We start from the raw sequence: 72,089 nt of genomic DNA, 5'->3' as shown, positions 1-72,089 counted from the left end.
ACTGGCAGCACAAATGAAGGTGAGCCAGAAATATCTCCTATTTTCCTATACAGAAGCCCCATGCCACATGACCCATGCTGCCACCAGGAACAGTCGATCTTATCTGCCTCTCTGCTTGCTGCATTTGCTCTGCCTCACCCCTGACCATGACATAACAATACCTTCTTTTGGACTTTCCTCTTCACCGCGTGTTGCCATTGGGGACCAGGGCACCATATTCTGACTACACAGAGCAATGCTTCTCCCTTTCTAAACTGCTCATTAGGCCCCTCCTCACCTGGTTGAAGCAATCACGGCTACCCCTAACTTCAACAAGAAAGACAACTCCATCAAGGATCTACTCACCAAGCCTACAAATGAAAAAGTGGAACTCACCAGAGAAGCATCTCCACAAACATCTCCCCAGCCAGACGATACACCTCCAGACCATTTGGACGAGGACGCACCCGTGACCTGGGCCTTCTTAGAAACCCTTTTTGGGACTTTAAGGACTGAATTTGCAACCCTTAAGCAAGAAATGGTGATCGATATCTAGGACATTAAGAGAGAAATGAGTGAGGATGGTCAGAGAGTGGTTTCTGTGAGGAAGAACTTGTCACACACAGGCATGACCGGCTGGTGCTACAAGACAAAAATGCTGAACAGTGACTCCAAATAGAAGACCTTGAAAATAGATCCCAATGGGCAAACATAAGACTTATAGGTGTCCCATTTCAAGCAGCAACAAGGAGGTTGTTAGACTATTTCGATAGACTGTTTTATCAAGTGGTGCCAGATCTCACTCCTCAAGATATTATATTAAACTGCGCTCACAGGGTGGGCTGATCCGCTAAATCCCCAGCCATGTCCCAAGACATCCTAACCTGCCTGCACTATTACAAACAGAAGGAGGCAAGTGCCAGACATGGATAAGCTGCAGGATGCATTTTCCCCTTGCCTCCCGCCGCACTACCCTTTCCTCTGCAGGCTTGAGATGCTTCATGAGACCAAAGGGCTTGGCCAAACCTACAGCAGTAAAGCGCTGCAAGGAAAGGGTGGCCCTCCTCCATCAACTGCAGACCCTGGAGGGCACCTTGGAACTTGAAAATAACTGAATAATGACACCTCTGCTGATCTGTGCAATGGTCATAAGATTGAATGTTCCTCAGTTACTGTGGGTGTAACTTACAGAATCCTACACCACCATACAGGGTTGTACTACTCCAGATGGCAGAGCTCCATACCATGTAGACTGATGTAGAGCTGACCCTGGCAGCTGCGACATGGACCCTACCCACTCTATGCATCGCAATCCCAGGGTGGGACCACCACACTTATGTTACTTGTTGTTATTCCACCTTTTGCCTTTTCCACTCCCTTCCTTTTTTTTACCTATCTACCACTGCACATACCAATGCGCCTCCTCAAAACAACTCCATGCACCCTACCTCATCAGCTTTCCAGCAGATGCACGTCATATGGGTCCCCCACATGCCTACACTTCCCAAATATCACAGAAGGTCAAAGTACTTAGTTATAATGTTAAAGGCCTCACTGCATCACCCAAACTGCTGGCGTTCCTGTTGATGAGATGAGAAGCTAAATGTGAAACATGTTTAATTCAGGAAACACCTTCTCAAGGTGGACTGGAGACATTTGCAATTCTGCTGGCTCGACCACCAGTATTTCTCCTCTGGTACTGGGAAGAAGGCAGAGGTAGCAATTTTACCAGTCTCCCGTTTTGCTGATAGACTGATTCAGACTGGAGCTGAAATTCCTGGCAGACCTCTCTCTTCGCATTGCCATGAAAAAATACACTTTGACAATTGTTAAGTTTTATGCCCGACTGAGCACCAGGAAGCCTTTATCCTCTGTACACTAGGACAGGTGATGGCCACTGTCTTTATTGGGGGCAACTACAATCTGTCCCCGATGCTAGCTTTGATAGGTCAGGGCAGAGAGTGGGACAGAAAGGTGCACTCACCACAGGGTCACCAACAACTAGACAACGATGGGCTAGATGTATGGTATAGATGCCATTCCACAAAGAGGGATTGTATATTTTTTCAGTGACCCATCAGACTTATGCAAGGAATTACTACTTTCTTATGACCCCACTCCTCTTAATATCCACCACAGAAATTGACTTTGAAGTAGCTGCTCTAAGATCACTCATCAATTAACCTTACTGTCCACTTACCTGGCCTCATCTCCCAACACCGTACCAGGTGGCTCAATCACAACCTCCTAGTGCATGACAGAGATAAAGGAAGCAATTAGCGACTTTTTAGAGCACAATGATACCCCTGATGTTGCCATAGTGCTCCAATGAGATACTTTTAAGGCTGTGCTTTTGGGCCGGCTCATAGTCATAGCGGCAAACCTTAATTGGGATAGACAAGATAAATTAATTAGCTTAGAGGGGCAGGTAAAGCCGCTAGAAGAGGGCACAAACAGTGGGGCTTCCACAAGGTGCATTGTCAGCTCAATACTGTGCGTAAGCAGCTTAAAGCCCTAGGTATGGACAGGGCAAAAAATGCCCTCCTCCATATAAAACAAAAATACTATACGGGGCAACAAAGCAGGGCATATTTTAGCACACTGCTTACAGACCTAGGCTATGAAACAATGGGTGTCTGAACTTGAGGGACTGCAGAGCATTGGACTATCTCAAGATGAACATATTGTGCAGGCCTTTGAATGCTTCTTTGCCATGCTTTACATGGCTGACACAGTAGAGGAGGAAGATGCTTCTTCTTACCTAGCACAGGCTCCACTAGATAAACTAACACTCCAAGATGCCTTACACCTGGATCACAACATCTAAATAGATGAGGTGATAGCTGCTATATTTCGCTTACAATCAGGCAAGGACCAGGATGGCTATACATCTGATTTCTACAAACTGTTTACAAATTCACTGGCCCCCACCCTTACCTGACTGTACAATTTGCTTAGCACCACCGGTTCTCTTACTGACACCATGAAAATGACGACTATCAGAGTCCTGTCCAAGCCCAGCAAGGACCCTAAACAATGCTCCTCATTTCAACCATGTAATTAGTGAACGTTGATGAAAAAATGTTTACCTCCATACTGGCTGCACCTCTTTCCCCTTACTTGCAGAGCCTAGTAGACCCAGTTGCTGTGATAACACTAAATGCCTTTGCTATGTTCTAGACAAAACTCAACAATCTTGAATAACTGCAATTCTATTGTGATTCGATGCCGAGAAGGCATTTGACCAGACACACTGGCCCTATTTTCAGCTATTTCTCCACATGATAGGCCTTGGTCAGTGGTTCAGACACTGGATTTGGTTTAGCTACACAGGTCCCGAGCAGCTGATGGGGATAATGGCCTGAGTTCCTCACCATTTGAAGTAGCATGGGGCACCCGGCAATATTGCCTCCTGTCACAACTGCTTTTTGCTCTCTATATGGAGCCCTTCTAAGAGCAAATTTGTTGAAACCCTGTAATAACCGGTATCGCTATGGGGGAAGGGACCACAAACTTTCACTCTAAGCAGATGATGCCATGATGTCCCTGAAGCACCCAATCAAATCCTTGCCTCCCTTCGTGAGTGAGTTCGAGGCCTTCGGGAAAGCCTCTGGGTTCAATTATAACCTCCAGAATTCACAAATCCTTAATCTCATAGTCCAGAAGGCTGATCAGCTCACACTCATGCACCAGTTCCCATTCACATGGACTAAGCAGGGGGTGGTATATTTGGGCCTCCAGGTCCACTGTACTCCAGTGGGAACTGTTGAGAGTAATTACATTATCCTTCTCATGTAAACAAACTTACAAACTTTGAAAAACTACACCTTTTCACGGCCAGGGTGCCTCACAGCAGTCAAAATGACATTGTTACTCAAAATACTGAACATTATGCAAATGCTACCTCAGCAGCCCTCACCACAGGTATTGGACAAGTTGCAACATCTCATAGATTAATATGTCTGGTCAGGCAAAGAAGCCCCATATAGCTTAAAAAACAGGTGTATTTGTCCTTGGCAGAAGGTGGCTTGAGGATCGATCCCTCACCTCACGCACTATTATGAAGCTGCCCAAACCCTTGAGATCGGGTGCAATTGCCAAAGCATCTATCCACTCCATCTCCCCCAAAACACAATTATTGGAAATTACGATTTTCCTCCAGCTTACCAGTGTAACCCACACATACAGTGGTAGCTTACCAACTGTAAACGAATAGGCGACTTCTTCAACCATACAGGGATCATTTCATTTCCCCAGATACAAAATGAGCGTGGCAAACCCTCATCCGTGCACTGGTAGTATGTTGCTCTCTGCCACTGGGTCACACAACCTTTCACGCATCCGACACGAGTTGTCCCTTAAGACCTCTTAAAAAATGGCGTGTTACCAGACACATAGACAAAGGCATACTCTCTGATATCTACACCTTAATCAATACATCGCAAACTAAGGCCCTCATTATGACATTGGCAGTAAGTCCCGCTTACCGCTATGCCGACTGTGACCAACATACCGCTACTGCAGCCGTATACCGATACCACTACCCATATTATGACCCACACCTATAAATCGGTCACTATACAGACACACACACAAGTCCGCCAGCCCAAAGGTTTTTAATAAAATGGTGGTACCAAAACACACACCGTTACGACAACAGAACTATGCCCACAGCATTATGACCCACAAATCACCGTAGCAGACATTCAACCGCGGTAAACCATTGGTGGTACATACCGTTGTGCTCAAAATACACACACATATAAAACAACACCACATTGGACAACTCAAATTACACACATCTGACACACATACACACACACACCACACCTACACACCCACACCAATATAAAACACACACACACACACACTGCCCACAACCCTTTATGTCTACAAACGTTTTACAACTGAGAGAGAGAGAGACACCGACCGAACCCACAGAACCAGAGCCACAGAACACCATCACCCATACACCATCCATACACCTCACAGCACACACCCCAAAACATCACCTCACACACACCACTCACACTACACCCATGGCACCACAATGATAACCCAGGTTCTCCAAGGAGGAGCTAAGGGTCATGGTGGAGGAAATCATCCAGGTAGAGACACAGCTATTCGGATCACAGGTGCAGCAGACATCCATTGCTAGGAAGATGGAGCTATGGCAGAGAATCGTGGACAGGGTCAACGCCGTGGACAGCACCTAAGAACAGGGAATGACATCAGGAAGAGGTGGAACGACCTACGGGGGAAAGTGCATTCTGTGGTCGCAAGACATCAGATAGCTGTACAGAGGGCTGTCGGTGAACCCCCACCTCCTCCCCCACAACTAACAACATGGGAGGAACAAGTCTTGACAATACTGCATCCTGAGGGCCTGGCAGGAGTAGCAGGAGGACTGGACTCTGGTAAGTCAAATCTTTACTACTTTCACCCCCCTGCCTGCACGCCATCACAAACCCCCACCCCTACACTCACCACCATAACTCCACCACCTCACATACACCTTACCATCACAACCCATTCATCCCAATGCCAATCCCTGCATGCCCCACCAATGCATGGACACCCATCACAGACCTGCATGGACAACCATCACCACTACATGCACACTAGAGACAATCACCTAGCCCACCAAATAACAACTCTCATTAAGGCCAATCTGCCATGGCAATAACAACCATAGAGTTCAACATACCCATGCACAAGATGACACACGCAGAAACCATAACACTGTATTTACATCCCCACAACGTCACCGGAGAGGATGAGCCAGCAACATCAAGTCCCCCCTCAGAAGAGGGCCACAGGGATGACAGCAGCTCTGCACGCCTGGATCAGGATGACCAACCTGGCCCATGAGGAACCTCCAGACAGTTGGTTACCCAACCACAGTCCCATACAACCACAGAGTCTCCCACCTTAGGAAACACCAGCACAGCACCCACCCACCTCTGCCCCCAGAACACGTCAATCAACAGTGTGTCCACCACTACAGGGACCCCAGGACACCCCACAAACACAGGACGATCAGGGACCTGGGTCAGTGGCAGTGGGCTCAGGGTTCGGGGGACAGAGGCACAGGACAACGGGGAAGCTGGGAGGACTGCTCTGCAACAGGGGGAGGACAGGCCCAGGGAAACGACTCTCCAGGAGGCACTCACCAACATCCTGGGAGCATACCACCATTCCCAGGAAACCATGGGCCAGATACTGGCCAAGTTGCAGGAGACCCAGCTGCTGCAGGAGGGACAATACCTGGGGATCAGGGAGGACCTGAGGGACATCCATATCACCGTGGTCACCATTGCAGGGGTGCCGGCAGACATGGCCAACACCATGAGGGAGGCAGTGGCACACCAACGGACCACTGACACTGGCCACACCGATGAACAGCCCTCCACCTCCACCAAAGCTAGTGGACAGGGGGCTCCGCCATAGTAACAACAGGCCACCAGCACCCCACCCCCTGCAGAAGGAGAACCTCCACACAAACGGTCCCTGCGATCCAGGCAGAAGCCAGAGCCTATTGCCAAGACCCCGCCAGGAAATAAGACTCTCCTGATTGTCACCTTTGTTGTCCCACCCTGTAGCCCTGTCCACCTTCCTATGCCCCATTGGACAATGCACCTGTGATACAAAAAGACTGAACTCCATCCTGGACTTTCCTCCATCATCACCCCAGCCCATTGCACATCCCCATTTTCTTCTTAAAAAAGTATGGAGTTTGTTAAATGATATAGGATGTATTAGTTTAACAATCTGTAGACATTGCAATTAGAGTGTGCATTGTATTATGTATACATAGGTATGACCTGTAATGTGCAACAGTCAATACACCAGGATCCAGAGTAGGGCACAAATATCTGTGAATAGACATGTTAGAGGGTACAGTAAGTGGCCATAGTAGTGGGAACAGCAGCCTGCCAGTGAAAAATTACAACACAAAACTGCAATGGAAGGTGAAGTTACAGTGTCTTACCTGTGTGTCACTGGACGTACTGTTGTATGATAGTTGGTCTGTTGTCTACATCCCCATCCTCTGCCTCCTCTTTGTCACTGTCCACAGGCTCCACCTCTGCCACACGCCCATTACCAGCCCCATCCTCCTGCAGAAAAGGCACCTGGCATCTCAAGGCAAGGTTGTGCAACATGCCACGATGATCTGGCACACCTTCGTTGGTGAGTAACACAGGGATCCACCTGTCAGATGGAGACACCTGAACCTGGCCTTCAGGAGGCCAATGGTGCACTCAATAATTCTTCTTGTTCGCCCATGTGCCTCATTTTAACGTTCCTCTGCCCTTTTCCTGGCATTCCTCACTGGGGTCAGTAGCCATGAGAGGTTGGGGTAACCAGAGTCACCTGCAAACATCGAGGGATACCTGTTAGCCACACACTCACCCTTGGGGCCAAGCCCACACCCATATACCAACATCTACTGGGTGGGGACCAGGGCTCACCTATTAGCCACACTCTGTACCTCTGGAGTTGAGCCATCACATATGGGATGCTGCTATTCCTCAGGATAAAAGCATCATGCACAGACCCAGGATACTTTGCATTCACATGGGCGATGTACTGGTCCGCAAGGCACACTATCTGCACATTCATGGAGTGAAAGTTCTTTCAATTTCTGAACACCTGTTCATTTCTCTGTAGGAGTTCAAAGGCAATATGTGTGCCATCAATTGCTCCAATGACGTTGGGGATATGTCCCATTGCATAGAAGTCAGCCTTTACTGTGGCCAAATCCTCCACCTGGGGGAAAACAATGTGGCTGCGCATGTGTTTCATTAGGGAAGACAATACTCTGTTCAGCACTATTGAGAACATTGGCTGTGACATCCCTGCTGACATGGCCACTGTCACTTGGAAGGATCCACTTACCAAAAAATGTAGCACTGATAGAATTTGCACAAGAGGGTGTGTCCTAGTGGGCTGACGGATAGCTGAGATCAGGTCTGGCTCCAATTGGGTACACAGCTCTTGGATTGTGGCCCTATCAAGTCTGTAGGTGAGGATAATGTGCCTGTCCTCCATTGTTGCCACGTCCACCAGGGGCCTGAACACGGGGGATGTCTCCATCTCCTAATCATCCTCATCAGTTGTAATCTGGAGGGCAAAATGGTGAGAAGCTGGTCATTTGTAAACATATCCTCAGAGTAAAATGCATTGCATATTGTGACAGAAACAGTATGTTTACGTGTAGTCTCTATATGTGCTTATGTCTGCTCCCACACAGTTATGTGCCATGGTCTGTCCCCCCTGAAATGGCGGGCGCCTGTCCTGTGTGGAGGGACAGGTGGAAATGAGGTAATTCCGCTGACATTGTGCGCCGTTGCGGGAGGGGGTCGAAAACTGCCATGCACCTCCTCATTGATTATCATTGGGCCCTATGGGGTACATTAGCCAATGGTGATGTACGCCGGCGGTGACGGTACGCACCGCCGCAGACGTGACCGCCATTTTCTATCTGTTCACTCACTTGCTACCTGACTTTCTACAGGAGAGGACCTACACTGCAAGTGCTGCTGTGACCTTTGTCTGGAAGCGACCATGGCCCGAGTCTCTGGGGAAAGGGCCCCAGCCGTCACTTCGGAGGAGCTGGGGAGACTGGTGGATGGGGTCCTACCCCAGTACCGATTGCTTTATGGGCCTCCAGACCAACAGGTGAGTACACTGTGTGCATGATGCATGAGACATGAATGCATGGAGTGCTGTGTGTGAAGGCCTCGTGTAAGGGGGGGGCTGGTTGAGGGGCCCTGGGCAGAGTGCTGCATGTATGGTGGGCAATGTATGTGCGTAAGGGGATAGGAGGGATATGGTGGGCCATGGGTGTAACAGGCCGGACGGTATGACTGATACCTTTTTTCTATGTTTATTTGTATGCAGGTCAGCGCCCATCAAAAAAAGGGTATATGGAGTGCCATCGCCAAGGATGTGCGGACCCTGCGGGTCTACAACAGGTGGAGCACCCACCGTGGCAAACGGTGGGAGGACCTGAGACGCTGGGTAAGGAAGACGGTAGAGGCCCAGCTGGCGATGGCCTCCCAGTGAGGAAGGGGTGCTCGTCGAACCCTGACCCCCCTGATGTTCTGCATACTGGTGGTGGCCTATCCGGAGTTGGATGGGCGCTTAAAGGTATCAGGGCAGCCACAAGGGGGTGAGTATAGTTTGCAAATCTGCAAATTGCGCGTGGTGGGGTGTTATCTGGGTGGGGGATGTGGGCCTGTAGGTGTCCCTCGGCCAGGTCGAACATTGCAGGGTAGGTTCCATGTTGGGCAGGGTCTGTTGCACTCCACCCCCAAGCATGCTAGTGGGCAATTACTACTGGGTAGGGTTCTTGTGGGTCTCAGGTTTGCTGCTATTGGCGTTAGGCATTGTTCTCTATGGCCTGGTGACTAGCATTGTGACTGGTAGTGCATCGCCTAGTGCATAGGGCTGTTCCCTGTGTGTTGTGTATGCCAACGGTGGTGTTGTTGCTGGCATTGACCAAGTGTATCCTCTGTATCTATCCTTATGTGCATTAGCATCACCTGGCGGAGAAGCAGAGGCACTGGCGAAAGAGGGAGCTGCATCCCACAGTGCCCATGAGGCCGAATCCAACGACCGTGAGGGCACCAGTGGCACGGAGAGTGAGGGGAGCACCACGGCGGAGTCTGGCGGGGACAGTTCTGACAGTGATACCTCCGGAGGAGGAAGCTCCCTGCTGGTGGCAGACACCTCTATGCCCACCCCAACTACAGGTACAGCTGCCACCCCCATACCAGCACCGCCCTCCCAGCAGCCCCTAAGCATGTTTCCCATGCCCGCTCACCCAGGAGGGTGGACATCTCCTTCGCCCCAGGCACCTCAGGCCCGGCCCCAGTCTGGCCCTGCTGCCCTGAGTGAGGAGTCTATTGACCTCCTGCAATCCATCTCTGTTGGGCAGTCAACCATAGTGAATGCCATCCAGGGGCTGTCAGGGCATTTCCAGCAAACAAATGCATTCCTGGAGGGCATTCACTTTGGCGTGGTGGCACAACAGAGATAATTCCAGGCTCTAGCCTCCCCCCTCGAACTTCCTCTACCTATTCCCATTCCCCTCAACCCCAGCCTATCCCAAGCACATCATCAGACCAGCATGCACCAAAGACAACACACAGGAGTGGCTCATGCAAACACAAGCACCACACATCATCATACAGGCACTCACACAAACACCATCCAGAATTAGACATGCCAACATCCACTGCCTCCACTGTGTCCCCCTCCTCCTCGTCGTCCACCTCCCTCCCAGTTGCATCTACACTCACACCTGCATGCACTACATCCTCATCCACTACCTCCATCACCATCACACCTCTCACTACACACCCATCACTGGCAGTCACCACCCCCACATCCATGCACACGTCCCATGTATCCTCTCCCACAGTGTCTGTGCCCCCTCCTCCCAAGGTACACAAACGCAAGCACTCGAACACCCAACAGCAATCCACTTCACAGCAGCATCCAGTCCATGTACCTGCACCCAAAAACAGCAGACAGACACCTCCAAGCACCACTCCCTCTTCCTCCACTCCCAAACCTTCACCCTCTTCCCACCCCAGTGTCCCTAAAAAGTGTTTCCTCTTCACCCTTGACCTCTTCCCTGCCCCTCCCCCATCCTTCACTTCAGGCCAGGGTGGGCAGAACCCAGGCCAGCACCTCAGCCACCCAGTCCAGGGCCACTGTAGTTTCAGCAGCTACTGCAGGTGTGAGCAGCTCCAAGAACACACCCATCAGCACTGGCAGTATGCCTGCACCAGCTGCCAATGGCAAGGCCAAGGAACAACCACCAGCTGCCAAGGGCAAGAAGGGACCACCAGCTCCCAAGACCAAGGAGGCACCACCAGCTGTCAAGGCCAAGGAAGCACCACCAGCTGCCAAAGGCAAGAAGGCACCACCAGCTGCCAAGGGCAAGGATGCACCACCAGCTGCCAAGGGCAAGAAGGCACCACCATCTGCCAAGGGCAAGGGCATAGGGCCTGCAGGCAGGAGGGACAGGAGGCCTGGTGCAGTGACAGGATCTGAGCCCCAACCACCAACCATGCTGCTTCAGCCATCCAAGGCTGAGGGGGAAGGACTTGAGCCTCCCCCACCACTGGCAGCAGCAACACCAGCAACAGCACTGCCACCACTTTACAGCCATCGCAACCGGCGGATGGACTGTAGTCCTGCCTCCATGGAGTGTCATGCATCCTGCCCACAGCAAATCTCGTGGATCTGAAACACAGGTGAGAGACTGTGACCTTGCACTCCCCATGTGCTGCATCACAGGGCACAAGGCCCCCTCCAAAACCAGTGGAAGAAGGCATCCACTCACCGCATTCTTGCCAGTATGAAGCACACTGGGCACAAAGCCCCCGCAGAGCCAGTGGAAGAAGGCATCCACTCACCGCATCCTTGCCAGGATGAAGCACACTGAGCACAAAGCCCCATCCAGAACCAGTGGAAGAAGGCATCCACTCACCGTATCCTTGCCAGGATGAAGCACACTGGGCACAAAGCCCCCTCCATAACCAGTGGAAGAAGGCATCCACTCACTGTATCCTTGCCAGGATGAAGCACACTGGGCACAAAGCCCCCTCCATAACCAGTGGAAGAAGGCATCCACTCACTGCATCCTTGCCAGGATGAAGCACACTGGACACAAAGCCCTCTCCAGAACCAGTGGAGAAGCCATCCACTTGAGATACTGTGGCTTTGCACTCCCCAGGACCAAGCAGTGGGCAAACCACTGACTTGAGAGACTGAGGCCTTGCACTCCCCAGGACCAAGCAGTGGGCAAAACACCCACTTGAGAGACTGTGGCCTTGCACTCCCCAGGACCAAGCAGTGGGAAAACCACCCACTTGAGAGACTGTGGCCTTGCACTCCTCAGGACCAAGCAGTGGGTAAAACACCCACTTGAGAGACTGTGGCCTTGCACTCCCCAGGACCAAGCAGTGGGCAAACCACCCACTTGAGAGACTGTGGCCTTGCACTCCCCAGGACCAAGCAGTGGGCAAACCACCCACTAGAGAGACTGTAGCCTTGCACTACCCAGGACCAAGCAGTGGGCAAACCACCCACTAGAGAGACTGTGGCTTTGCACTCCCCAGGACCAAGCAGTGGGCAAACCACCCACTTGAGAGACTGTGGCCTTGCGCTCCTCAGGACATCGCAGTTGGTAAACCACCCACTTGAGAGACCGTAGCTTTGCACTCTCTAGGCCATCGCAGAGGGCATGTAGCCCCCTCCAGGAGAAGTGGCGTTGCACCATCTTCTATCTGAGGAGCCCCCCTTCCCCCTGAGGTGCCTGTGTATTTTTGACCTGATGCCGCAGCGGTGTTCTCTCCGTATTGAGGCAGGAGCCAAGTGAGGTCTTGGCCTATGTGATATGGCCCTGTGGCCCACGGACATTATGGACTGGGCAGTGTCCCTTCATTTGTATATCTGTAAATACTGTTTTGATTTTTGAGGACTTATTTCTAGTATTTTATATTACTATACTCACTTTCTTAAAATCATTTTGTCCTTGCATTATTCCTGAGGGGTGGGAGGTGAGTATGTAATGTTGTTGCATCTGATTGTGTGTATGTTGTTGGGGGTGGGGGTGTTGTGCGTTGCGTGTGTGTGTGCCACTCTCTTTTTCCTCTCCCCTCCCCTGTGTGCTAGGCAGCAGTACTCACTGTGGTCGTCATCACCAGCGTTGGTATTCCTGGTGTAGGAGGAGGTAGACCAGCATAGGGAACAGCTGCAGTTCGGCTCCATCCATGCTGTTGTGGTTCTTCTTTGAGTTTCCAGAGGTGAGGCGTTTCCCTTCTGTGCAGTGTTTCCGCCATGCTTTTGATGGCGTTGGTACAGCAGCGGAAAAGGTGGAAGATTGGTGTCTCATAATACAGTGGGCAGAACCTTGTGGCGGTTTCCGCCACAGTCATAATTCTATTTTTTTTACCGCCGGCCTGTTGGCGGTATTACCATCGCTTTATCACCAACCACCAGGGAACCGGAATGCAAGTGCTTTTGTATTACCAGAAAGTGGACCTACATTCAGAGGAGGACTAAGACCACAGCCCACAACACCTCCAGCAAAGAAACACTTATTAGCACATTACTGGTACTACACACCAGCATGGACAGCTCAGTGGAAGTAGGATGGGGAAGTGCACTGCTGGAGGGACAGGTGAGAACACTGACCCATCTTCTTTGGTGGTGTTCCAAGCTCCATCAATATTGGGATGTTTTTGTACCTGGCAGTGATCAAATGTATGCCACAAATATTCCCAGATTCCCGAGCTATATCTTGCTGGGTCTCCCAAACACCTTTACCAAGCCATCACTTTAGCACTGTTAGGACCTGATCATCCTATGTACCTGCTCATCCTGTGTAATTTTTTTGACCCAGACCTAACGCACAGGTTTATGTCCAGGTTTATGTCATAACCTTCAGAAAGCACCTAAAAACATGGCTTTTTGAGCAGTAAAGCAGCACCTTGAGACCCTACCGGGTGAGTAGTGCGCTTAAGAAATTATTTGATTGATTGATTGATTGATTCACTGTTTTGAATCACCTCTACCTAGTATGGCTGGTGTATTGGTTGTCTTAGAACAAAACACCAACAAGCGTGACTAAACTGTGCAATTAACTTCAAGAGTTAAATAACCAGTATGGTATAAGAATATGTATCCCGTATTCAGATTCATTCTGTTGCAAAGGCATTTAATAACATTGATAAAGACTTCCACGTGTTTCCGACGACTCACCACTTGCATGGTTTTGACAAACACCTGTTCATGCTGAGGAACGTTTAAACAAGTCTATGAATTCTACTATTACTCCATTCACTTGTTGTTGATTGGTTTGTCCTGCAATGTCCGCACCATACGGCTTGTCAGGTAACAATATTGTTGCAGCTTTCACTCCAGTCAGTATTGTCTCCTCCTCCTGAGAAAGTCAGTCTCACATGCATTACACACAAAATGTTACATTAAGAAGAACAGCATATTCTAGTAATCGATTCTCATGGGAAAGGTTTTTCAGCTACGAGCACATAAGGCAAAATGTTTAACTCTCTAGGAGAGCCATTTATTAAACGTTAAGAAATACAGCTTTAACATGAGGCCTGGGAAACTAGGCCAAGACATTCGCTAATTTAAGGCCTACAATTAATAAAGCTAAAGCAAAATGCATAACCCCTAATATGACATATTACTACATTAGTAAAACTTACATACAACATTTTCACAATATTAATTCTCTAGCAAGTACACTTTGTGAACATTGGCGGCCACTCATTGTAATCACATTTTCAAATGCATGCATTCTTTTTCTACCTTATTTTATTTTCTACACAAATCATTTATTCAGAGTACATAACGCTCAATAATAATTTTTATTAAAACACCTGCGCTAGCAATCCCTCCTCTGACTAAATGTGTCATCACACTAAGGGGGTCATTCCGACCCCGGCGCCCGGCGGGCGGAGACCACCAGAAGACCGCACCGCGGTCAAATGACCGCGGCGGTCATTCTGACTTTCCCGCTGGGCGGGCGACCTGTTAGGGGGCCCCTGCACTGCCCATGCCTGTGGAATGGGCAGTGCAGGGGCCCCCAGGGGCCCCACGACACCCGTTCCCACCATCCTGTTCCTGTCGGTTTTTACCGCCAGGACCAGGATGGCGGGAAGGGGGTCGGAATCCCCATGGCGGTGCTGCGAGCAGCGCCGCCATGGAGGATTGTTTGGGGCAGGGGTAAACCGGCGGAAAACCGCCGGTTGCCCTTTTCTGACCGCGGCTTTACCGCCGCGGTCAGAATTGCCCATGAAGCACCGCCAGCCTGTTGGCGGTGCTTCCGCGGCACTCTGCCCTGGCGGTTTTCAACCGCCAGGGTCAGAATGACCGCCTAAGTATTACCCACACATTTGTTTGCATCAGCCAACATTCTCTCAATTCAGTCCCTTCATACTTTGGTTTCCCTTTAGAATTTTCCATGTACAATGTTTCCCTTTTCTTTTCTTCCCTCCTCTGATTATTCTTTGCCATCTTCAATTTAATCCTTTTGCATAATTTACACAATCCCCATATTCCAATTAGACAAACCACAAAAATGAATATTCCTTGCAAGACTTTCAATAGTATCCCATTTCAAATGTTGCTGAGCCAATTTCCCACACAAAACCTTTGCCATTTATTTTACCAAACACCTGGTTCTTTCAATTCTTTCAAATCAGCACTTTCATTAGTAAAATTAGTAATTAAACCTCTAATTTCTTTACTATTATCAGGAATATGCAAACAACAATGCCTAGAATTAATCAATCTATAGACTCCACCATTCTTCATTAAAAGAATGTCTAAATCAAGACGATTTTGAAAAGTCGCAGCTCTATCAGCCGCTAACTCAATATCTATCAGAAGTATGGCTCCTGAAAAATTTGTCAAAATTTTATCCACAATAGTAGACAACTTTTGAATCTTTATCGAATTCAAAATGACTCCCACTGAAGGAATCACTGCTCCAAATATATCTCCCACTATACCAGAAGAGAACTCCCTCCTCTGTCTTATATAATGTAATTCAGTCACTTTTGGAAATTTCTTCAAATCATTCATTTGATAAATCTTTGAGAAAGCTATCCCCAAATAACATGTCCTATACCATCCTCTTGGAGATAGTAATAAGCATTAAGACCACAAATGTAATAAATCCCAGGAATAGCTGTGTCCAGTCCATTCAACATAAAATTTCATTTACTCTGAAACAAAAACACATTCCTACATTCACTCGTTCCCACAAATAAAGTGTCAGTGCGTGATTTAGGCCTGTATATGCACAAAGTTTCTGTACATGTTGCACATCTAAAGCTAATTTCCCTAGCCTTTAATTGCACTATAAGCATAATCATTCCTGTGTGTCCTTTTCTCTAAGCCTTTTTCTAATTTCTCATTTAATGCCTTTCTCCTATCATCTGTGTGATCTAAGAAGCTTTCTCTAAAGGTGTAAGCAAGCATGTCAGATTATTGTGTTGTGCATAAGCTGTGTTAATTGTCAATGTAAGCTCCAAGAAACCTCTAATTATTACTATGTCATTATCCTTAGCTACTGTACTCCAATACCTAAGCATAGGAACAAACAAAGACACAACATCATAATTTGAGTAAAAGTACTGTATGTACTCCTGGTTATAAAATCTTGTTAGTAGCAGACTACAACTTATTCCATAAGTTAGTGGCAAGCCATATTAGGTAGCTCCTTCCTCGACTGATGAAGGAATCTGCGTATCCACATAACAATTCTTCGCATCCATTGTCTCAACATACTCACTCAACAAGTGATAGAAAACATTCAAAGAAAGTTCTCATTGCACATTAGTCCCTCCATGCAAATATTTCTCATCTAACCTAAACTTCTCTATTGCCGTTAGTGCAGTAGTAATCTAAAAAGCAGAAGTATGGTTGGCTTCACTCTTATCAAGAACAGCAATACCCAAAACCAACACCACAAACAATATCCCACACATAATTGCCAAACCAATACTCATATATTTACAGCACCTAGCATTGCTACCCTGTTGACTAAGGTTACTACTGATCTGTAAAGAATCAGAAATCTGAAGAAAATTTTGAAAAAACTTGCAACAAAAATCAAAAATAGACAGCTCTTCTTTCAGCAGTTATTTACAGCTCTCAGTCTCACATCCAGGATCCCTTGTCAAAACCGGTTTGCAGCTTTGTCAAAATCATGTTTCAAAAAGTCAAACCAGGTTATCAATGTCTCTTCTGGTTACTTTCAACAGTCTCTTTCTCAAAATATTTCTCAGATTGTTTCAACAGTTCAGTTCATCAGCTCTCTTCAAGTGCCAAAATACTGACCCGGAATCTCGCTATAAAACTAAAAAGACAAAAACTCCTGCTGCCATTCATTCGTAGTTACATGTGCCCATTCAGGACCTGCGAATCTTCGACTTGCTGTTCTTTTTCTTTTCAATTTTCGATCACCACTCAGTTCTTCTTCACTTAGATCTTCTCTCCTTGTTGTATATACTTCTTCCTCTATTGTTGTCTCAGCAACCACTTCTTTTCTTCTTTCTACATGCGACTCCAGCACTTATCTTCTTTCAGTGGACCCATTGTCAATGTTCCCTTCAGAGTCTAACTTGAACCTTCTCCTTGTTCTGCAGTGTTTTCTCTTGACGGACCTGCAATCGGTTCAGGAGGAGTCAGATCACAGTGACTTTAATCTACCTCAACTCCATTCCCCTCTGGGTCTGGCAATTGCTCTGTTTGTCTCTCAAGATCATCTGCTTCTGGGAAAGCCCTCCTCTGACTGAGCTCTCCTGCTGCCTCAATTGAGATAGGCTCTCCATCACCCTCTTGGTGGTCTTCTCCTTTGTTTCTTACAGTAGTGAATAAACCGTCCTCAACAGGCTCAGATCCGGTCTTCACAGCTGTGGTAGTTGTCAGAACTACTGGATGACAATCCTTCCAACGAGGCTCAAAACATGTTCCCCTCATGTGTTTCCGGACCACAAACCCGTCTCCAGCTCTCAGATTGTGCCCTGGGTCATTGATCAGTAGCAGTGTGGTGGCTTCCACCTGCTGAGAGAAAGAACAAACCACATCAGCCAGACCTTTGTAGTAATCCAACACCATATCATCTGTCATGTTGACAAGTGCATTTGCAGGCACCGCTGGCAACCTCATTGCTCTGCCCATGAGGATCTCATGCGGCGACAATCCTGTCTTCCTGTCAGGTGTGTTTCTCATTGACATCAACACTAAATGTGCCAGGCCATTTCAAGATTGTGGACGCACACATCTTTGCAACTCTTGACTTTAAGGTACCATTCATCTGTTCCACTAGTCCTGATGCTTCAACTTCTGCTCAATGTTCAATGCTGCACACAGTAATTTAATAACTTCATTGTTGAAGTGACTTCCCCTATCTGATTCTAAAGAGATCCGAAAACCGAAACGCGGTATCAGTTCCCTATGCAATAGTTTGGCTACTGTGAGACTATCATTTCTTTGTGTAGAGTAAGCTTCAATCCAGTGACTAAAAATGCAAACAATCACCAACACATATCTCAAACCTCCACACACAAGCATTTCAATAAAATCCATCTGCGTTCTGCTGAAAGGACCCTCTTCTCTTCCAACATGGCTCTAATTAATCACTGTCCCTTTTCCTGTGTTAAGTTGTTGGCAAATGACACAATGATGGCAAACTGCTTCAGCAACTTGTCTAAACTTTGGGTTAAACCAATAATGTTTGAACAATCGAATCATTGCATACCTCCCAATATGTGCTTGACCATGATAGTCCCTCGCCATTTGAGACAACAGGCTATTTGGCAAAACCATTGACCCTCTTCTGAAACCCACAATTCATCTTGTCTTTACAGATATCTCATTTTGCTCCATGAAAGCTTTTCCTCCCTGTCAACATTATTCTGCAACATTTTCAATTCTTCCAAAGTGTCAATTTTTTTTCAATGCATAGCTTGTACAAGTTTCATCTTGTTCAGCTAACAGTTCCCACTTGTCTTTGAATGATATACAGTTCAATGTGCAAACCCTTGCATCTTGATCCGCATATCCATTTTCCAATGACACAAAGGCCCATATTTATACTTTTTGACGCAAAACTGCACCAACGCAGTTTTGCGTCAAAAAAATTAGCGCCGGCTAACGCCATTCTGAAGCGCCATGCGGGCGCCGTATTTATTGAATGACGTTAGCCGGCGTTAGCCGCCGGCGCTATCTGGTGTGCGTTAAAAAAAACGACGTACACCAGGCAGCGCCGGCGTAGGGGGAAAATGGCGTATAGGCGTCCAGAAATGGTGCAAGTCAGGCTGAGGCAAAAAATTCGCCACAACCCGATTTGCGCCATTTTATTACGACGCCCATCCCCCATTGAAATGACTCCTGTCTTAGCAAAGACAGGAGTCATGCCCCCTTGCCCAATGGCCATGCCCAGGGGACCTCTGTCCCCTGGGCATGGTCATTGGGCATAGTGGCATGTAGGGGGGCACAAATCAGGCCCCCCTATGCCACAAATTTTTTTTTAAAAAAATACTTACCTGAACTTACCTTAATGTCCCTGGGGTGGGTCCCTCCATCCTTGGGTGTCCTCCTGGGGTGGGCAAGGGTGGCAGGGGGTGTCCCTGGGGGCTTAACGCCTGCACTGACCCAGGCGCTAAAATCCGGCGCAAATGCGGGTTTTTTAGACCCGCCCACTCCCGGGCGTCATTTTTGCCCGGGAGTATAAATACGACGCATATGCATCGCAGTCATTTTTTAAGACGGGAACGCCTACCTTGCATATCATTAACGCAAGGAAGGTGTTCACGCAAAAAAATGACGCTAACTCCATGAACTTTGGCACTAGACACGTCTAACGCCAAAGTGTAAATATGGAGTTAGTTTTGCGTCGAAATTGCGTCAAAAAAAACGACGCAATTTTGGCGCAAACGGAGTATAAATATGCCCCAAAGTCCTGCAAATTCAGATGTGCACTGCATTTCACCACGGCAATCTTTTCAGGCATTTGAATAGCATGTAACAATTCTTTAATTCTCTCACGATTTCTCACTGGTGAACCAGAAGCGGTCATTAAACCTCTCTGTGACCACAACTGGCCAAAATCATGGACTATTCTGAATCCATACTGACTATCCATATAGATTGTAACTTTCATCTGAGCAGAAAGATGGCACGCTCTAGTAAGGGCTACCAGTTCCGCTACTTGGGCAGAACACACTCCTCGAAGCCAAGAAGCTTCCAGAATACCAGTAATTCTGCACACAGCATATCCTGCCCTCAGTGTCCCTGCATTGTTTCTCAGACAAGAACTATCAACAAAGATAATTTGGTCATTTTCTTCCAATCGGGTATCTCTAATTTCAGGTGTCGGTTTTGTGCACAAGTCAGTTATTTCCAGACAATCATGCTCAATGTCTTCCGTCTTTTTGATCTCAACATTTTCATTTGGAAGCAATGTTGCCGGGTTCAGCACTGTACATCTTTTCAATGACACATTTGGTGACCCTAGAATACTCGTTTCATATCTGGACAACCTTGCACCAGTCAAATGTGAGGTTTTCGTCCTTTTAAGTAGAATCTAAATAGAGTGAGGGACCATTACAGTAAGGGGATGTCCCATCACAATGCCTGCACACTGTGTTAGGCTCTGACCAACTGCTGCAACTGCGCGCAAACAACCCGGTAAGGCTGCTGCAACTGGGTCCAAAGTAGCTGAAAAATATGCTACTGGGCGGTTTACACCTCTATAGACGTGTTTCAGGACAGACAAAGAACATGCATCACACTCATGACAAAACAGTTTGAAAGGTTTCGTGTAATCAGGCATGCCCAACGCTGGAGCCCTGCACAGACTCTCTTTCAATTCAGTGAACGCCTTCATTTCAGCCTGGTCTAACACTATGGAATCAGTAACTTTCCTTTATATCATCTTCTGCAAGGGTCTTGAAATGACTGAAAAATTTGGAATCCATTGGCGACTGTTGTACTTTTTTTTACTTATGCAGGGCCATCCCTAATCTTTTTGCCTCCTGCCTCCTATTTTTTCTGACCTGTTGCTGTTGGCTTTTGAACTCTGAGCACTTTACCACTGCTAACCAGTGCTGAAGTGCATATGCTCTCTGTGTGAATTGTATTGTTGATTGGTGTATCCGTGATTGGCATATTTGATTTACTAGTAAGTCCCTAGTAAAGTGCACTAGAGGTGCCCAGGGCCTGTAAATCAAATGCTACTAGTGGGCCTGCAGCACTGGTTTAGCCACCCACATGAGTAGCTCTGTAATCATGTCTCAGACCTGCCACTGCAGTGTATGTGTGTGCAGTTGTAACTGTAAATTCGACTTGGCAAGTGTACCCACTTACCAGGCCGAAACCTTCCCTTTTCTTACATGTAGGGCACCCCTAAGGTAGGCCCTAGGTAGCCCCAAGGGCAGGGTGCAGTGTATGGTTAAGGTAGGACATATAGTAATGTGTTTTATATGTCCTGACAGTGAAATATTGCTAAATTCATTTTTCACTGTTGCATGGCCTGTCTCTCTCGTAGGTTAACATGGGGGCTACCTTTAAATATGATTAAAGTGTAGATTCCCTTTGGAAGCGGATGGACATGTGGAGTTTGGGGTCTCTGAGCTCACAATTTAAAAATACATCTTTTAGTAAAGTTGATTTTAAGATTGTGTGTTTGAAAATGCCCCTTTTAGAAAGTGAGCATTTTCTTGCTTATAGCATTTCTGTGACTCTGCCTGTTTGTGGATTCCCTGTCTCGGTAAGTTTGACATTTGGGCTGGTTGCACCTCACACTTAACAGTGACACAAAGCGAGCTGGGGTGTAACCTGCCTATCCTGATGAGCCTTCTGTGCTAGGAGGGAGGGTAGGAGTGGTCACTCACACCTGAAAAGGCTGTGCCTGTCCTCACACAGTGCAGTCTCCGACCACCTGGTGAGTGGGCCTGGCCTGGGCAAGGCAGGATTTCACATTCAAAAGAGACTTTACTTTGAAGTAGGTCTACTTCAAAGGAGAAATTGGGTATAAGAAGTGCACCCAAAACCACAGACTTTAGAACACTTCTGGAAACAAGAGGAACCTCTGCCGGGAGAAGAGCTAACGAGCTGAGGAGAAGTGCTGCCCTGCCTGTGACTGTGGAGCTATCCTGCAGTTGCTGCTTCTGCCAGAGTAAGAGGGCAAAGACTGGACTTTGTGTGCCTTCCATCTTGTGAAGAAATCTCCAAGGGCTTGATTTAGACCTTGCCTCCTGTTGTTTGAAGTCTCAGGGACAGCAAAGACTTGTCTCTGCCAGCAGCTGGAGTCTCTGGAGAGACTCCTGCTCTGGCAAGTGGTGTCCTATCCAGTCCCTGGGCCCTTGAAAGGAAAGCTGGTGGAAATCCAAGGAAATCGACTTCGGACGACTTCGGGCTGACGCCGCTGCTGAATCCGGTGATGCCGCCTGCAACCGACTCTTCGCTGGAATCCAATGGCCTTCGCAGGCCCGATGCCACTGCAGTCTTGCTGAAGTCTGCGACTCCGTGGAAGTCGCTGCACCATGTCGTGACCGACACCGCTCAAAGTGCGCCGATTCAGTGTTTCGCACGGACGCCATGATCCCCGACTTCGCCCATCGACTTGTTTTCACTTTTCACCAAAGGTACTGTACTTGGGGGTTTACGCGACTCCGTGTCCGGCGCCGGTGGTGTCGGCTTTTTGGGAACTACTCCATCACGACGCTGTGTTAACACCTCATCAAAGCATTTTGTGCTTCTAAGGGCTATTTTTGAGTTTATTCTTCAAAAATTCATAACTTGACTCGGATTTTTGTCGTTTTGGTCTTTTTTTTGTTGAGATAAATATTTCCTATTTTTCTAAACTGGTGTTGTGTCATTTTGTAGTGTTTTCATTGAGTTACTGTGTGTGTTGGTACAAATACCTTAGACCTAGCACTCTGAAGTTAAGCCTACTGCTCTGCCAAGCTACCAAGGGGGTAAGCAGGGGTTATGTGAGGGTGATTTTCTTTTAGCCTGACTAGAGTGAGGGTCCTTACTTGAACAGGGGGTAACCTGACTGTCAACCAAAGACCCCATTTATAACTGCGACAATAGCCTATCATCCCTAAAACATCCTGACATCTCTCTGTGTAATCGGGGGATTTATCTGCAATATGGTGGTAATCCATTCTTGGGCTATCTTTCTTGAACCCTTCTCATTCTGGTGACTCAAGTACGTCACCACCTTCTGACAGTATCGCAATTTAAGTGAAGACACTTTGGGGGTTATTCCAACTTTGGAGGAGGTGGTAATCCGTCCCAAATGTGACGGATTTACCACCAGCCGTATTATGAGTTCCATAGGATATAATGGACTCGTAATACGGCTGGTGGTATATCCGTCACTTTACCGTCACTTTTGAGACGGATTACCACTTCCTCCAAAGTTGGAATAACCCACTTTGTGACCATTCTTTCCCAAATGGTTCAACAGTGCAATTGTATCAGACCTGCACTCGTCCATTGTTTTGGACGCAATCAGCAAGTCATCAATGTACTGCACCAAGGTCGACTGGAAAGGCAATTCCAGCGACTCCAATTCCAACTCAAGATTTGATTAAATATGGAAGGTGACTCTGAAAACCCTTGAGGAATTCTGCACCAGCAATAAACTTGATTCAGGAATTTGAAACAAAAGAGAAATTGACTATCCTCATGAAGAGGCACAGAAAAGAAGGCTTGTGACAAATCATTAACAATGAACCTCTCAGCACCACATGGAATCTGAAACATTATCACAGCTGGATTTAGCACCACAGGACATTTGACTACAATCTCATTTTTTTTCTCAAATCCTGAACATTTCGAACTTTCTCACAGGGCATTTTCAAACACATTATCGGGGAATTACATGGACTGCTCAATATTTCCTTCCAAACCCCTTGCTCTACAAAGTCTGCAATTGTCTGAGCTACCTTCATAAGGACATCTTGTGGCATATGGTACTGCAGAAGTTGAGGGAAAACTGCATTCGGCTTTACAGTAACTTTAACTGGCTCAACTCCCTTTATCAAACCTACTTCTTTTCATGTCAAATCCCACACTTTCTCTTTCACCGTTCCCTGGAAATCAGGGTGAAGCTCTTTCACTGTGAACATCTCTGGGGCTTGGTCATCTTCATCATCACTATTCGTCTGTAATTCAATTCCCTTATTTGAACAAGTTATCAAACACCTTGTTTTACACAGCAAGTCTCTTCCCAGTAGGGATACGGGACTTGAATCACAGACTACAAATTTATGCAATCCCTGAAAGTTGCCAATCTCAACTTGAACTGGATCTGTAATCGGGTTTATCAAATACTGCTTTGCTACTCCCACAACCTGAACTGTTCAAATTGAAAGGGGCAAATTTGGAACTTCTGCACTTCTTACTGTAGAGCGTGTAGCTCCCGTGTCAACTAAAAATGAAACTCCGTGTCCCATGACCTCACCAGTCACATAGGGACCTCGTTGATCTACTTCTAAGGAAGTTGCAAGCACACACAGCTCCTCAACTGAACTGTCACTCGTCCAATCATCATTTATTCCATTCTCACTGAGTAACGGGAATTAGTGCACTGTGTTACTGCTTTGGTTATGCATCTGACCTGTGACCTGTTGAGAAAGCATCATCTTTTGCAGTTCCGTTGGGGCTTGAGGTATTTGAATTTGCTGTCTAGGTACCATGGGAACCTTCTGTTGCATTGGCTGCAACTGTGACAGTTGTAAACGTGGCATTTGCACCTGCTGCATGTGCTGAAAATCTTGCACTTGATTTACATTATTCTGAAAATTTGGATTAGAACCTCTTGTTGAAGTAAGCCTCAGCAAGGCCTACTAATGCAAGGGGTTCACCCTTCTCTGCACAAAGTCCTCAGACCGTATAGGAAGAAGTTGGCACAGAAACTGAAATAAAAGACAAAGTTTATTAAACCTCATGAGGTGGTACTACAGTTCAAACAGCACCCTTTGGTAATGTTTGAAGTAGCACACAGAACTGAGAGAGCAGGGTCCTTTTATACCCACGCAGGGGCTGAAAGGAGGTGGTACAATTATAGAAGCAAGACTTCTATACATATAAGGTCATGTGGAAATGCACAGTCGACAGGTAGGAGGGGCTAACAGTTTTCAAGGACTAACAGCTGCAGACCTTACTGGGCATGTGCGAAAGTGGGAGATGCTAAATATAACTTGTCACTAGGCAGATTTTCAAGCGTAGTTAACAGAAAGGTAAGACAGAGCACATGGTGAGCACATGGCAGCATGTGGCAGAGAAAATGCCTGCCATGAATACAAAATGGATTCTGCGAAATGTTCACAATAGTTGCTAAATACAAGATGTCTTCTGCTAATGCTTAATCTAATCGCTGCTAAACTACAACACTCTCACACTTGGTCCTCTCACATTCTGGAATGAATTGATGTCATTACTCTGCTGAACGACACCTTCCTGCACCATCATTGTACAGTCCTGTTTCCAATGTCCAACAGCTCCGCAAATGTGACATGGTAATGACTTCTTCATCCCCTGCACATCATTCTGAAGTACTACAGTACCTAAGTCTGGACCACGATTCATATTGCCTCCACCTCTACCTCTAATCTGAGGCTGGAACATCATGTTCTCCTGCTCCTGCTGTGGTAACTGCTGTGGAAAATTCTGTTGCACTCCAGTCTGAGCTGCTTCAATCTGCATCACCATTGCCTTCTATTTCAACTTTTTCTGCTTCAACTCAATCTCATCACTACAGTATTTTGCATACTGCAACACCTCATCAATCGGCTTTGCTTGCCAACAAATCAAGTGACTCTTAATCATCTGGTTAATTTCAGGTCTCAATCCTTCCACAAATCTGAACACAAAATGTAGCAGGTCTTTCGCCTCAATTGTTTCTGTACCCCTGTAATGCCTGAAGGCCTACAACAATCTCTAATAATACAATACAATAATACGACTCCTTTGCTTCCTGAGCTGTCCTGTCAATCCTCTGCCAATCAGTATTCTTGGGCGAAATTCTCATTTTCAAATATTCATTCAGCTTATGGTAATATTTCATTACCTCAGGAGACGGTGCACCTCTATTCTTGTCTCTCTCTCTGGTTCAATTGCTGGCCAATCTACACTCCTTTTACACTTGATCCATAAGTCAGCTGGAACCACTATCTCTAGTAATGTGTCCAAGTCTTCCCATAGACACTTTGCAAATTTCACAAACCTGTCTGTTTGCTGATACCACTCTACTGGCTTTTCGCTCAATTTTGGATAATCATTTGTAAATGACAGAATGTCACTTCTGCTCCACGGGACATGAACAAAATTCCCTCCTGGAATCTCTCTCATTGGTTAAATTTTCGCTGGACCTTTATTCTGTTGCACATTTGCAGTCAGCTCCAAATAATCCATTTTTCTCTTGTCTCTTTTATTTACCCATCGGCCTTCCCATTTGTTTAATGCTTCCCAGGTCTCAACACTTTGAAGCAATTCCTTAAGGTGTGCCTTCATTCCGGCAGATCTCATGTGTTCAAAATCTTTAACCTCAAAATCTAATCTGTGACTCCTTTTCAAATGTTTCATTTTCTCTATTTCTATGCTGTACTTTTCTGCTAAGTCTGCTTATTTCTGATGTACATTGCTCATCTCTCTCCTGATATTCAGGCACAAATATCTCAACTCTGCCTCTGTGTAGGATTCTAACCTATTCACTCCCATAGTTTCCTCAATGAGGTCACCTGCTTCCATGCTTAGTCTAGTATCATTCAAATACCCCTCTCCCTTAGGAGTACTCTTTTGGGTATTCAGCTTGTCTAACCATTCAGTCAACTGTTGAGCTGTCAAACCCTGCAACAAAATGTTACTTGCTTGTACTGGTGACACTTGCTGTGCAACTACATTCGGGGTCAGCGGTGTCAATATTTTCAAACTCTGGCTAATGTTTCGTCCTGCCATAGTATCTAGAAGTGCTACAAATGGACTAAGGTCTAGCAATGATCTCTATCCATCAAAAGTCTGTCCCACATGAGAGACTACCTGAACATTTTCATTATGTCCTCCCCTTATTATAATCTGGAACATTGCTCCCTGGTTACCTACAGTAGGTTTCTTCTGTGCAAATAATGGTACTGCTAGACCAACAGTAATAGGTAGCGATATAGCATCTGGGGCTGTTCTGGCACTTACACTCTGTGGGAGAGTAACTCACTTATTCAGATTCACTATCGGAGTCATAGCTGACTGTGTCCCTGTTACTGGAGTGAAACTTGGCACTACCTGCGGCTGCACTTTGGGGAGTAAAATTGGAGTTGGTTCAGTTGTTGTGTAGCCATTTTAGTCATAGCTCCGTGCACGTTACTTTAGCACACTAGGCCTGCCGGTGTGCACTTTAACCTAGATATATTTTATTCAGCTTCGTTTATTATTTTAACAATAGCCACATTTGCGGTCTTGTTTTATTTCTCTCTATCTAGCTGTTCTTTGCCTACGCCAGCACTGGGTTCTTAAACAAGACATTTCTTTCATTCTGTGCTTCTCTCAATGCTGCAGTAAGATAGGTTGCTGGTATATGTGGTAGTGTTTTGTCTCTGGTATTCATAGAAACATACACATCCTTACGTAGGGACATTTTCTCAGAAAATACGCTGTTTAATTATATAAAACACTTCCATGTCTCATACACGTTAGAGGGAGATTCCTGCCAGATTACCACGACTGTATGGTGAATGCTGAATGCTTCACTACAGCTGCCTATGCAGACTTCAGGCCTTTGCTGAGGTCTTCCCTGGGGAACCTGAAGGGCAGAACTAGAGCTTAACATGCTGTGCACTAATATAGCCTAGGTAGGAATTAGTCTATTGACTCCAGTGACAATATGGTGGTGTTATTCCTATGCTTTATTCTCCTTGTCACAATTCTAATCCTGTCAAACTTTATCGACCTGTTTATTGCAGTACATGCTTTATTATCTAAGATGGAGTTGCTTCATTAAAACCTTATTGAAACCTACACTGCCTCTGCTTCTTCTTGTATATAGGAGACTAATGTAACTGAGAGAAACGGATGAGATCTGAGTGACCACGATTTCCCTAAGGAGTCAATTGTGTCATGTGCTCGGCTGCCCAATCATCCCTGCTCTTGGGTGGAGGTGAGGCACTGCTAGTTAGCTGGAGCAAAAAACCCAGATTACGCAGACAGGTGTCACCTGTAGTAGGTTAGACTCAGTCTCACACACCGCAGGCGATTCTGCTGCTCAAATCCAGTAGTCTCATGAGAATAATGAGAGCCTACGCGACACAGTCTGAACCAACATCAGTCTCGAGTAAACCTGTTCCATAGGCACCATTAAGTTCAAAGTCATTTCCATAATGAACATATCAGGATAAATTCTCTGCACCTGTGGTGGATGCATCTGACTTTGTACTACAGGAGTAGTAGGCACATTAAGACTACTCTGCATCGCAATCTGTGTCAGGCTAGCATTAACCTGCATTGGACTCATGGTCCCACTAACCTGTGTCGGGGCTGTTGGGTCAGCACTGGTACTCGGACCACTCTCAGATACTGCATATGGTGGCGGGCTATCGCTCAATAACTGTTAAATACACTCATCATCATCTGACTCCTCCTCCACTGTTGAATACTTTCTAGCCTCCTTACACTCGTTGGACTTCTGTTAGTCTTCCCAGTAGCTTTCCTTCCTTCCTTCTAATTTTCCTGCGTAATTGCCGGAAACAATTTAATTCTGTGCAAAGTGTCGATCCTCCAAACTCTCTGAACAATGTCCCATCTAGCCTCTGCTAGAGTCTTTTCTGCCTTTCTCATCCTCCTCTCGAAGTTCTGTTGCTGTTGCTGTCTGGCTACTTGCTCCTACATCGCTAATGCCCCAAACTGTGCTGGTCTCGGAAGGGGCATCAATTCATAAATCACCATCCTTAAATGCTCCAAAACCCTCAAATTGAATGTCCCATTTGTGGGAAATGCTAAATTCCCATTCTTCTCTGTCAATTTTCACCATTGCTTTAGCCAAAGACATGGCGCAACATCCTTATCTTCCATTACAATGTAAGCTGGTGTACTTTCTGGTGGTGTAGCCTCGTCTACACTTGTTGTAATATATGTATCTCCCCCTAGGGCACTTTTTAAAGCTTTGAAAATTTTCTACCTTTTGTTATTCAAAATGAAATCAGGAAGTGACTTTCAATCCCAAGATTCCTTTCATCTACATTCTCTACCAACTTCCTCTCAAGGACGGCTGCCAATCCATGTGCAACCCTTCTCACTAACAGACCTATCTCAGCTCGGCTCCAATGATGTCACACACACATGTACTGCAGCTGACAAAGTCTTGCTGCTTGTCCTCGCAAACTCTAATTTACACAAAATAATGCAAATATTGCGAGCACTAACCAAAAATCAAAAACAAATCTGCTGGTTTACTACAGGAAAGGTAACACAATCGCTTCAGAAACCTTACGGATTTTTCACTGATTGGTCTTCCCGAACTTACAGATTCTCCTTCTTTCTCGGTCTCCCAGATTTGCAAGCAAAATTCGACCTGCAAATTATACCCTCAACTGATCAATAGGTCTTTCCTGGTGCACATAGGACTTGCCAAATCTCAGTCAACATTTTCTTTCACTCACTTTACTCACACTCGACCATGCCCAATCAACCTATTGAACCAAACAGATTACAACATAAAACCAAGTGTCTCATACACTTTTCAATATACTCCGGAGTCTTAGTCCACGCAGGGTCCATACATCAACAACCACGTGGGCAATTTTTGAGCACAAAGCACCACACACATGTGAAGTTTGACTACTTCCCTACTCTCACACTGCGGAGTATGCACACTCCTTCTAAATCTTAATTCGGAGTACGCAAATTCCCTAAATCCCTCACAAACCTCACAATTCACCTGCGATTTGCATCAGCTGTGCAAGCACAACCTACTTCATTCACACTATCACTAGAATGCCGAGAACATCCTCAAACAACCAGTAGCAGGATGCAGGATTCGGGGAAAGTAATTTCCAGGTTTAAGGGGACATTTTTTCTCCAGTCAGCATCATTGAAAAATAAAATCCAAATCTCAATAATAACGAATTCCCAACAGACCAACTCATCAAGCTGTTACCATTTCTGGGAGTGATAATACCAGGCTCTTCGGGAGACAAACCTTCACTTCTCTTTACCAACACTGTTAACACCTGTTACTCTACACCGAACGTCTATAATGAGCTCTTAGGAGACGAACCATCAGTCTCTTACCATCTCTGTTCATTTATGATAAGCTTTTAAGGAGAGAAACCATTACCTCTGCTACCATGTTTGTTAGCGCCTCTGACCTTAATAAGTAAACTTACAAGGGGACGCGAAGAGGTCGATGAACCATTTGACTCGCAATTAAGATGTTATTATCATAGCTCCAGTACCTAATCAAAAATCAATACACAATAGTCAATAATCATCAACAATCAATGGAAGTAATAATCAATGGAGTCAGTACTTGTCACACAGCATGACCTTTCAGTCATGAATAACCACACTTTTTAGTAAAAGTTTATTTCCCTATATTAATAATGCTAAGGTCATGTAGATTAATCTCAGAATCACATGAAACACATACAGAAACAATCCTGGCTGCCCAAAGCGGCGGAAGAAATGTAATCTAATCAAAGCTTGAACTACAGTTCCAGTGCAAATTAATAGCAAAGTCAATTGCGTCAAAGTAATTACATTAAGTTCAGCAGAAAAATTCATCAAGCATTAATCCCTATTAGCATAATTTCATTAGTGAGGATCCTTAACTAACACCAGATTAGCATCAGCATGTTGGGCTTCATGCAAAACTATTTAGTAACACAAATTTGGAAAAATATTTAACTATGGCTCCATCAAAACAATGCAGTTGGTACCTAGAAAGAAAAAAACAAATATGCGTAATAATCAACAGTCTATTGCATTATACCTATCCTCAGTGTGGATCAGCAAGCAGAGTCAGTCTTCATCCTCAGGACATCAGTCGATCAGCAAGTCATCAAGATTCAGCATCAAAGTTCAGAAAACGCAGTCTTTAAGCATTAAAGTTAAACATGTCTCTTGTCAAGACAGGCAGAAAATTGGCAATGATGGTGTCTCCTCTCTGTGCAGTCCTATTAAGTCAAAACTACTAAAACTACATCCCAAATCCCTATTGGTCAGTTAATCACATGTTCCTACTTTGTCCAATAAAAGCAAAACTCCAAATCTATGAATTCTGCTATTACGCCTTTCACATGTCGTTGATTGGTTTGTCCTGCAATGTCCTCATCATCCGGCTTGTCAGGTAACAATATTGTTGTAGCTTCCACTTCAGTCAGTATCTTCATTGTTGTCCTCCTGAGAAAGTCAGTCTCACTCGCATTACACACAAAATGTTACATTTACAGGAACAGCATCTTCTAGCAATCGGTTCTCATGGGAAAGGTTTCTCAGCTACGAGCACAAAGTGCAAAATGGAAAATCACAGTTTAACTCTCTGGAACAGCCATTTATTAAATGTTAAGAAATACAGCTTTAATGTGGGGCCTGGCAAACTAGGCCAAGACATTTGCTAAGTTAAGGCCTACAATTAAAAAAGCTAAAGCAAAATGCATAACCCCTAATATGACATATTACTACATTAGTAAAACTTACATACAACCTTTTCACAATATTAATTCTCTAGCAAGTACACTTTGTGAACATTGGCCTGCCACTCGTCGTAATCACATTTTCAAATGCATGCATTATTTTTCTACGTTATTTTATTTTCTACACAAATCATTTATTCAGAATACATAAACTCTCATTAATAATTTTTATTAAAACACCTGCGCTAGCACGTTTGATTAATAACTGATTTCAAGTTTTATTTATGGGAAACCATGTAGATTTGTATGCACTCATGGTGTTCCTTATATTTGTTTTGGAATACCAAGTAACAAGTCTGGAGCATACTCCTTTAGAACAGGGATCGTAAACCTGAAGCATGACCACAGAATTTTCAGGACCAGTGTTTGTCTCCGCCTTCTCCCAACCCCATTCCTTATCCCTTCCCCCTAGGCACTAATTACTCTGCCACTGTTCCCTTTGGCATAGAGAAAATAGTTTGCAGGGGTGTGAGTTACCTGTTCGCTCCAGAGAAAACCTGGAATTCATGTGAGCCGACCTGGCCTGTCAAAGCCCTCTGTGCTGCCAAGCAAGTCTTGATGGCATGTTCGGGCACTGCCAAATACCTACTCAGCTGGACTGGCTTCACAAACATTGGGATCTCCTAGGCATGGAAAAGCTGACAGCTGTAGTCGACCAAAGACTAACCCAATTCAATAAGACCTCAGGACCCTTTATAGGGTTCCTGTCTCAGGAATTCATGGAACTCACCTGTCCTGCATATTTATGCATACTCCACCACATATCTTCAGGACATGGCACTGGCTGAACCCTCTAGGGTAGATGACTTGTGCATGTTTCACCTACAGCTTTATAAATATCCGTGATACACTCATTGGAGGGAATTGCCACAATTGGATAGGTCTACTGAACATTTCCTCCCCACAACTTCGCAGTGGAGTGCATTCCCTTCTACCTAAAGTTACCCCCCCATCTCTGTTTGCATAATAATGTTCCTCATTGGCCAGTTGATGTAGGTGAGTTGTTTTGTAGTGTTTTTAAAACATTAAAACCAATGAAACAGATTTAAAACTAAATACCAACCCTGCTTTGACTGATATCTCTGACTGCACTTTACTGAAAGGTTGCAAAGTCACATGTAAACTCCCTTCTCTAGCCCAACCTTTACTCATGTACTCCATAACCGCTTTCAATAAAAAATCATAAGCCAGGGTTTTTCTTTGCTCATCTTCACCAACACATTTAGGGCCATATTTATACTTTTCGACGCACAACTGCGCCAACGCAGTTGTGCGTCAAAAAATCTAACACCATTCTGAAGCGCCATGCGGGCGCCGTATTTAATCAATGATGTTAGCCGGCGTTAGCCGGCGGAGCTGCCTGGTGTGCGTAAAAAAAAATGACGTACACCAGGCAGCGCCGGCGTAGGGAAATATGGAGCTTGGGCGCCAAAAAATGGGGCAAGTCAGGCTGAGGCAAAATTTTCGCCTCAACCCGATTTGCGCCATTTTTTTTGACTCCCAACCCCCATTGAAATGACTCCTGTCTTAGCAAAGACAGGAGTCATGCCCCCTTGCCCAATGGCCATGCCCAGGGGACTTATGTCCCCTGGGCATGGTCATTGGGCATAGTGGCATGTAGGGGGGCACAAATCAGGCCCCCCAATGCCACACAAAAAAAAAAAAAAATTACTTACCTGAACTTACCTTATGTTCCCTGGGATGGGTCCCTCCATCCTTAGGCGTCCTCCTGGGGTGGGCAAGGGTGACGGGCGGGTCCCTGGGGGCATGGGAGGGCACCTCTGGGCTCCTTCCGAGCCCACAGGTCCCTTAACGCCTGCCCTGACCAGGCGCTAAAAAACTACGCTAAAGCGGCTGGACGTCATTTTTTTTGAGCCGCCCACTCCTGGGCGTCATTTTTGCCCGGGAGTGTAAATACGGCGCACATGCCTCGGAGTAAATTTTTTTGACAGGAACGCCTACCTTGCATATCATTAACGCAAAGTAGGTGTCCACGCTAAAAAATTACGCAAACTCTATGGACTTTGGCGCTAGACGCGTCTAACGCCAGAGTACAAATATGGAGTTCGTTTTGCGTCGAATTTGCGTTAAAAAAAACGACGCAAATCCGGTGCAAACGGAGTATAAATATGGCCCTTAGTTTTGTCCCATGCAACACTTGCGACCAAACAATTTACAATCTGCTGATCATCTAATACCTCCTCCAGATCATTACCAGACCATGGAAGATGAGACAAACAATCTTTTTTTTTTTTTTTTTTTTCCTGGAATATAGTTCAACTCAAAGTGATAGTAAAGAAGTTTTCAACTTAATCTTACCAACCAGGCTGTCGCTTTTGTGGAATGAACATTGGAACCACTGATAACTGGCACCAAAGGTTAAAGGTCAGTGCCTAAACGAAATTTAGTTCCGCAGAGATAAGCTTTAAACCTGTCAACTGCCCATAAAACAGGACAGCATTTCACACTCAATCACAGAATTTGAGTGTTAGTGAAGCAAAAACACTAATCCGTTCAGAAGTTCCCTTCTTTTGAGACAAAACTGCCCTGAGCCTCACACCACTGACATCGACTGTAATGCATAATGTCTTCCCTTGTATGACTTACATTCATGACATCTTCATGTACACATAACATTTTCTTTGTACACCCAGGTCCAACCAAGAACGCCAGGACTGCAATGTGAGACACAGAACTTGCTGTGTACCTCCTGCCCTTTGACTTTTATGACTGTGTTAAAGAATCCTTCCAGTTCATTGTTTTCACAATTTTTTCACTATTTGTACGGTTGTGGGTTTACATCAGGCAAGTCTAAACTAGCTTTGTAATCGAACCTTCACATTGCCAATTTTAAAATCATCAATTAGATCTTTAGACTTAGAAAATCATTTTAATGGACTTTGACACATAAAAGCTGATTATGCTATTGGGCAATTCATGTTCAGCAATATTGTTTACCACATTCATATTGTTCCTCCGAATATTCATACAACATACTCTTGTGAATGAAGTATCCAGAACTGCCACACTTAACACAATCTTTGCCCAAAGCTGAACATTGTTTATTAAGGCAATATGAAATTTGGACCACAACATTGCACTACAACAACGGAGGCCCAGATTTAAGAGGGAATAGCACCATCTAACAACACATTAACCTAATTGTTCTTTGATGCTACCGTGGCATCAGATGGCCAGAAATGCTGCATCAGATTTACAAAGTGGTGCAATGCATGTACTTTGTGACCTGTTGTGCCACACCATGCCTCCCCATTAGTGGGGCTGAAAAAATGGCGCAAAGGAATCTAAAAGATTTCTTTGTGCCATTTTTTTGGGCATTTTAATGCCTGCTCAGAGCAGGTATTAAAATGGGGCATACCATTATTTATAATGGGCTCCTATACATTGTTCAGGGTTAGGGCCAACATTCTGGCACTAACCCTGAACAGTACATCAATTGCATAAGGAATTCTGATGCTATTGCCCCCTACCCTGCGCCATGGTGCACTGTATTTTAGATATGATGTGGGGCTAAAGGTTGCAAGGAAAGTGGCGCAGTACTGCACTTTTCTTAAATCTGCCCCTTAGAGTCTTCTTTTTACCCAACAACAGTTCAGTTCTTTTTCTTTCCTTTTCCATGTACAACTTAAAAAAATGTGTTTGCTGAACTCTTTAACCAATTTGTTTGAATCCTGTATGCTGTTAGCAATGTCTAAAACTTTTTCAAGAGATGGAATATCAGTAAATAGGCAACCAACAAAAGAATTCAAAGAATGTCCTAACTGTCTTCTCCTGGTCCAATCACCAGCTTCTCATATTCTCTCTTAATCTACAAGCTAAGCTATATTCCAACATTTCCTGCAAGCACAAGGAATAAAAGTGCACAGGAAAGAACAGGACATAACAAAGCTGTCACTGACCGAGTCTTGAAATAGTCTGTGGTCATTAGCTATCATTCTCAGAGAAACACGTGTTGGGTGAACATTGTTTAATGGCATATCTCATTCCACTGAATGGCAGAGCATTGCCTATCAAATGTACCACTTTGACTTTGATTTGCATTATGCCAAAGCATCTATAAGCTAGTTGAACATTTTGTCCTAGTCAGGTGAAAATCAGTATGAAGTAAAGGACGTTATACACACCCTGTAATGTACTGGATCAAACCAATTCACTATTCAAGGAAGGATGTTGGTCTGGGTTAAATTCTTCTTTATCAGTAGGTCACAGCAGGGCAAACATGTCAGATTTATTTCAGCTTGATTGTCCTTCTCTCCCCTTCAATTTACCCTCTTGATCCTCATGGCCCATCTGATTTAAAACCAAGTGTCTGTGCTATCCACTGAATGTAGATAATCTCTCAAATTGAACATACCAAAAAAAGTTGTAAATGATTTGTTAAAAAAGAGTGTTCCAACCCATAAATGAATGCTAAACAATGGTTCATGTCTCAACGATAACTATGAGAAACTGGGTTGTTGGTTTGCTGGTTGTTTGAACCCTGGTCAAGTCACCAAATTAACCTGTCCTAACCCGTGGGTAGCTTGGCACAAAAAGCCGTCAGGCTTAACTTAAAGGCAATGTATGAAGTATTTGTGCAGCACACAAACAGTAATGAAGTGAAAAGTCCCACCCCTTTATTTGACACTATAGCAACAAAAATGTAATCAATCAAACCAGATTTATGAATTTTCAAAGATTTAAGTGAAAAAGGGTGCCGAAAAGTACAAATCACCATCTTGAAATATCTGGTTGCGCTGGACCGGGGTAAATGTTCAGGCTGACCTCAATGGAGAGCAGGTTGGATACAGTCCCTGATTAGTCTTGCCGAGGTCTTACCTTCTCAAGATCTGTGCCAAGAGTTCTGTTCGCATTGGAGTAGGCCGCAAATTGCAAGGAGAGCATTGCAAGAGACTATCAGCAGGGTGCAAAGAGCAGGCTGGGAGAAACAGCAGGACATTAGCTCTGTCAGAGTTGCAATCAGCAGTGTGGCAGTTCCTGTAGAGCACAGCAGTCCTTCATCCTGGCAGAGTATCCACAGGCCCAGAAGTGAACTGAAGAGTGGTGTTGAAGGTCCTAGTTTTAACCCCTTCGCTGCCAGGCCTTTTCCACCTCCTGTGCCGGGCCTTTTTTTGCCTATTTGGGGCAGTTCGCGCTTAGGCCCTCATAACTTTTTGTCCACATAAGCTAACCAAGCCAAATTTGCGTCCTTTTTTTCCAACATCCTAGGGATTCTAGAGGTACCCAGACTTTGTGGGTTCCCTTGAAGGAGGCCAAGAAATTGGCCAAAATACAGTGAAAATTTCGTTTTTTTCAAAAAAATTGGAAAAAGTGGCTGCAGAAAAAGGCTTGTGGTTTTCCCCCTGAAAATGGCATCAACAAAGGGTTTGCGGTGCTAAACTCAGCAGCTTCCCTGCTTTCAGGAACAGGCAGACTTGAATCAGAAAACCCAATTTTTCAACACAATTTTGGCATTTTACTGGGGCATACCCCATTTTTGCAGTTTTTTGTGCTTTCAGCCTCCTTCCAGTCAGTGACAGAAATGGGCATGAAACCAATCCTGGATCCCAGAAACCTAAACATTTCTGAAAAGTAGACAAAATTCTGAATTCAGCAAGGGGTCATTTGTGTAGATCCTACAAGGGTTTCCTACAGAAAATAACAACTGAAAAAGAAAAATATTGAAATTGAGGTGAAAAAAACATAAATGTTTCTCTACGTTTTACTCTGTAACTTTTCCCTCCAATGTCAGATTATCGAAAGCAATATACCGTTACGTCTGCTGGACTCCTCTGGTTGCGGGGATATATAGGGCTTGTAGGTTCATCAAGAACCCAAGGAACCCAGAGCCAATAAATGAGCTGCACCCTGACGTGCGTTTTCAATCTATACCGGGTATAAAGCAATTAATTTGCTGAAATATAAAGAGTAAAAAATTGCTATCAAGAAAACCTTTGTATTTCCAAAAAGGGCACAAGATAAGGTGTTGAGGAGCAGTGGTTATTTGCACATATCTGAATTCCAGGGTGACCAAACTAGCATGTGAATTACAGGGCATTTCTCAAATAGATGTCTTTTTTACACACTCTCCTATATTTGGAAGGAAAAAATTTAGAGAAAGACAAGGGGCAATAACACTTGTTTTGCTAATCTATGTTCCCCCAAGTCTCCCGATAAAAAAGATACCTCACTTGTGTGGGTAGGCCTAGCGCCCGCGACAGGAAACGCCCCAAAGAACAACGTGGACACATCCTAAATTTTGGAAAAAAACAGAGGTGTTTTTTGCGAAGTGCCTACCTGTAGATTTTGGCCTCTAGCTCAGCCGGCACCTAGGAAACCTACCAAACCTGTGCATTTCTGAAAACTAGAGACCTAGGGGAATCTAAGGAGGGGTGACTTGCGGGGCTCGGACCAGGTTCTGTTACCCAGAATCCTTTGCAAACCTTAAAATTTGGCTAAAAAAACACATGTCCCTCACATTTCTGTGGCAGAAAGTTCTGGAATCTGAGAGGAGCTACAAATTTCCTTCCACCCAGCGTTCCCCCAAGTCTCCCGATAAAAATGATACCTCACTTGCGTGGGTAGGCCTAGCGCCGGCGACAGGAAACACCCCAAAGCGCAACGTGGACACATCCTAAATTTTGGAAAAAAACAGAGGTGTTTTTTGCGAAGTGCCTACCTGTAGATTTTGGCCTCTAGCTCAGCCGGCACCTAGGGAAACCTACCAAACCTGTGAATTTCTGAAAACTAGAGACCTAGGGAAATCCAAGGAGGGGTGACTTGCGGGGCTCGGACCAGGTTCTGTTACCCAGAATCCTTTGCAAACCTCAAAATTTGGCTAAAAAAACACATGTCCCTCACATTTTTGTGGCAGAAAGTTCTGGAATCTGAGAGGAGCTACAAATTTCCTTCCGCCCAGCGTTCCCCCAAGTCTCCCGATAAAAATGATACCTCACTTGCGTGGGTAGGCCTAGCGCCGGCGACAGGAAACACCCCAAATCGCAACGTGGACACATCCTAAATTTTGGAAAAAAACAGAGGTGTTTTTTGCGAAGTGCCTACCTGTAGATTTTGGCCTCTAGCTCAGCCGGCACCTAGGGAAACCTACCAAACCTGTGCATTTCTGAAAACTAGAGACCTAGGGGAATCCAAGGAGGGGTGACTTGCGGGGCTCGGACCAGGTTCTGTTACCCAGAATCCTTTGCAAACCTCAAAATTTGGCTAAAAAAACACATGTCCCTCACATTTCTGTGGCAGAAAGTTCTGGAATCTGAGAGGACCTACAAATTTCCTTCCACCCAGCGTTCCCCCAAGTCTCCCGATAAAAATGATACCTCACTTGCGTGGGTAGGCCTAGCGCCGGCGACAGGAAACACCCCAAAGCGCAACGTGGACACATCCTAAATTTTGGGAAAAAACAGAGGTGTTTTTTGCGAAGTGCCTACCTGTAGATTTTGGCCTCTAGCTCAGCCGGCACCTACGGAAACCTACCAAACCTGTGCATTTCTGAAAACTAGAGATCTAGGGGAATCCAAGGAGGGGTGACTTGCGGGGCTCGGACCAGGTTCTGTTACCCAGAATCCTTTGCAAACCTCAAAATTTGGCTAAAAAAACACATGTCCCTCACATTTCTGTGGCAGAAAGTTCTGGAATCTGAGAGGAGCTACAAATTTCCTTCCACCCAGCGTTCCCCCAAGTCTCCCGATAAAAATGATACCTCACTTGCGTGGGTAGGCCTAGCGCCGGAGACAGGAAACACCCCAAAGCGCAACGTGGACACATCCTAAATTTTGGAAAAAAACAGAGGTGTTTTTTGCGAAGTGCCTACCTGTAGATTTTGGCCTCTAGCTCAGCCGGCACCTAGGGAAACCTACCAAACCTGTGCATTTCTGAAAACTAGAGACCTAGGGGAATCCAAGGAGGGGTGACTTGCGGGGCTCGGACCAGGTTCTGTTACCCAGAATCCTTTGCAAACCTCAAAATTTGGCTATAAAAACACATGTCCCTCACATTTCTGTGGCAGAAAGTTCTGGAATCTGAGAGGAGCTACAAATTTCCTTCCACCCAGCGTTCCCCCAAGTCTCCCGATAAAAATGATACCTCACTTGCGTGGGTAGGCCTAGCGCCGGCGACAGGAAACACCCCAAAGCGCAACGTGGACACATCCTAAATTTTGGGAAAAAACAGAGGTGTTTTTTGCGAAGTGCCTACCTGTAGATTTTGGCCTCTAGCTCAGCCGGAACCTAGGGAAACCTACCAAACCTGTGCAGTTCTGAAAACTAGAGACCTAGGGGAATCCAAGGAGGGGTGACTTGCGGGGCTCGGACCAGGTTCTATTACCCAGAATCCTTTGCAAACCTCAAAATTTGGCTAAAAAAACACATGTCCCTCACATTTCTGTGGCAGAAAGTTCTGGAATCTGAGAGGAGCTACAAATTTCCTTCCACCCAGCGTTCCCCCAAGTCTCCCGATAAAAATGATACCTCAATTGCGTGGGTAGGCCTAGCGCCGGCGACAGGAAACACCCCAAAGCGCAACGTGGACACATCCTAAATTTTGGAAAAAAACAGAGGTGTTTTTTGTGAAGTGCCTACCTGTAGATTATGGCCTCTTGCTCAGCCGGCACCTAGGGAAACCTACCAAACCTGTGCATTTCTGAAAACTAGAGACCTAGGGGAATGCAAGGAGGGGTGACTTGCGGGGCTCGGACCAGGTTCTGTTACCCAGAATCCTTTGCAAACCTCAAAATTTGGCTAAAAAAACACATGTCCCTCACATTTTTGTGGCATAAAGTTCTGGAATCTGAGAGGAGCTACAAATTTCCTTCCACCCAGCGTTCCCCCAAGTCTCCCGATAAAAATGATACCTCACTTGCGTGGGTAGGCCTAGCGCTCGCGACAGGAAACACCCCAAAGCGCAACGTGGACACATCCTAAATTTTGGAAAAAAACAGCGGTGTTTTTTGCGAAGTGCCTACCTGTAGATTTTGGCCTCTAGCTCAGCCGGCACCTAGGGAAACCTACCAAACCTGTGCATTTCTGAAAACTAGAGACCTAGGGGAATCCAAGGAGGGGTGACTTGCAGTGCTCGGACCAGGTTCTGTTACCCAGAATCCTTTGCAAACCTCAAAATTTGGCTAAAAAAACACATGTCCCTCACATTTCTGTGGCAGAAAGTTCTGGAATCTGAGAGGAGCTACAAATTTCCTTCCACCCAGCGTTCCCCCAAGTCTCCCGATAAAAATGACACCTCACTTGCGTGGGTAGGCCTAGCGCCGGCGACAGGAAACACCCCAAAGCGCAACATGGACACATCCTAAATTTTGGAAATAAACAGAGGTGTTTTTTGCGAAGTGCCTACCTGTAGATTTTGGCCTCTAGCTCAGCCGGCACCTAGGGAAACCTACCAAACCTGTGCATTTCTGAAAACTAAAAACCTAGGGGAATCCAAGGAGGGGTGACTTGCGGGGCTCGGACCAGGTTCTGTTACCCAGAATCCTTTGCAAACCTCAAAATTTGGCTAAAAAAACACATGTCCCTCACATTTCTGTGGCAGAAAGTTCTGGAATCTGAGAGGAGCTACAAATTTCCTTCCATCCAGCGTTCCCCCAAGTCTCCCGATAAAAATGATACCTCACTTGCGTGGGTAGGCCTAGCGCCGGCGACAGGAAACACCCCAAAGCGCAACGTGGACACATCCTAAATTTTGGAAAAAAACAGAGGTGTTTTTTGCGAAGTGCCTACCTGTAGATTTTGGCCTCTAGCTCAGCCGGAACCAAGGGAAACCTACCAAACCTGTGCATTTCTGAAAACTAGAGACCTAGGGGAATCCAAGGAGGGGTGACTTGCGGGGCTCGGACCAGGTTCTGTTACCCAGAATCCTTTGCAAACCTCAAAATTTGGCTAAAAAAACACATGTCCCTCACATTTCTGTGGCAGAAAGTTCTGGAATCTGAGGGGAGCTACAAATTTCCTTCCACCCAGCGTTCCCCCAAGTCTCCCGATAAAAATGACACCTCACTTGCGTGGGTAGGCCTAGCGCCGGCGACAGGAAACACCCCAAAGCGCAACGTGGACACATCCTAAATTTTGGAAAAAAACAGAGGTGTTTTTTGCGAAGTGCCTACCTGTAGATTTTGGCCTCTAGCTCAGCCGGCACCTAGGGAAACCTACCAAACCTGTGCATTTCTGAAAACTACAGACCTAGGGGAATCCAAGGAGGGGTGACTTGCGGGGCTCGGACCAGGTTCTGTTACCCAGAATTCTTTGCAAACCTCAAAATTTGGCTAAAAAAACACATGTCCCTCACATTTCTGTGGCAGAAAGTTCTGGAATCTGAGAGGAGCTACAAATTTCCTTCCACCCAGCGTTCCCCCAAGTCTCCCGATAAAAATGACACCTCACTTGCGTGGGTAGGCCTAGCGCCGGCGACAGGAAACACCCCAAAGCGCAACGTGGACACATCCTAAATTTTGGAAAAAAACAGAGGTGTTTTTTGCGAAGTGCCTACCTGTAGATTTTGGACTCTAGCTCAGCCGGCACCTAGGGAAACCTACCAAACCTGTGCATTTCTGAAAACTAGAGACCTAGGGGAATCCAAGGAGGGGTGACTTGCGGGGCTCGGACCAGGTTCTGTTACCCAGAATCCTTTGCAAACCTCAAAATTTGGCTAAAAAAACACATGTCCCTCACATTTCTGTGGCAAAAAGTTCTGGAATCTGAGAGGAGCTACAAATTTCCTTCCACCCAGCGTTCCCCCAAGTCTCCCGATAAAAATGATACCTCACTTGCGTGGGTAGGCCTAGTGCCGGCGACAGGAAACACCCCAAAACGCAACGTGGACACATCCTAAATTTTGGAAAAAAACAGAGGTGTTTTTTGCGAAGTGCCTACCTGTAGATTTTGGCCTCTAGCTCAGCCGGCACCTAGGGAAACCTACCAAACCTGTGCATTTCTGAAAACTAGAGACCTAGGGGAATCCAAGGAGGGGTGACTTTCGGGGCTCGGACCAGGTTCTGTTACCCAGAATCCTTTGCAAACCTCAAAATTTGGCAAAAAAAAACACATGTCCCTCACATTTTTGTGGCAGAAAGTTCTGGAATCTGAGAGGAGCTACAAATTTCCTTCCACCCAGCGTTCCCCCACGTCTCCCAATAAAAATGATACCTCACTTGTGTGGGTAGGCCTAGCGTCCGCAACAGGAAACACCCCAAAGCGCAACGTGGACACATCACAGAAAACAGACCTGTTTTTAGCAAAGTGCCTACCTGTAGATTTTGGCCTCCAGCTCAGCCGCCACCTAGGGAAACCTACCAAACCTGTGCATTTCTGAAAACTACAGACCTAGGGGAATCCAAGATGGGGTGACTTGTGTGGCTCGGACCAGGTTCTGTTACCCAGAATCCTTTGCAAACCTCAAAATTTGGCTAAAAAAACACATGTTCCTCACATTTCTGTGGCAGAAAGTTCTACAATCTGAGAGGAGCCACAAATTTCCTTCCACCCAGCGTTCCCCCACGTCTCCCGATAAAAATGATACCTCACTTGTGTGGGTAGGCCTAGCGCTCGCGACAGGAAATGGCCCAAAACACAACGTGGACACATCACATTTTTTCATAGAAAACAGTGCCTACGTGTGGATTTTGGCCTCTAGCTCAGCCGGGCACCTGGGGAAACCTAGCAAACCAGCGCATTTTTGAAAACTAGAGAACTAGGGGAATCCAAGATGGGGTGATTTGCGGGGCTCTGACCAGGTTCTGTTACCCAGAATTCTTTGCAAACATCAAAATCTGGCTAAAAAACACGTTTTCCTCTCATTTCGGTGACAGAAAGTTCTGGAATCTGAGAGGAGCCACAAATTTCCTTCCACCCAGCGTTCCCCTAAGTCTCTCCATAAAAATGGTACCTCACTTGTGTGGGTAGGCCTAGCGCCCACAAAAGGAAATGGCCCAAAACACAACATATTTTTTCACAGAAAACAGAGGTGTTTTTTGCAAAGTGCCTACCTGTGGATTTTGGCCTCTAGCTCAGCCGTCCCCGGGGGGGGTGATGGGGGGGAGGAAATGCCCTAAAATAAATTTGACCCCCCACCCCCCCCAAACTCCCCCTGCCCAGGTGCGACCCTTGCCTACGGGGTCGCTACCCCTGCGTGACATTGGCGCCAAAAAACAAATTCCCGGTGCCTAGTGGTTTCTGCCCCCTTGGGGGCAGATTGACCTAAAATCGACCAATCTGCCCCCAAGGGGTGCAGAAATGGTCTAAACACAGTTTGCCCCCCAGGGGAGCGACCCTTGCCTGATTGGTCGCTCCCCATCTCTAAAAAAACAAACATACAAAAAAAAAACCCCCCCCCAAAAAAAATTGCCCTGGCGCCTAGAGGTTTCTGCCCCCCCCTGGTGGCAGATCGGCCTAATAATAGGCCGATCTGCCCCCAGGGGGGGCAGAAATGGCCTAAAATAAATTTGCCCCCCGAACATCCACCCCCCGCCCCCGGAGCGACCCTTGCCTATGGGGTCGCTCCTCCTGCGTGACATTGGCGCCAAAAAACAAATCCCCGGTGCCTAGTGGTTTCTGCCCCCTTGGGGCAGATTGACCTAAAATCTACCAATCTGCCCCCAAGGGGGGCAGAAATGGTCTAAACACAATTTGCCCCCCAGGGGAGCGACCCTTGCCTGATGGGTCGCTCCCCATCTCTAAAAAAAACCAACCAAACAAAAAAAAAAACACAAAAAAAACATTTGCCCTGGCAACAAGAGGTTTCTGCCCCCCCTGGTGGCAGATCGGCCTAATAATAGGCCGATCTGCCCCCAGGGGGGGCAGAAATGGCCTACAATAAATTTGCCCCCCCAAACACCCACTCCCCCCCCCCCGGAGGGACCCTTGCCTACGGGGTCGCTCCCCCTGCGTGACATTGGCACCAAAAAACAAATCCCCGGTGCCTAGTGGTTTCTGCCCCCTTGGGGCAGATTGACCTAAAATCTGCCAATCTGCCCCCAAGGGGGGCAGAAATGGTCTAAACACAATTTGCCCCCCAGGGGAGCGACCCTTGCCTGATGGGTCGCTCCCCATCTCTAAAAAAAACCAAACAAACAAAAAAAAAAACACACAAAAAAAATTTGCCCTGGCAACAAGAGGTTTCTGCCCCCCCTGGGGGCAGATCGGCCTAATAATAGCCTAAAATAAATTTGCCCCCCGAACACCCACTCCCCCCCCCCCCCCGGAGGGACCCTTGCCTACGGGGTCGCTCCCCCTGCGTGACATTGGCGCCAAAAAACAAATCCCCGGTGCCTAGTGGTTTCTGCCCCCTTGGGGCAGATTGACCTAAAATCGACCAATCTGCCCCCAAGGGGGCATAAATGGTCTAAACACAATTTGCCCCCCAGGGGAGCGACCCTTGCCTGATGGGTCGCTCCCCATCTCTAAAAAAAACCAACCAAACAAAAAAAAAACACAAAAGTTTTTTTTGCCCTGGCAACAAGAGGTTTCTGCCTCCCCTGGGGGCAGAAATGGCCTAAAATAAATTTGCCCCCTGAACCCCCACCCCCCCCCGGAGCGACCATTGCCTACGGGGTCGTTCCCCCTGCGTGACATTGGCGCCAAAAAACAAATCCCCGGTGCCTAGTGGTTTCTGCCCCCTTGGGGCAGATTGACCTAAAATCGACCAATCTGCCCCCAAGGGGGGCAGAAATGGTCTAAACACAATTTGCCCCCCAGGGGAGCGACCCTTGCCTGATGGGTCGCTCCCCATCTCTAAAAAAAAACAAACAAAAAAAAAAAAACACAACATTTTTTTTTGCCCTGGCAACAAGAGGTTTCTGCCTCCCCTGGGGGCAGATCGGCCTAATAATTGGCCGATCTGCCCCCAGGGGGGGCAGAAATGGCCTAAAATAAATTTGCCCCCTGAACCCACCCCCCCCCCCGGAGCGACCATTGCCTACGGGGTCGCTCCCCCTGCGTGACATTGGCGCCAAAAAACAAATCCCCGGTGCCTAGTGGTTTCTGCCCCCTTGGGGCAGATTGACCTAAAATCGACCAATCTGCCCCCAAGGGGGGCAGAAATGGGCTAAACACAATTTGCCCCACAGGGGAGCGACTCTTGCCTGATGGGTCGCTCCCCTTCTCTAAAAAAAACACCAAACCAATAAAAAAAAACACAAAAAAAAAATTTGCCCTGGCGCTTAGAGGTTTCTGCCCCCCCTGGGGGTAGACCGGCCTAATACCAATAGGCCGATCTGCCCCCAGGGGGGGCAGAGATGGCCTAAAATAATTTTGCCCCCCCCGCCCCTACCCCCCCCCGGGGAGCGACCCTTGACTACAAGGTCGCTCCCCTTGTGTGACGGCGCAAAAAAAAGATCCCTGGTGCCTAGTGGTTTCTGCCCCCCTTGGGGGCAGATTGACCTAAAATCGGCCGATCTGCCCCCAAAGCGGGCAGAAATGGCCTAAATACATTTTGCCCCTCCAGGGGAGCGACCCTTGTCCAAGGGGGTCGCTCCCCATCTGTAAAACAGAAAAACAAAAAAATCCCTGGTGCCTAGTGGTTTCTGCCCCCCTTGGGGGCAGATCAGCCGAATCAAAATAGGCTGATCTACCCCCCCCAGGGGGGCAGAAATGGCCTAAAATAATCCCCCCCCACCCCCCCCCCAGGGAGCGACCCTTGCCTAAGGGGTCGCTCCCCTTGCGTGAAATTCACGCAAAAAAAAAAACTCCCTGGTGTCTAATGGTTTCTGCCCCCCAAGGGGGGGCAGAAATGGCCTAAATATAATTTGCCCCCTAGGGGAGCGACCCTTGCCTAAGGGGTCGCTCCCCACCTAAAAAAAAAAGAAAACAAAACAAAAAGAAAAAAAAAAAAAAAAGATCCCTGGTGCCTAGAGGTTTCTGCCCCCCCTGGGGGCAGATCGGCCTAATAATAGGCCGATCTGTCCCCAGGGGGGGCAGAAAAGGCCTTCCCAAAAAATTGCCCCCCCTGGGAGCGACCCTTGCCAAAGGGGTCGCTTTGTTGCGTGACATACGCGCGCAAAAACAAACTCCCTGGTGTCTAATGGTTTCTGCCCCCCTCGGGGGCAGATTGGCCTTATCAAAATAGGCCAATCTGCCCCCAAGGGGGGCAGAAATGGCCTAAATATATATTGCCCCGTAGGGGAGCGACCCTTGCCTAAGGGATCGCTCCCCACCTAAAAAAAAAGAAATCATCACAAAAAAAAAAAGAAAAAAAAAAAAGGTCCCTGGTGCCTAGAGGTTTCTGCCCCCCCTGGGGGCAGATCGGCCTAATAATAGGCAAATACATTTCCTTCCCTTTGAAGCCTCTCGGGGCCTCCCCCATGGGATTGAAAAAGAAATGCAAAAGCATTTCTTTTTCAATCGCGCTGGAAGCTCTGCTCTGGGGGTTGGGGGGGGTCGGGGGTGGGAGGGAAAGGGCTTCCCCTTCCATCCCTGACTTGGGGGGGTGGGGGGGAACCCCACAGAGGGAGCGAGAGCGCTCCCTCTGGGCTCTGTGCACAGGACGTAATGGTTACGTCCTGGGCACAGCAGCACTGTGCCTCAGGACGTAACCATTACGTCCTGGGCACAGAAGGGGTTAAACTGTGGTACCCTTCTCCTGGAAGGTGGGAGAAACTTCTGGGCAGGAATTTCCAGACTCCCGTACCCTGGCTCCAAGCTAGCTGCAATGACAATATCGGGTTGTTAGGCACTTTGTGTGAAGGTAGAGCACAGGCTACTCAGTTGTCAGTGGGGCCATGCTCAGCACTGCACCCCCCATCCTGCAAGCAGATGACCTATTGAGGCACACCTAAACCCTTTATTGTGTGATTGTCTGGGAGGAATTCACAAATTCTGTCAGCTACACCCAGCCATGTAACCCAAGACAGGCGGTAGACACAAAGGGATAAGGGTAGGAAAATCTCGACTTTCTAAAAGTGGCATTTTCAAAATTGTAATAAAAAGTCTGACATAACCAATAAAAAAGGACTGTCATTATCATTTCATAGTTACTGAACATGACATAGCTACCTTCTCCCAAATAGAAAATACAGCTTATTAAATGTAATAAGGAATTCTCAGTATTATTCTATGGGAGAGGTAGGGCTAACATTAGTGAAAAACACATTTAGGAGTTTTTCACTACCAAGACATGTAAAACATAAGAATACATGTCCAAACTTTTTATTACACAGCACCCTGCCCTCTGGGCTTCCTGGGGCCTACATTAGAGGTGGCATGTAATAAAAGTGGAGCTTAAGGCTTGGCAAGGGGATTTAAATGCGAAGTTGACATAGCAGTTTAAAAATACATTCAGGCTGCAATGGCAGGTCTCGGACATGTTTTAAAGCATTACTTAAGTGTGTATGGCGCAATGGGTGCTGCAGGCCCACTAGTAGCATTTATTTTAAGGGTCCCGGGCATATAGTATACCTCTCTACAAGGGACTTGCAAGTAACTTAAATATGCCAATCAAACCACGTTTAGAGGAGTGGGCAGAATCATAGTAGAACTGGTTAGCAGTGATAATGTGCATAGAGTCCTAAGGCCAACAAAAATGAACTTCATATGGAGTTAAATAGGCGGAAGTTTGGGGGAAGACCTCCTTAAAGGTGACAAGTCTAACAATAATAAAGTAAATGCTGTACCCCTTGGCTGGCATGATTCCTCAGCCACTCCATTTGTTTGACTGTGACAGATGAGCAACCACCAAGTTGCTGTCAGAACTGTGAGTAATTTAGGTATCACTTTTGATGGCAGATTATCATATAACAGCAGATAATTGTAGTGACAAGACCTCACAGTATTTGCTGAGCTTTTGCTGAAATAATTTCTTTTGCACCAAAAGCTCTCAATTGGACAAAGATGGTATCTGTAGTCGCCAAGGTGGGTTTGGCACTGGGATACATTTGCTATCTTTGCAAGGTTGAACAGGCAGAATAAGAGTCCCTGGAGAGTTGCATGTGTCAGAAGTCAGTACTTCCTTGCTAATCAGGAACAATGGTGATAAGGCCAAGTCACTAAATCATGACTGAATAGAGGCTATGTATGTGTAATCTCAATACGCTGATTATGCTGATCCAGCGTATTCAACACATGGAGACCTTTGCAAGGCTAACCACATTTCTCCATTTCAATCTCAGGCCTATCTTTTAAGCCTTTATGCCATATTCATATGGCTTAGTCAGAAGGATATTTTCTGACCTGAACTATTGATTTATTCTAACAGGGTTCAACCCTGACCACAAAGTACTGAGATTGTTTAGATAATTCAAGAGATAAGATAATTTAATGGCTGGTTTGACTTGTTGCTCTTGTAAATATTAATTTAAGAATAACTTATTTTGCTCATTGTTTGCACTAAAATTACTTGTCACAGAACACCACTCCATATGCACTTTTTGAAATGTCTCCTCGCTAATATATTGTTAAATGACTTATAATCGATTTGATATGTTCATAATATATTTTCCACTAATATTGGGTATCCTCATGTATTTATTAAATTATGGGTAAATGTTTTATGCAATGAGTTGCAATGAGTTCCTTTGTATGAGATTATTGATTTATTTTCTGGCACTCTCTATATAGATGAATTAATCCATAGGAACCATTTTATATATGTTGCAGCTATGTGGGTTATTTCAGGTATATAAATTAGCCTTGTGTTACTGCTACTGAAGATTGTATCTAGACAGAGCTCTATTAGGTCACATATCTTTACCACAAGGTGCTGCTAAATCAGTTATGAGCATGGCAAAAAGCTCTGTTAGGGACCAAACTGGTTTTCATTCCCTCCAAGGGTATGCCTTCTCAGGAGAAGCTTCAGAAACATCTACCAGTCCACAAGAATGATTTAAAAATGACTGAGTTCCATCTTTTACAAAGTGCTGGAAAGATTTATTCTGGTCATTTGTACCTTGGTCCTTAGGGCATTCATTTAGGCATATGATCTCACTCCAGCATGACATGCGTCATTTTGACCACCGCCTCTCCTTCCACACCCCCTTCAGGCAACTCTGCTCAACACAACTGGCCCTTGCTACCATCCCCAGCATCCGGAAGAACACAGCTGGAGGAAGATCCTTCTCCTACCTCATCACACAGATCTGGAACACAATGCCTCTCCACCTCAGGCAGTCCTCATCGCTGAGTTAGTTCAGGTAGGACCTCAAGACCTGGCTCTTCGACCGACCCCTATTCCCCAGCTAGCACCTTGAGACACCATGGGTGATAAGCCACATTTTATAAATGCTGATTGATTGATTGATTGATTGAGGTTGCAGTCTCTAATGGTCAGTTGGAAATTCTTGGAATCAGAAGTCCTTCGGAGTTTTCTGTTGCTATAGCAAATAGGCCTATCAATTGACTCTAGGAGGGTGATACAGGTCCCTGGGTGGTCACAGGAGTTAGAAAGTGTGGCAGCTTCTTTCATTTACCTTTTAAGAAGTGTTTTGGAAGATGTTTCCTTCTCAGGGGGGCAGTGAAATGCCAGTTTTATCCAGTGCACTAGGGAGCGTAGTCCTCATAGAACCTCAGTTCTTGAGTCCCCTTTGTAGGCCATTTTGTTGGTACCAGAACCACAAGACTGGACCAATATCTGGCAGACCTTTACTTTGATGTTGATCCTCACCTTAACTGAAAGTATTGTGACCCAGATTTACTAATATCCTATGTCATCTGTGCATCGCACAAGTTGACACAGCACAGTACAAGGGCTTTAGTAAGATTTACAAAGTGACGCAGTGGTTGATTTGTGTCACTTTGTAGGCCTGTATGGTGCGCATCATGCATGACATCATCTTGCATTAAGCATATTTTCATGTATGCAGGGTGGGTGTCCCCACATAAATCCTAGCACAAGGCAAATTTAGTGATATTCACAAAGCACACACTGTGTCAAGTAACGTTACGCAGTATAGCACAGTTGTTGAAATGCACCTGAATGCTACTCACAGCCCCAGCAGTTGCAAAAAGTCATGCAATTACATTACTTTAAAAGGGATTGGACCTAAAAATCTTTCCCAACCATATCCAGCCTTGGAGTTCTTTATTTCGCAAGGGAGCTAATGCCTGCATTAATGCCATCTACAGAGAAGGAGGATGGAGAGGATCTTTATCCAGATGATCAGCCCTGAGCATTGAGCGTCGATCTTAGAGAGGAGAAGGTGATCCAGTTCTACAGATTGAAGAAGGAAAACATCTTGAATTCATTGCAGATGATTGGTCTAATTCTTCAACCATCAACAGGTCCTTCACATGCCATTCCACCACATTTTAAACAAATGGCTTTACTTCATATGTTGGCATTTAACTCCCCACAGAGCATATTTGCCAGGTTGCCAGATATTTCCCAGGGTGTTGTTCCGTCATTTTTGCAACTTGTTCTTGATGCCATCATCAGACTTACACCTCAGTTTCTGTGTTCCCCTAATCCCAGGCAAGAATAACTCAAGGCCCAACAAGGTTTTTATGACACTGCACAGTTACCTCGTATCCTGGGAGCTATTGACTGCACCCATGTGCAATGCCAACTGCAGCAGCAACACACATCTTTTGTAATCAAAGCACATCTATTCAATTAATAGACAGGATATTGTGGACTATAAGAGACAATTCACCAATATTCTTACCAAGTAACCTGGAAGTGCACAATGTCTACATGTTCAGGTAGAGCATGATAAACTAGTGTTTCCAGGATGAGCAATATGAAAACTCCCTCCTGCTGGGTAAGAATGCTGTTTCTAATCTCAATATTATATTTCCATGTTTTTTCTAATTATTCGAAACTGTTCCTCTACTGATGAATTATCATAATGTGGGAAACTGGCACCTCATTGCAGTACCCCCCACTTTCTGCCTGGTTTCTGAATGCGACATGGACTGGAGTGCACTGGTTTGCTACCACCCAGGTTCCCAGTGCCAGTATCCTTTCCCTAAAAATTGCAAAGGTAATTGGATACACCTTTAGCTACCACTATAAGTCCCTAGTAAAAGGTACTTAGGTACCAAGGGCATGAGGTACTAAGGGTAGGTCTCTGAAGGCAGCAGCACTGATTGTGCCACCCTCTAGGGCCATGCATCCAGATGCACCCAGCACTGCTGTTGCAGGCTGGGTGTCCTGGTGCAAACCTAAAACACAAATTCGACATGGCACCACCACCTGTGTGCCCTGTCCACTATACACTGCATACCATATGGGTAAGTGATCCCTCTGGCAGGCCTTTCAGCCCTAAGGCAGGGTGCACTATGTTGTTTGTGAGGGCATAGATGCATTAGCAATCTGCCCCCACTGCATCCTTTCCAAACCTGGGATATAGTGAATGAACAGGGCAGCCATTTTAATATATGTGCCGGACAGTGGTCACATACGAGTTTTTAGCTACATGAGGGCCACCCTGAACCATGAGTTGTTTGTTATCAAACAACTCAGAATGATAAATCCAAACTGGTGCCCGTATTGGATTTATCCCTAAATGTACCCAGTGGTCACCTTAGAGGTACCCCCTGAAAAAGCTAACTGTCCTGGCATGGTTGCTGACTGGTCCTATGCAGCTGCCACCTCCAGATAGCCAATATACAAACCTTGGGGGAGAGGCCTGCCTCTCCAGTTTGTAAGGCAATTCCCTTCCTGGGTGGAGGAGCTAACACCCTCTCCCTCAGGAATGTGCACTATCCTGGCAGTGAGCTTCAAAGGGCTTACTGCCCTTGAAACTCCACCCTCAAGCCTGCTGCTAGCAGCAGGTGGCATCACCCTTTGTAAACCCCCACTTTTGGCAGGAGCAAAGTTGGGAATCCTACCAAAGGGTAGGAGGAGTGGCCTCATCTGGTATGCACCACCCCTAAGGTGTTGTCTATGAGGTGGACCCTCAAATTCAGTTTCCTCCATCTTGGAATGGAGGAAAATAGCCAATTAGGTTTAGGGCAGTGACCCTTCCCACAGGAAGTGGCCACTGTAGTGGGTGTAGCCACCCTAAGGTAAGTGTCCCATTGGACACTGCCAGGTTCCCCCTAAAACACCCACTAAATTCAGTATTTAGTGGGCACCCCTAGACCAAGAAAGGACAAAGAAGACCAGCACCAAAGAAGATCCAAAGCAAAAGAACTGTGGATCTCCTGCATCAAGAAAGGGCGCCAAACCCTGCCTGCTGCACCTAAGACCCAAAAATCCCCACTGCAGAGGAGCTGGACACTGGACTGACGCCAAGAAACCCAGGAGACCTCCAGGCTTCACAAATCACCCCAGATCTCCCTTCTGAGTAGAGGCACCATTCTGCAAAGCAACAAAGACCAGCAAGCCAGTGAGGGTCACTTCCCTGACTGGCCAATATCTCTCGAACCGGACGTTGCAGCCAGACCTGATGACACAGGACAAACCCTATAAGTGTGCCAAGTTTGGTGACACTGCAACCTCCGAGTCGTGTCAATACCCCAGGTACTGATAAGTGGACATCAGACACCAAGAATACCTGCTCCCCCAGAGCTAAAACCGGAACAGGAGGAAGCCTCAGATGAGGGATTTCAGGAACACCATGGACCTCCCATCAGAGTGCCCCCATTGTCCTGTAAGCAGCCCTCAAAGACACTCACCTCCAGCTCCAGAGGACTCAGTTGCGCACAGCTCCTGGATCACCAACTTGCTCTACACCCGGCCGCCCAGCGCCCTGCAATGAGGAACCAGCTGTGCCCACAGGGTCCCTCACCTCTTGCGACCTTGAAACCAAAAAGGGCCCCAAAGACACCATCTTTAACTTTGAAAATGCAGACCTTTTCCAAGTGGTCCCTCGCAGGGGCCCTGCATCAGCTCCAAGAGACTTTCCAATGCTGCTCCCGCCGAACCAAGAGCCACCAGAACTTCTCCTACTGGCACAGAATGTCCACTGATGCCCTCGACCAACCTGTGAACTTGGTAAAGCAAATGTATCATTTTATATGTATTTTTTAAAGTGACTGCCTATTGATTCCCATGGTGCATAATAACGCACAGAAAGACTGCATTTATTAAAAATTCAGAAAATCATATCATAAAAAGTGCTTAAGCAATCTAAACAATTTTGGTTATAAAAATTATAAATCTGAAGTATTTTTATAAATTGGTCTCAAATTATTCCTCTAGTGTGTGTGGTGCATTTTTCATTCTGTGAGTACAACAAATGCTTTGCACTTCTCCAAGATTAGCCAAACTGCCCCACCAAGCTACCTCAAAAACTAGAGCATTGGGTGAGCTAGTTTTTGCCTCTGGAAACCAAAGTGTGGTTGCCTGGACCCCTACACAGCGTACCTAGTTTTGTGCACTAGATAGAGGGCCAGGCTCCTACACATAACATTTGTTAATCTTTTTAAATGTTGTAAGTACTCTCTACATCTGTTTTTTAGTTAGGTATTTGATTACATTTTTTAGAATAATAGTCTACTCTACATAACACTAATAAATTAATCTTACAGATTTTTCTTTTTCTTTTCTGAATAATCAGTTATTAGTTAACAAATTACCTAATACATTTTTTAGATAACTGCTCATTTATAAAAAAATTAAAGTCCATATTTATGAAAAATGGTGCATAACTGTGCTAACACAGTTGTGCATTATTTTTCTTAAGACGAGCTAACGCCATTCCCTAACCCCATCCGTGCACCATGTTTATTAAATGACGCACGATGGCACTACGGAATGGCTAGCATTGAAAAAAAAGACACTACCTGGGGGGGTTGGCATTGGGGGAATGGTGTTAGCTGGTCAGAAATGACGTTAGGCTGGTTAGCGGGAAAACTTCTGCCTCTAGTCAGCCGAGTGTCATTTTCTGATCCACAAGCAGCCCAAAAATGACTCCTGTCTAAGTTTAGACAGCAGTCATGCCCACCACCTCCCTACTATAAATTCACTTCTCTTTGTAGTATGTGTTGTATATGTAATGTGTTATTATTACTATTACTACTCATTTGTTTGTTCTAGGTGATCAAGGATATGGCCTTGAGGCCTGAATGATAACTCTTTTTGCACAACCTCAGTCTGATGCTCAGAAGCCATTCTTTAAAGAAAACATGGAACATTGTGGGGGAGGCAGGTGAGGTCTTGTTATCAAGATTCAGATGTTTTGACTGGTCAGGAGGGAAACAGCTTTACTGTTCACCTATGTTTTGTTGAATAATAGTGGTGTGTGGTGTATACATTACATATGAATGCAGCCAAATATTGAATGGGAAAGTGAACATGAGCTACCAGTAAATGATTTATTATTTTGATGTTGTTGACTCAGGAGGTCAGGATTCTTCAGAGGGCCATAGGCGAAGAAATCATATAGTATTTATTTTTCCACACATATTACATCATTGTATTTTATAATTTGGAACATTTTGCAAATAGAGATAGATATTGACTATATTTTACATAATATTTTACACTGATAAATGATGGTGTAAAAGCTGAAATAGCTACATTGTCTTTTTAAAATAAAATGTTGTATTCATTTACGAATATTTTACAATTTATTGCCTGAAAATTCATCATTGATTATAACTTAGACTTTTATGCCTGTTTGAAATGCTAATAAAAATAATGCGTTTTTTTAATATTTCACCCCTCTTGCTTACCTGTAGTAAGTGGCTGCGCTGTCACTCTCAACATGCTGAAACTGCTATACACATGATTGTCAGGTTTAACTTGTGTGATAGCTTAGTATACATTTTAACCATGTTTTCTAATGTAAATATTACTAGTATGACTCAGCACCTATTGAGCAATCCACTTCAGTGCCACAGCAAACCTGACCCAGTCCTAAAAATGCAGACTTCTTGTGTAATTTACAATCTTTCATTGTTGCATTGTCCTAATATACACTTTTTAAAGGGCCCAAACTTACTTTAAAAGTAGAATAATTCTTCCAAAAGAAAATTCTTAATCACCATAAGCCAGGGTGCATGTTATGTGAAAGTAGAACATGTGTAACTTCATATTTCTACATGATCTAAACAGTCATTACAATTATTCTAACTGGTGCATCCTGGTTGCTGGCATTGTAAAATGCAGGATTACATACTGAAGTATAAGAGAGTGACATTTGATTCCTATCAGCTAAAAATGTGCCAATGAATATTTTTAATAGTTAAGATAAAAAAATAAAGTGTTCTAAGATGTTTATTTCAAAATATTCATAAAAATAAACTTTAGATCATTTATTTTTCCCTGAGAGAATTCTCTAAAGGCCTTTAAGTAACAGTGTTTCACTTTCACTTGGCTACTCTTGGCTTCCCGTGCTGGTAGTGGCGAATGTCTTGCAGGGCACAGACAATATTCCTTGGGAGCTGTGAGGTGATTAGCTTACTTTGACAGATTTCCATATGCCCTGTACCCAGCCCCTCTGTGCACTTCAATAATAACTTCTGTCACAGACAGATGTAGTGCACATGTGACCCCGTCTTTCCTTTCGTTTATCTAGTCAGCCAGACACCAATTACAGTGGCAGTGCAGGCTGCCAAATAAATTGATTTTAGTGACTACAGAGGGTGAGTTGCACATTACAATAGACACACTTCTGTGTGGCCACAGTGAGCTCTAAGCAGTGCAAAAAAGATTATTCTACAGAGAGGAATACTGTGGGATCACTTACATATAAACACTAAGGATGTTCTGCAAAAGTAGCTAGTGTCACCCAGGTGAATGTTAAGTTCACTGGTCATGAATTTGTCACCGTTGACCCACACCCACAGACTGCCATTGGCCGTAAATGTTGGCACATGTGTACCCTTCACAGAGTACTAATGGACTTTTAGAAGACACAGATGAAGGACTTCTATTCTGTCTTAATACCTGGAGAAGAGTGCATGTGATCTCCTTGTACCAGGACTCCAGAATGTAATACAATGGTCAGGTGGCTATTCTCCTGATTGACATACTTGGATACAACAAACTTCAGGAGGTCTTTTCCTACACTCTAGTTACAACGTGACTTCTGCTGATCTTTGCTGGAGTGTGCCTGAACCTCATGTGATGCCCCCCACATCCTGTGTGGAGCATTGGCTTGTGTCAAACTAACCACCTCCTTGCCTAATACAAAAATATTGAGTTTCAATAATTTTATACAATTATAATAATAATAACATTTTTACTATGATAACTGGAATTTCCTGGGACAAGCCTGGCAAGCAGATCCATCGAGGGTGTCTTGGTACTGGGATTGAGTTTGGTACAGCAACACATATAAAATTCTCTGTAACAGCAGCTCCATTTCTGTGGAACTGCAATAGGCATCCCATGATGTAGAAAAACCTGCTTTAGTGACAGCATGTAGCCTTGGCATTATGAACACTCTAGGGTCTTTCCAAATCCGTAAGCATGACATTTAAATTTTCAGGGGCACAAACCTGGCCCGTTTATCCACCCATTCTCCATTATAGTCAGCATTAAAATTTATACTTGTTCTGGTCAAGCACAGCCAGATGAGAGTGGTTTACGGTCACCTACAATTTAAGAAATTCTTGTATTAACACACATATATCCTGTTCTATTTATTTATAGTTAGCAGTTTTGTAACTTTAAATAAATATGTTATATATTTGCTTGTGTTTATTTTTTAATTTAAAAGTCTGACTTTTGTGTACTCTAGCTAGTAGTGGTTTCAGCACAGTTTTATTCTACATGTTTGTGGTACAACATGGGAATCAATGTGATAACTGTTTGATGCAGTTTCGTCCTCTCTCATCTATTAATACTCAAATATGTATAAATTGCACACATCACACAATGCTTTACCCTTAAATAGACTAAATGTAAGTATAAATATGTTTAAATATAAAAATTATAAAATAACATAAATATATTGTACTTAAACAATTACCTAATCTAATTCCAATACTATATTTCAAAAACTGTCCTAAAATCCTTGCATTAAAAACTAAGGGGGTCATTCTGACCCCGGCGGGCGGCGGGAGCGGCCCGCCTGGAGGGAGCCGCCATATGGCCGCTCCGCGGTCGAAAGACCGCGGAGGCCATTCTGGCTTTCCCGCTGGGCTGGCGGGCGACCGCCAGAAGGCCGCCCGCCAGCCCAGCGGGAAACCCCTCCCCACGAGGAAGCCGGCTCCGAATGGAGCCGGCGGAGTGGGTATGTGCGAGGGGTGCAGTGGCACCCGTCGCGTATTTCAGTGTCTGCAAAGCAGACACTGAAATACAAAGTGGGGCCCTCTTACGGGGGCCCCTGCAGTGCCCATGTCATTGGCATGGGCACTGCAGGGGCCCCCAGGGGCCCCACGACACCCCTTACCGCCATCCTGTTCCTGGCGGCCGGAGCCGCCAGGAACAGGATGGCGGTGAGGGGGTCGGAATCCCCCATGGCGGCGCAGCAAGCTGCGCCGCCATCGGGGATTCCCAGGGCAGCGGAAAACCGGCGGGAGACCGCCGGTTTTCCTCTTCTGACCACGGCCAAACCGCCGCGGTCAGAATGCCCTGCGGGGCACCGCCAGCCTGTTGGCGGTGCTCCCGCATCCCCGGCCCCGGCGGTCCTTGACCGCCGGGGTCGGAATGACCCCCTAAATATTTACATCTATAAAATACAGACAGTAGTAAAATCTATTTAGAATCCTACCATATACTACAATCTAACTAACCTAAAACCACTAATATAAACATTCACTACAACATATATTACTAGATACATAATTATTACCCATCCCAGTAAAGAATTTACCTATATCTCTCAATAACTAAATCTACACTACAGTAAGCTAAAACTACTTAAAAACTATTCCATGCCTAAATTTCTATAACTAGAAAATACAAATACTAGAAGAAAACAATTCAATCACACACATCAAAGAAAAAATCTAACATTTGTGCCATTGAATAAAGGGGCTCTTTTTGGCACCCCATGCCACAATTGTTATTGTAATTGTAACTTGGTGCAGTTGCCAATCGATGATCCAATTGGCTTTCAAAATATTTTAATATGGTTTTCAATAAATTTACCATCTTCTTCAGAAGTTCATGTTTTTAACAAATAATGTTTCTTTTGTCTTTGCATCTGTGTGATGATGGTTATACTCTGTGATCCTGTTGGCTCACCAGCATTTTGCTATTGGAAACACTGCTTGTATTTTGTCCTATTTTCACCTCCATCAGATGATGTTGGTCCTTGGTTTTGCTGCTCTGTGTGGAGCAATGTGAGTGCAGCAGGTGCAGTCTTTCTGAGTGCAACGTTTCTGTGGTACAGTCCAATGGTCCAGCAGGGCAGTAGTTCTTCTAATGTTTCAGTCAGTGATCTAAAGATCTGCTCTAGCTCTCCCATAATTATCCTCTATTCTGGGCTGGAAGGATAGGGGCACCCCAAACAGTAGGAGTGAAGCCACCTCCCTCTACTATTACCACTTCATGCAAAGTGTGGCATAGTTTTGATTCAGAATAAACTATGCTCCCAGAAATCTAAATGGAGAAAATCTCTCTGTGGTGACTGTTTGTGTACCCAACTTAGAGGTCTGGCTGGCATCTAGCTACACTCCTCTCATAGCCCCTCTCCTGATCTAATTAGGGGGCCTCCCATTTGGCTGGGTGTCAGAGAAGTTGGGGCTGGTCTGGGTCCTATGACCTCTGTTCTCCTGACTTTGAAGTCTAGCTTACCTCCACAGTCCCTGACCTCTCCCTGGCTTTTCCAGGATGCAAATCTCCTCCTACCAAATGGCTGTATTGTTGCAGCCTCAGGCCCCTTTACACCTACAAAGGTAGCAGTTTGGCTCAAGGTATAAAAGGCTGACCAATCAGAAGAGGCTGCTACAGCGCTGCTGTGGGTAATCTCGGGATAGCAACTTTTAAAATGACTTTCCTGTAAAGGTTATATATAACCTTGGAAAGTTGCTGGAGTTATGGTAGCCATTATTTTGATACTTCGAATGATACGTCTAGCTAGCTCCAATCAAAAGTTAGATGTTATTAGTTGTAATAAACCTTCCTATGTTGACCGATGGGAAAAGCAGCACTACAACAAGGAAAAAATATTTTGACTGTTTTCCTTACCAGGGCATATACAACATATTTTAATATTGTCCCTGCTTTCTTTAACAATTCACCCTACCCTTGGGGCACTTAGGGCAGGCCTTAGGTATGACCTAAGTGTAACAAAAAGGAAGTCTGGAGTTGGGTAGTCATTTTAATTCCAAAGTTTAATTTAGACATTGATTTATTTTAAAACCAGTCTTCAAGGCATGACTGGCTTTAAAATGTCACCAGACACCACAGCAGTACAACATGAAGTGAGTTAAGTCCATTGGGGTTTCTAAACCTACATGCACTACCATATACTAGGAAGTTGCATGCAGAATGTATTTGCATAATAAAATTATATAAATTACCATATACTTTTAGAGGATACAGTCCTGGTCCTGGTTTGCAGGGCCCAGAGCACTTTCAGAGTCAGTAACCACCAGAATAATTAAAAGAATGGGGGTTATCAGGGCAAAAATGATGAGTTTCCCACACTCCCCCTGAGAAAGGGCCTCTTTTGACATGGTAAACACCCACTTTTTGCCTGGAATATGTGTTTTTGAAGTGCCCTGGGCCACTGCTAAACAGGTTCCCGGGTCAGATCTCTTTCCCCAAAACTGTACTAGGTATTGACACTTCAGCCACCCTTGTAAGTCCCTAGTAAAGTGTACCCCTGTTACCTAGGACACTAAAAAGAGCACCTCAGAGTTGCAGCACCAATTGTGTCACTCTGAGAGCCCCCGCACCAGCTTTTACAGACTGCCATTGCAAGTGCATGATCAGGTGTATTTGAAAGTTGTAACCTCAACATGGCACTCACCAAGAGTGACCTGTCCACAAACTCTGCAAGCACTATAGGTGAGTCACCACTCTGGCAGGCCTTACAGCCCTAAGGAAGGGTGCGCTATAATGCATGTAAGGGTATATTTTTGCATGAGCAAATATATCCCTATTGTGTCTTTACAAAACCTCAAGACATAGTAAGTGTACAGGGGAGCCATAGCAAACCCATGTGCTGAACATTGGTCACTACGGGTTCAATCAATCAATCAGTTTTTGTAGAGCGTAACTACTCACCCATGACGGTCTCAAGGTGCTGGGGAGTGGGGGGAGCTATGCCTCATCCGAAGAGCCACGACTGAGGCTCATTCTTGAAGTTGGTGAGTGATGGGCTATGTTTGAGGTGCATGGTTAGGTGGTTCCATCTCCTTTGCTGCGAGGCAGGTGAAGGGCCTTCCTTCGGCGATGTTTTCCATAAGCGTGGGAACATGCCAGTGGCTGCTGGGTGGGAATGGAGGGTGGCCTGAGGATGGCTTGTTTGAGGCCCAGTGTCTCTGTGCTGGGCGAGGTGCAGACGCAGACAGGCTTGCCTTTGGTGCGCTGCTGGCACGCCAGCAGTGTGGTTGCCATTAAGAAGAGGAGGGAGGTGGGGGGTTCGGTCAGGTGGGAGGTGGGAGGGTGGGAAAGGGGCTTCAGGGAAGAAAGGGGATGGGGCCACAGGGGCAGCAGCGTCACTGGAGGGAGAGGGCCGAGCAGGAGGAGAAAGGGTAGGAGAAAATGAGTAAAAAGGAGTAGAAAAAGGATCAAAGAAGGAGTAAAAAGAGGAGAGAAAGTGTGAGAGAGCGGAGATACTTACTGTAGATGGCCACTGGGCCACCAGGGATGAGGCGCAGACAGGAGCCTGCGGGTGGAGGAGGGCCTCGAACTGAGAGTCAGCAGGCTCTCAGTTCGATCTGGTGGCAGAGGCAGCAACAACAGCAGCAGCAGAAGGAGCTGGGGAGGGCAACAGACTCTGACCAAAGGTCAGAGGAGTCACCCTCTCGCAGCACTGCAGCCGCCATTAAGAAGGGGAGGGAGGTAGGCGGTTCGGTCAGCTGGGAGGTGGGATGGCAGGAAAGATGCTTCAAAGTGAAGAGGGGGCGGGGCTGCAGGGGCAGCACCGACAGGGGGAGAGGGCAAAGCGGGATGAGAAAGGGTAGGAGAAAAGGAGTAAAAAAGGAGTGAGGAAGGAGTAAAAAGAGGAGAGAAAGTGTGAGAGAGCAGAGATACTTACTGTAGATGGCCACTGGGCCACCAAGGATGAGGCCCAGGCAGGAGCCTGCAGGTGGAGGAGGACCTCGAACTGAGAGTCAGCAGGCTCTCAGTTTGATCCGGTTGCAGAGACAGCAGCAGCAATGGCAGCAGCAGAAGGAGCTGAAGAGGGCAACAAAAAGGTCAGAACAGTTGGCCTCTCGCAGCACTGCAGCCACCATCAAGAAGCGGAGGGAGGCAGAGGTTTGGTCAGCTTGGAGTCAGGAGGGCAGAAAAGGTGATCTGTGGGGGAGGGAGGTGGGGCCGCAGGGGCAGCAACAGCCCGGGAGGTAGAGGATTAAGTGGGAGGGGAAGGGTAGGAGAAAAGGAGAAAAGGAGTAAAAAAAGGAGTAAAAAAAGGAGTAAAGAAGGAGTAAAAAGAGGAGAGAAAGAGTGAGAGAGCTGAGATACTTACCGTAGGTGGCCACTGGGCCACCAGGGATGAGGCGCAGGCAGGAGTCTGCAGGTGGAGGAGAGCCTCGAACTGAGAGTCTGCAGTCTCTCAGTACGATTGGGTGGCAGAGACAGCAGCAGCAATGGCAGCAGTATGGGTAGCTGAGGTTGGCAACAGACTCTGACCAAATGCCAGAGGAGTCACCCTCTCCCAGCACTGCAACCGCCATAAAGAAGGGGAGTGAGGCAGAGAGTTCGGACAGCTGGGAGGCAGAAGGGTGGGAAAGCACTTCATGGGGGGAGCAGCAGTCGGGGCAGGGGCAGCAACAGCTGGGGGAGTGAGAGGCCCGAGCAGGAGGAGAAAGGGTAGGAGAAAAGGAGAAAAAAGGAGTAAAAAAAGGAGTGAAGAAGGAGTAAAAATAGAAGAGAAAGAGTGAGAGTGAGGAGATACTTACTGTAGGTGGCCACTGGGCCACCAGGAATGAGACACAGGCAGGAACCTGTGTGTGGAGGAGGGCCTCATATTGAGAGTCAGCAGACTTTCAGCTCGATCCAGTGGCAGGGACAGCTGAAGCAACGGCAGCAGCAGGTGGAGCTGGGGAGGGCAACAGACTCTGAGCAAGCAGCATGATGGCCTCTCAGTACCCTGGGTTATTTGGTATCATACAACTCAGAATAATAAACCCACACTAGCATTGTTGGATTTATTTTAACATGTATCCAGAGGGCACCTTACAGGTGTCACCTGCAAAAGCTACCAGGGCTGGCGTGAGTGCTGACTGTTTTTTACAAGCTTGCCACCACCAGACACAGATCTGGATTGCTGGGGTGAGAGTTGTTAATCTCAGAAGCCAGAACACAAAGCCTTTCCTGGGTATTACACCTCATCCCTCAGGCAGGCACTCAGGCCCAGGGGTCAGCTTCAAAGGCCTTACTGCCTTTTAAATCTGACTTCTGACTCCGCTGCTAGCAGCAGTTGGCCACCCAACAGTTTTCTCCCACTTTGAGCAGGAAAACTGTCTGGAAAACGTCAAAGTAGGAAGAGTGCCCCCTCTCAGCCTGCACCACCCCCCAGGTTTGGCACGCGAGGTGACCACTTCATTTCATTTGACTCCATGTTGGATGGCAGGAAAATAGCCAATCAGGGTTAGGGATGTGACAGGAAGTGGTCACATAGTGGGTGTAGTCACCCTATGGTAAGCGGCCCATTGGCCGCTACCAGGCATCCCTCTAAATGCCCACTAAATGCAGTATTTAGTGGGCATTCCTAGACCTGCAGATCATATTCAATTGACATTAGAAGACCAGTGTCAAAGAAGACCCAAGGCTCGAGAACAGACCAAACCCTGCCTGCTGCACCCAGGACTCGACGATCGCTGCTGAGGGGTTCGACTGGACATCGGACAGACTCCAAGAAACCCCATAGGACCCCCCCAACCTTCTGAAAATTGACACAAACCTCCCTCTAAAGTGAAGGCATCACTCCCTGCACCGAGTAAGCAAGAACCAGTGAAGTCCAGTACACTGACTAGCTGCTGACCACCAAACTGGACAAAGCAGCCAGACCAAATTTTACACAACAGACCCAGAGGAACAACTCGGTCAATGTGCCAAGTTTGGTGACACTGCAAACTCCAGTGGCTGAGATATGCTACAGCCTGCGGTACTGGACCCCCCACATCAGACACCCAGAAGAAAAGTCCACTCTGGACTCTCCAAGGACCAGAATGAAGCACCTGTTGAGGGACTTCGGGACACCCAAGAGCCACCCCCAGAGTGGCCGTGCTGATCTGCAATCCACCCTGAAAGTGACCTGCACCTGGCTCCAAGGCTCCTAGTTGCACAAACCTTGACTGACCTATCTGCACTGCACCCAGCCTCTCTGGCCTCTTTATCAGAAAACCAGCAGTGTTCTAGGGATCCCCAACCCCTTGTGACCTCTACACTCTAAAGGGACCCACTGGACTTACCTATAAGTCCACCGGTACCGTGTGTTTCCAAGTGGTCCCCTTCTCCATTCTGCACCAGCTCCAAGACTTTCAGCCGCTTCTCCTGTTGGAACTGGGAACTGCCCAAACTTCTCTGGCTGGCCCACAGGCCATCTCAATCACAAAAACAGAAGGTGACACTTCTACGAACACTGTCTGATTTTATATGCATTTTCTTAAAGTTTTCTCCCATTGAGTCCTATTGTGTGTAATTACACATAAAAAAGACACATTTTTCTAAACTTTGAAAAATCATAACATAAAAATTACTGACCCGATTTTGATGATCTTGGTCTTAAAAAAATTATAAAAATCTGAAGTATTGTACATTGGTCTTCAGTTATTCTTTTGAGTGTGTGTCCACATTTATTGATACTGTGAGTACAACAAATGCTTAGCACATCTCCAAGATAAGCCTAACTGCTCACCCACACTAACACAAAAACAGAGCATTAGGTGGCCAGATTTTTACCTCTGGTTACCAAAGTGGGGTTGCTTGGACTCTCTGCATTGTGCATGTTGTTTTGTTCACTATATAGAGGACCAGCTTTCTACACCTCCCAGATGAAAGGTGATGGACAATCAACGTACACCCTGGTAGTCCCCATCATCTAAGCAAAAAAAAATGGAAAGTCCATCTGCATTGGAATGGGCAGTCACAGGTCAATGTTCTATACTCCATAGAGAAATGGACCACCTCAACAATTCTGGGTTCACCCTCCTCATATGCATCAGCCACCAGGGAGGTCTGTGGCCAGTTGGAACACAGGAGTATTAAACAGGTATGATCTCAAATTCTTCAGGGACCAGACCATAGTAAAGGCTTCCCACTCAATGGTATTCCATCTTTGCTCTCTGGGGAGTAGTCACCTGCTAATGAAAGCAACTTGTTGATTCTGTCCCTCTTCACTTATTTGTGCTAATGCTACCCCATTCCCTTGCTCTGAAGCATCTGTCTGAACAATAAACTCCTCATTGTAGTCAGGGGCCAGTTGGACTGGTGCTGAATACATAGCCTCTTTCAAAGTGACAAAGGCCTGCTGACACTGTGTGGTTCAAATGACTTTCTTGGGCTGCTCTTTCAGGTAAGTTCCATCAGAGGAGCCACAATAGTCCCATGGTTTTTCACAATCCTCCGGTAGTACCTAGTAAGGCCAAGAAAGTCCATGACCTGTTTCTGGGTCTTAGGAGCTTTCCAATCCTGGATATTTGGCTGGCGAGGTTGTACACGTCCTCCAAGTTGGCCCAGAAACACTACTGAACCTTGCCCTATTTGGCACAGAAAGTTCCCAACCCAGACAGGACTCTGTTCACCAACCTTTGGAAGGTGGCAGGAGCATATATCGAGCCAAAGGCATCACTTTTGTTTACTGAAAGTGGCCTTCTAAGGTGGAAAATGCTGACCTCTCCTGTACTTATGGACTTAGCGCAAGCTGCCAGTAACCTAAGGTTAAATCAAATGTATACAGGTACTTTGCAGGACCCAACCTGTGAAAGAGCTCATCAGCTCTAGATATGGGGTGAGTGTTGGTCTTGGTGACTATATTGAGACCTCTGTACTCCACACAAAACCATAATTCTTTCTTTACTCCTAGGATTAGGGTTTGGGCACCAGTGCCACTGGACTGGCCCATGGACTGCCAGAGGGCTCAATTACACCTAGCTCAAGCATCTTGGCTTTCTCATTAACAACCTATAAACCATGTTTTTCACAGATAGGCTGTCACCAGTGTCAGTTTCACAGACACACAAATTGGTGAATCCAGGGAGAACAGCCAAGCAAACTGCTCTGCAGTCCTTCTACTGCTGGTTTGTCAACTTGGGAGCGAGTACTACTCCCTCCACTGAAACATTGTGTGCATTAGTGAAGAGGTCTGGGAGAGGCTTGGTCTCCTCTTCCCCTCCTTCATCTGTGACCATAGGCATGGTAATGTCTGCCCTGTCTTGGTGGGGTTTCAATTTATTAACATGGAGTACCTGAGTGTGCCAAGTTGCACCAAGTAGGTGACCTCACCCTTTTTCTCTAGAATGGAGTAGGGCCTAGTCAACTTGTCCTCGAGGGTCCTGGGAGCCACAGGCTCCAACACTCATGACACATTTTGTGGCTGGTACTCAGGCATAGCAGCCTTCTGATCATACCAGCATTTCATAAGCTCTTGGCTGGCCTCCAGGTTGTTGTTTGTTCTCTTCATATACTCTGTCATGCAGTACAGCAGGCCTCGCACACAGTTCAGCACATCTTGTTTGGGCTCTTTGAGAAGCTTCTCCATGCTTCTCTAACCAAACTCAATGGCTCTCCTACAGGGTGTCCAAACAGTAACTCAACGGGGCTAAAACCAATCCCTTTCTGTGGCACCCCTCTCTAAGAAAACAGTAGACATGGGAGGAGAGCATCCTATCCTGTCCTGTGCTTCTCAGTTAAGCCCATGATCGTGTCCTTCAGGATCTTATTAAACCTTGCCACCAGACCATTGGTCTGGTGGTGAGCTTGTAAGTAACACTATATTCACCCCCCATCACCTTCGGTAGGTGGACATAAAATTAGTCCCCCTCTCTGAGACAACCTCCTTGGGAAAGCCCACTCTGGTGAAAATGCCAAATAGGACTCTGGCCACTTTGGGAGCTGTGATCTTCTTGAGGGGTGTTGCTTCTGGGTATCTTGTGGTATGGTCTATTACTACCAAGATTTGTCTGTTCCCAAAGGCAGTTGGTGGGTTTTAAGGGGCCAACAATATCTATCCCTCCCTCTCTAAAGGAATCCCAGCCACTGGCAGTGGCGTTAAGGGGGCCTTTGGCCTGCCCCCTGTCATCCCTCTGGCTTGACAGGTGATACAGGAGCTACAAAATGCCTTTACCTTATCAGACGTCAAGGGTCAATAGAAATGGTTGACCAGCTGTTCCAGGTCTTGGTCTATCCCAAATCTCTGCCTAAGAGGTTGTCATGAGCCAATGTGAGGAGGTAATCTCCACACTCTAGGGGGACCACCACTCTCATGGTTGTCCCTGTTTTGGGGTCCCTGGCCTCAGTATAGAGAACTCCATCCTCTCAATAGACTTTGTGGAAACCAGTAGTTTTACCCTTTTCTTGCCTGGAGGCAGCTTGCTTCAGGCATTCAAGAGTGGACATGTCTTTTATCCCTGGCACAACTGCTTTATGGTGGGTCCACAGGCTGCTTGCATCTCTGCCAAGTCAGACAGATGTTCTAGGGGTGGAATCTCTCCTTCTGAGGCCAGATCGTCCCCGTCAGTATTGGATTCCTCCTGGACCTATTGAGCTTCTTGGGCTAGCTCACAAAACTCTTAGGCCCATATTTTTACTTTTTTAGCACCACATTTGCATCATTTTTTGATGCAAAAGCTGCGCAAACTTGCAAAGTACAATTGTATTTTGTACGTTTGCACCATTTTTGCATTAAAAAGCGGTGCAAATGTGGCGCTAAAAAAGTATAAACATGGGCCTTAGTCCTTTCTCTTGTTCTTGGAAGCTTGACCCTTGATCCTCGGTCCAAGTGTCCATTACTCCCTTGTTTTGCAGCCTGGGCCCTCCTCACAGCACAAACCCACTCGGGGAGTTCCAGCATCTGACCATGGACCTGCCTTTTCACCCCTGGCCACTCAGAAGCCTCAAGATCATTTTCCAGGAGGCACTCCACTGTGAGGGCAAGAGACACACCTACCTTTTTAGGGCCAGTCACACCTCCCCATACCAAGCTCACCTTTGCCATGGAAACGAGATTGGCTCTGTTGTCTGCATAGTGGTGACCAGAGAGAAATAAACCAGGTAGCATCTGCTGTGGGGAAACCAGTTTGTCCAATGCCACAGTCCGACTGGCTACCCTATCCCTCAGAGACTCAATCTGAATCCTGTTGATCCTAGGCCTTTTCCTGTACTTGGAGGTAAGGCTGCCAGGGTTCCAAATTCTATCCCACCTACAGTAACTAAGGTCACATCTGCATACTCTTTTCCAATCTCTTGGCAAAGCCACTCCATGCCTAACAGAGAACTTCCCTTTGACTGCCCACCAATGGGGGCTTCTTTGTGCAGACTGCATCTCCCCTTTTGTGTCATAACTTCAAACCATCAAAACAAAATCCTGCCTTTGATACTCCTTCCCCTTGTAAATGGATTGGCTCTGGAACCCCCACACTAGGATTGTGCTTAGGGACCTTTTGAGGACTCTTTCTGTTTTTTCTTTTCTTTTGAGCTTTCCTGGTTCTTCTTGATAGACCTACAGCAACCCCACTCATCTGCTATCTCAACCACTTCCCTGGGACTAGACAACTTAAAGTCAACTAAAAACTGATGTAAAGTCTCTGAAGGGGCAGTTGGCCTATATGTGCACTTTTATTATCAAATTGTACTGCCCCTCATGGGTACTTATCTTGCTATCCTGTAACCAGACCTCTAGTACTTTGACAGATATGTCTGCAAAGTCAGTCCATCACTGGGTACTGCCTTTCTGGGTGCCCCTAAACTTCATTCTGTGCTGCTCAGGGGTTAGATCAAGGGCCCTCTTGAAACCTATCAAATATTTGTCAATGTAATCCCCCTCCTGATATTTAGGTGAATCCCCTTGGGTAGTCTGGGGTCAAACTCACCACCCCTAGACACTTCTGCCTCTTCTTCGCTGCCACCATCTTCCTCTCTACCACCCCATGTGGTTCTCCTCCCGTTATATGCCCACTTCTTTTTGACCAGGGCCAACTTCTCTGCTTCTAGGGCTATATAGGCCAGCTGTGCCTCAAGCTCACTTTACCTAAGGGGCAGTCCTGGTTTTTCTTTGGTCGATCGTCTGTGGATCATCTTCCCCCACTAGGTCTAGGCAGGGTTCTGGTCACTGTTTGTGTGGAGAGGTCTTCTTCTTTTTCATCACTGAGGTCTAAGTGGTCTAAGGCCCCAAGTCCTTCTATCTCTGGAGCCTCCTCTCTATCAGAGGTCTGGTCCTCTAGCTGGGCCTCTGCCCAGGCTGTAAGAGTTATTATCAGAACTACCTTCCTGGAGCTGGAGAGTACTGGTAATCCCTTAATCCTACACACGTCCCTGAGTTCAGTGATTTGGACTGTGGGTAGGCTAGCGTGATCAAAGTTCACAATGGTCCTTTACTTTTGGGTCACATAAACATCTGCAAAAATTGAAGTCATAGTAATCTTAGAGAAAATCAAAAATGAATCAATTTGTATTAGTCCAAATTAAAAACTAAAAACAATTTTTGCACTAGGTCAATCTAGAAAATGTTTAATTGTCCATCTTAAATACTGAATGTTTTACTAAACACGAGTTCTGGATCCCACCACTGCCATCCAATATAGGAAAGGGGGCTATTAGTAGGTGGGGGTGTTCACCCTCAAATAGTAATACTTCCAGAATCCCTAGTAGGTCCAGTCAAGTCTCAGTAGTTTAATCCTTGCTCAATCCTTTGGTAGTTTAACAAATGGGCAGTCGGACTTATCTTATGAGACAGGTGTGTGTAAATCATTTACTACCAGCAAAAAGGTAAAATGGTAAATGATACAACACAATAAAAATCCAACACTAATTTATAAAAATAGAGGATATGTTTTATCTTTAAAATCACACCAAAATGACAAAAAACAATATAGGGAACCAGAGATGAGAATTTTTAAAGATGAAATCAAAAATTGTACATTTCAGTGCCAAAAATTATAAAACACCATGTTTATCTAGTTGTGCTGGACCACACCAAAGTCAAAGTTTTAGGCCAAACCACAATGGAATGCGGGTCAGATAGGGTGAGGGGTAGGTCCTGGGCAAAAGTTTACCTTCAGACATATGGCCTGATTTCGGTGGATGCCACAACGGGACGGATATCCCGTCCACCGACATCTAAATCAGGCCCAAAATCTTTTTCCTGGAGCTTTTCTCTTAACAACTAGTTCATTGATAGGTCATCTGGTTTCTCAGATCCGAAGTTCTAGTTGACAATGGTGGCATGCTAAAGATAAGCAGATAAGCAGCTCAGAGAAAAGATGGATGTTGAATAGTTAAGGAGGGTCTCAAAGCAGTCATCAATGGCTTCCCTCTTGATGTTGAGCTGGGCTTCACCTGGAGCTTTTCAGCAGGGTGAACCAGCAAGGTCTATCTGATTGTTGAGTTTCAGTTGATGTCGGCGGCTTGACTCTTGATGTCGAACCTGTCTCCTCCTGGAGCTTTCGGGCCAAACTTTGGAGAAAGTTTCCAAACTTTAGGTTCTTGCAGTTTCTTTGTTCCTTTGGAAAAACAAGGGTCCATTAGCATCAGTCAAGGCTACAGAGACTCTTGATTGCCTCTTGGGGGCTAGAACTCAATTTCTCATAATGCACCTCCACAGTCCAGGAAATATCCATTTGCAACTGGTCAGCTGGGGTGATCCTCTCTTTGGCTGGACAGGTGACTTCTTCCAGCTCTCTTGTACCTGTTGCTGATCAGGGAACCCACTCCTTTTCAGTTGAGTCAGGTACATTCCTTACTTTGAGGAGCCTTGTGAGTGCAGCAGGTCCAGTTCTACTGAGTTGCATTCTTCTGTAGTGCAGTCCACTGGTCCAGCAGGGCAGTCCTTCTTCTTTTGATGTTCCAGACAGTGATCTGAAGAACTCCTGCAGCCCTCTCATGTTTATCTTTCATTCTGGGCTTGCAGGAGGATAGACACCCCAATCAATAGGTGTGTAGCCACCTTCCTCTGCTATGACCACTTCCTGCAAAGTGTGGCAAATTTTTCACCTAGAATGCACTGTTCTCCCATAAATCTAAATGGAAATAGAGAAATTCTCTCCTTGGTGTGTGTGTGTGTGTTGTGTAACCCAACCCAAAGGTGCAGCTAACATCTGACTACACTTCCATTCCACCACCTCTACTAATATAATTAGCAGACCTCCCATCCGGCTGGGGATCAAGGAAGTGGGGACTACCTTGGGTCCTATGAGATCTGCTCTCCTGCCTTTGAAGTACAGCTTGTCTCCCTAGCCCCTTTACCCTCCCTGGCTTATCCAGGAAACTTATCACCTCCCACCAAATGGCTGTATTGTTGCAGCCCCAGGCCTCTTCACCCCTATTCAGGTAGTAGCTTGGCTCATGCTGTAAAATGTTGACTAATCAGAAGAGACTGCTTCATGATGGAAAGTCCTAAAACGACTTTCTTGCAACAGTAATCCCAAATGTGTTGGGTAAACATTATTTTGATACTTTTACTGGCATATCTAGCTAGCTATCAAGGTTAAAATGTACTAAGTTTAATAAAGCCTTTCCAAGTTAGCCAATTGGGCCAGCAGCACTACAAAAGGGAAAAACATTGTCTACTTTAGTTACCAGGGCATATAAAACATACCTTTTATTGTCCCTACTTTTTGCAATGCAATGTACCCTATCCTTGGGGCAACTAGGGCAGACCTTAGGGGGTCACTTCAATGCAATAAAAAGGTACTTTTGGACTTTGGAAATATTTATAATTCCAAAGTCGAATTTAGACATAGTTTTATTTTAAAATCAACCTGAACTACCATATACTAGGGATTTGCCTATTAAAATAATTCTAAAATGATACCAGCTGCCATATACCTTTAGCAGACAGAGCACTGCTAATGGGCCTGGTTAGCAGAGCCCAGGGCACTTTTTTAAGTCAGTAACCACTAGCATCAGTCAAAAATGGGGGTGATCAGGGCAAAAAGGATGACTTTCCTACAAGTGTCATTAATAAACACATAGGGCCTGATTTTGAGTTTGGCAGATGGGTTACTCCATCACAACAGTGACAGATGTCCAATTTGCCAAAATATAAAACCTATAGGATATTATGGGAGTTATAATCAGGCGGATGGGATATCCATCACTGTTGTGACGGAGTAACCCCTCTGCCAAACTCTAAATCATGTCTATAATGTAGTACTTGGTTGGCATGTGACATATTTGTGGCATACATATACATTATGTTGTGTGTGTAAGGTAAATATAATATAAAGTAAATGAAACATTTAGGGCCTGTTTCAAAACTTGCCGGATGGGTTACTCCATCACAACGATGATGGATATCCCATCGGCCGAAATCTAAATCCCATTATATTCAATGGGATTTAGATTTTGGCGAACAGGTTATCCATCATTATTGTGACAGAGTAACCCATCTGCCAAGTTCTAAACAAGGCCCTTAAATATCAAATAAAACACATAACATGAAGGGCAGTATTTAAAAACTTTATAAAAAGTTAATGTGTTATATTCAGGAGGAATTGCAACATTAAGTTTGAATTTATTGAAAGAGATCACAATAATGTGTGATCATCGCTACTTGCATATTGCAAAGTACAAATGTGTTCGACAGTTTGCATAGCACTGAAATACTGAATTATTTTATGTTGTAGCAAAAAATTATACATTCAGCAGGGAAAGACATCAATGTGTAGACAAACATCGAGACAGGAGGCCACACAGCTTTGTTGTGAGTGCCCAGTTCAAATTTAGTTTTGTTGCATTAAC

The sequence above is a fragment of the Pleurodeles waltl genome, chromosome 5, assembly GCF_031143425.1.
Source record: "Pleurodeles waltl isolate 20211129_DDA chromosome 5, aPleWal1.hap1.20221129, whole genome shotgun sequence".
In the NCBI taxonomy this organism is placed as follows: domain Eukaryota; kingdom Metazoa; phylum Chordata; class Amphibia; order Caudata; family Salamandridae; genus Pleurodeles; species Pleurodeles waltl.
The sequence above is the reverse complement of the archived record's forward strand: the minus strand, read 5'-3'. Positions refer to the sequence as shown.